Source organism: Pinus tabuliformis, chromosome 3_1 (genome assembly GCF_031772625.1).
Source record: "Pinus tabuliformis cultivar Carrire ecotype Pingquan chromosome 3_1, CPIR1, whole genome shotgun sequence".
NCBI classification, from domain to species: Eukaryota; Viridiplantae; Streptophyta; class Pinopsida; order Pinales; family Pinaceae; genus Pinus; species Pinus tabuliformis.
The window spans coordinates 212,876,890-212,948,978 of record NC_142301.1 but is presented as its reverse complement, the minus strand read 5'-3'; positions in this window follow the sequence as shown (position 1 = coordinate 212,948,978).

The window sequence follows — 72,089 nt, the reverse complement described above, 5'->3', positions numbered from 1 at the left end:
CGATATATATCTTGTAACAATTACCATGAATGGTGTGACCAATGACTACCATATGTTCATCATTGGGATAAGTGTGAGAGAGAAAAACACGAAGTTTTGAAGAACTGAGAGGAATACTGATGCAAGAAGAAGAAAGAAGATCGACTCTGAAACCCCAGATTGTCGATCTTGCATTGATGGAAAAAAAGAACTTCTACAAAGGAAAAGGAAATCCACAATAGCAAAACGTAGAAAACTCACAAAAAAGACCAAATCTGACCCAAGATATGAATTCGAATAGAAACAACTCTTTAATTAAGTGTTTTTATTGTGGAAAACTGGGTCATATAGCTAGAGAGTGTAGAAAGAAGAAATATCACGAAGAACAATTGAAGTAGAAATGACATGCAAGTCATCTCGCGAATGAAAATCATGTGCAGAATTTCAGATTGTTCATGGTAGATCGAGATGAGAATGTTGATGCAGACATCTGGTATGTAGATTCGGGAGCATCAACACATATGATAGAGAAGGAGAAATGGTTTGAAGATTTTCAAGAAATCAACGACAGAGCACAAATCTACCTAGGTGATGATAGAAGTCATCAGATGAAAATATGTGGGAAAATATATGTCATTCTACCTAATGGTAATGTAAAACAAATTCATAATGTCATGTATGTGCTCGGTGTAACAAAGAACTTGATTTTTGTATCCATGATCACAGATCAAGATCTCAAAGTTGAATTTTTTAAATCTAGCTATTATATTAAATATCTCCTAGATGTCATGAAGACAATTGCTACAGGAATCCGAACAGGAGGTCTGTACATGTTGGATGTAAGACCTACACCAGTTCGAGCCTTGATAGCTAGGATTTTGACTACAGAATAGCTATGGCATCAGAGATTTGGTCATACCAACTACAATGATTTGTTGTTACTACAGAAGAAGGAAATGGTAAGATATCTTCCTATGCTAAAGAAAGTACATAATGATTGTGATGTGTGTACATAATCATCACAGTACCCCATACTCCCTGTGATGATTTGATCATTACAGGTGATGCTACATATCTGATTAAAGAAATCAAGCAACATATGTCACAAGTATTCGAAATGAAACACCTTGGTGAATTAAGATACTGTTTGGGTATTGAAATCTAGAGATATTCATGAAAAACATTTATGTCCCAACGAAAGTATGCCAAAGGCTTGTTAGAGAGATTTAGGATGGATCAGTGTAAGCCTGCAGCAGTACCATTACAACAGAATATCAAACTGCAGAGTGAAGATGTTTCAAAGGAGGTAGACGCGACACTTTACAGACAGCTGGTTGCGAGTCTAATCTACCTAACCACCACTAGCCTAGATCTGGCTTATGTAGTCAGTGTGCCAAGACAATATATGTCCAATCCACTTGAAAGCCATTGGAATGCAGTGAAAAGTGTTTTGAGGTATCTACAAGGTACTGTAGATTACGGTATTATTTGCACTGACTCTTCTGATGTTAGATTGATGAGATTTGCTAGATTGACAGGATTTGCATATTCAGATTGGGCTAGAAATGTAGATGATCACATATCCATAACAGGTTATGCATTCAACATTGGATCCGGGGTGATCACATGGAGCAGCAAGAAACAAAACACAGTTTCCTTGTCCTCAACATAAGTAGAGTATCAAGCCATGTGTGCAGCAATGTGTGAGGCAGGTTGGTTGCGAAGACTTCTCCAGGATTTCGGGAAAGAACAGATAGACACAACAATAATCAGACATGACAATGAGAGTTCAATAAAACTTGCTAATAATCTGGTGTTCCACAAAAACACTAAACATATTTATACACAATTCCACTTCATTAGGGAGAAAGTGCAATCCAAAGAAATCCATTTGGTATATTGTAATACATTTGATAATGTTGCAGACATTTTCACTAAGCCTCTTGGCAGGATTAAGTTTGAAATGTTTACAAAGATGTTAGGCATATTTGTGAACCCCTTCTCCATTAAGGGGGGAGTGTTAGAGATAATGGAGAATATCTTAGAATAGTGAGTCGGTTCACAACACCTCAGGATAGGAATTAGTTTCTATTTTTTAGTTTATGGTTCTAACTTCCCTAAATTTGTGATTAATATATATTGTATAATGTACATAAGCAATGCAAAGTGTTCAGACTTTCTTTCATAAAGCTAACCAGTGGGTTTTATTTCATTTAATACAAATCATTGCATTTTTATCAATTCTTACATTGAGATTTCACCTCTATCTGAAATGTTCTACGACGGTAATTTTGGTGTTTTTGAATTCAATAAAATATAGTTTTTATATTTAAATTTTATATTATATTTATTTTTTAATATATATATATATATCAAACTTTCAATATAACAATTTATTGAAAATAAAAACTTTTTCAAATTATAAAAGATAAAATATAAAAAACCTCTTTCCTTCCCAACTAATTTTAAAGCTATTCGTTATTCATTTTATATAATATTATAATTATATTTAAATTAATACTTTCGCCCACACCTATTGCTTTCCTATCCAACCAGCTTTAAGAAAGATAACACAAGTTTCGTAAAAACTACAACCTCAAAGGATAATACAACGCAAATATACTTGTAAAGACTTATTAACATAATGGATTTAGGAAGCAATCACCAATCAATTTAAAACACAATGGTTGTATTCTAATGATTTGTAAAGACACTAACCTATTTTATAAACGATATTAGAGCAAAAGCAAACCTTCAAAATTATATGGTTTTTTTTAAATAGTGTTTTAAATTTAATTTATTATTTTATATAAATAAAAGTTTAGTAAAAAAAATATAATTATAATAATAACAAATAATTTTAAAAGAAATCTATATTTCAAAATTTTAAACTTCAAATTACATTTGATTAAAAAACAATATTATTGTTTTTTAAATCTTCGCATATTTTATTATTATTATTAATAATAAGTAAATTAACACTACATAAAATAGGTTAGGTGGCCTCAATTTGCCTAGTGATCTGTTGGTCATCTAATCAAATGATAAACCATCTAGTAGCAAAAAACGTCAATTTTTTCTACTCAAGCGATATAAGTTTGATTATCATGTCTACAAGCATTGTTGGACACCTAATCCTCAATGGGTTAGTGTGGAAGCTGAATAGACAAAGTAGTCCAAGACACCTTGGGATGTGAAACCCAACGGTCACAACAATGTACTATAAATGTATATCAGTTGTTAATAAAATCGTATTGTCATGTTTTATCTTTCATATTGTTCTTGCTGCCCATGTGTGTTTAACATGGTATCAGAGCAGGCGTATTCCTGCCCTGCATAATTAATTTGAGCCATTTGTTTTATGGCCTTTCTGTGCAGTTTATTTCTGCCATATTCCTTTATACAGACCTGTGCCCTGTCTGCCATATTCACTTGAACGATGAAACGTTCCTCTGCCTGACACTACTAGCACTGTCCAAGCCGTTCTGACATGTCTGTGTGTCATATACGTTTTTCATATTGTCTGCACCTTGTGTCAAGCCTGCGCCCTCTGTCAAGAGACCAGCTGCAAACGCTTTCTCACTGCGTCAGTGTCATAGATGTTTTATATTCTCTGGTACTATGTTGAAGAACCATCTGTTGAAGAACCAAAACAAATCAAATCCATTGCTGGGATCTTACAGAATTAATTTGTTGAAAACTAACCGATGCACGTGGTATCAACGCTGTGTATTACTGTGTATCAACGCTGTGTATTAGCACTGTGCATTTTCGCGTTGGTTTCATATTAAGGCTGTGTATTAATGCTACTATCATTGTATGCGTTGAACTCTTGATACGCTGATAGTTTGTTTCACCCTGTTCTTCCTTGAGGTTCCTCACTAATTGTTGCTGCTCTATCAATATTAGTGGCCCTTCTCCTGACAGTCCGGCGGCCTGGTTGTGCATTGAGAAATTTTTTGATTTCCTCATACATGTCTCTTAGTGGTTCGTTTGCCCGTGGATTCTTGCATCCTCTTACCAGATTTCTCCATTTACGAACACGTCTCTGCACTTCTTCCATATCCTCGTTCTTTCATGTTTTCTGATATATTTTCCCACAAAGTTTCGTGCTTTACTACTGCCTTGTTGAATGTGGCGTGCATTTCAACCTTCGATTTAATCAAGAACTGTATTCCATAGGGTTTTTTTTGTTGATCGTGAGGGCTTTGCCATTTATTTTAACGGTTTGCCTTCAAGTTGAATGGAAAATCTGAAATCAATTTTAAATTTGTGTGCTTTTCCCTCACGTAGTCTGTAACAGAATGTTGCACAAGGTTCAGTGCCTCGACTAACCAACCCTGATTGCAAAAGTCTATCGCATTCTTGCGAGTACTATAGTCGTCATTGACGCTATGGAGCTCTGCTTCTCCTTGGAGGGCACTGGTGCGAACGTGTGTTTGAAAAGCGAGAATGATTCCATTGCCCATAAATACAAGCAACGTAATTAAGAATGCGCACTATATTTTGTTTTCGGTTCAACTACAAATGTTTCAAGAATAGGCGAAAGTCGATGAATCGTGATGGCGATGACTTGTAATTTTGAGCACTATCCATTGTTGATACCCGAGCCGGTGAGAGAAAATTCGAGAGCCAGTGCGCTTACTGTGTCATGGACAGAGAGACTCTATGCACAAATGTCCTAAAGTTGCGCATATGTTGGTATTACAGGATATCTGAAAGGTGTTTATGGTAGTGGACGATTAAGCTGATGTATGCTCCAGTGATGTGTATGGTTGAATGAGAATATGACTGAGGAGAAAGTATGACATGGCATATAGCTGCCAGGGTTTGATTACATCTCAGAGACATTTTGTGGTTCTTTGCTGCTAAGGCTTGCTATACACACAAGCAACAATTGACTCATCTGAAAAGAAAGTAGTTGGGAGAAGGGTCATTATGACAGAAGTCAAACCCTTGAAGCAAGTCTGTAGAATTTGACCTGATTTTCGGATTGATAGACTCTTCCAGAAATTGTGTGGCTGTGGGGTCGATGTATGCCAGTAAGGATATTGTTGTTTGTTGAGCTATTGCAGACATTATAAAGACAAATTGCATTGATATAGTACTAAGCACTGCTAGTGCATCATTAAGTGCTGAGTTTATGTTGAGTTCTCTATTTCAGGGTTACACTTAGTATATCAAACTTTGTTATCTTTGAAAATTCATTTGAAGGCTTCATTTGCAGTGAGATTATTGGTCTATGATTTTTTACTACCTCATTGAACAGGTGTCATCTACAGTAACCAAGGGCAAAGTTTTGTGTGAACTTTTCTATGAATTGATGTAATCTATTAGTTTGATGCAAGGATTGTTGTTGACTGTTTGCATTAGACAGAGATTAGCTTTAGAGATTTGTTATGACAGTATTGACACATTATTCTTTGTAAATGCATATGATAAAGCAACTATTGAGTTGGTACTATTGACATTGTTGATCTATAGACATGTATTGATGAAGTGGAGTATGAGTTCACATTCTAGGGTTTCAGGGATAAGTCTTGCATTAGCAAAGTATTATTGATTGAATATGCTAATGGATAGAGTCCTATGATGATGTTGAATTGACGGGCCAAGTGTTATGTCAGAGAGCTTGACAAGCCTTGATACACTACTATATCTTTACCACAATTGGTTTAATCATTGCTATGGAAATGTTGCAATGGACAAAACATGGTTGAGATTGCTCTACTAAGACTGTCGACAAATTTCATTTGCAAAGAAAGTCAAAGATTGACTCTCTTTTTCACAGTGTGAGTAGTTTGAATAATTTGAGAAGTATATTAAAGCAGCGAGTCATTTGCTACATTGAAATTGGTACTGTTCTATCTGCTACAGTGACTTGGTGATATTGGCATCGTGCTACTCATCTAATACTTGCAATTATTTATCATTTTATAGACCAATTTGTAGCTGAAGATAACATCACTTCTCTGATTATATTGGTCTGAAATGGATAGAATAGATGATGTATTGAAACTACTGAATAATTTAATACCTTCCACTGTTGATGAGATGGTTAAGATCAACAAAACCTCTCTTTCCAATATTAAAATCTGTCTCCAAAACGCACATGAAAATATTGAGTTTTTGCAGCTTGAGACAAAGCTACAACAGGAAGAATTACACCAGTGGAGTCATCATTCTGAACCTATTTCTGTTCAGAAGATCGAAACAGACTCCTATAAACAGCAAGTCAATAATGTTACATCTGGTTCAGATTTAGTACCCAATAAAGCAGCAGTTGGACATGCAGATGCGGAAACTCAGTGTGCACTTCCCAAGCCCATCATTAGACCTTGGGAACAACTTGTCCACAACAAGCACAAAACTGGTCTTGGATATGACAAGGACTTGTCCTTTCATATTCCAGACTATTCAAGCCCATTCAGTTTCAGAGTGCTAGATTCCTTCATGACAGTTCACCTCCAGCTGTTCTAGATTATGCCCCTCTTCCACAACAACAGCAACAACAATATATTGTAAAATTCCAACACTGTAACCGAGTTGGCCATCTAAAAGATCACTATTTTGATCTTCATCCATGTAAGCATTGTCATAAAACCACCCATTCTTCACACACATGCTTCAGAAACAAACGACCTGCAAGAACAAAGATTCATCTTGGATGAATCACTTCTTGGCAATGGGAATCAACAGCCAAGAAGATATTCCAAACACATGTCAGAACTTGTTCCAGAGTATTAAAAAATCTTGCAGTTGAGTTTTCTCCATCATCTCACCTTGTATCTGACCGGGGGGGAAATGATGGTCATCTACAAGCTTCAAAGTCACGTCAAGCGAGCCTGAGCCACAACCTGCCACATCGTTTTCAGATTTGTAGTGAGAGACAAAGATGCCCCTGAGCATGCCTTCAGTTGGTAATCGGGGACACTTCCTCTGGCAGAAGGCTTCGGCTTCTTGCCAGTTTTGGAAAAATTCCAGGAACAAAATTGAGAACACTTCCTCTAGCAAAAGACTTCATCTTCTCGCCAGTTTTGGAAGAGTTCTAGGAATTGCATTAAGCATTCCAGAGTTGTTGGTCATCCTTAAACCATCACAGGTTGAGACTTCCCTTTTTAGGTTGAAGTTTTCCCTTTTATGTGGGGTGAGACCTCCCTTTTATGGTTGAAGGTTTCCCTTTTCAAATCAATAGGAGCACTTCCTCTAGCAGAAGACTTTAGCTTCTTGCCAGTTTTGGAAGAGTTCCAAGAACTGCACTAAGCGTTCCAGTGTTGGTGGTCATCCTTAAACCACCGTCTTTTATACCAACATTTCAGAGAGCACATTCAGCCTAGTGTTGCCATGCATTTTTGCACATTTTGTATTATAGCTCTCTTCTTGGACTCATACATAACCCTTCGGATTAAGGGGGGAATGTTGGACACCTAATCCTCAATGGGTTAGTGTGGAAGCTGAATAGACAAAGTAGTCCAAGAGACCTTGGGATGTGAAACCCAATGGTCACAACAATGTACTATAAATGTATATCAGTTGTTAATAAAATCGTATTGTCATGTTTTATCTTTCATATTGTTCTTGCTACCCATGTGTGTTTAACAACCATACTCTAGTTTCTTATACTCATATATCACTGAATACTGAGAAGTAAAAGCTATCCGCATAAGTACTGAACAAAACTAACAGTAAGCAAACATTGTAATCTTCCTTCTCAGCATCATTAGATTCAACTGGAGCTAGATCTTTAGCATTGGAGTCTGGCAGCTCTGTCTGTGAGACCAGACAGGGAAGGTGTTTCTCAATGTCGTCGAGGCATCCTTATTGTTTCTACATTTGAAATTCCAACTTTCAAAAATCTTGTTTGTAGTTTGAAAAATCCTGAACCATTGTCGCCATGCTCATCAAAATTTGTTCCATGGCCTTACCTAGGAGAATTTTCATCAACCAATATAGATAAAGGGTCTGCTTAAACTGAGTCAGTTGCCCACGGGTGTGTCGAGGGTCTCGCACGAGGATTCACCAATCTTCCATCTCTATCTCGGTCACACTCGCTTGGAGGTTCAGATCAGTTTCCCATTCCTATATTAGTCTCCTGATCTCCTAGTTGGTCCCCTCCCAATAAGTTGTTTTCGCTTCATTGATGAGGTTAGCGATAGGCTTTCTATCGTGTCTTCCTCCTGAGGAGCTGGGTTCATTTTCTTACTCAATCCCTCGTGACCTCTTGCCTCGGCCCCTAGTCTTTGTAATTCGAGCCATACATAGATGAGCCCGACACCTCATAATCATATATGAGCTAGCCGATCCCTATATCGGTGATGGGGCGAGCCTCGAAACCCCCTGCGCTCGAGGAGGCTTACCATTCTGCATATCTGTCATGGAGGCAAGAAACAAAATTTGGCAATCAATTATATTGTGTCATTTCATCACCCACAGTCTCTTCCACCCACCTAAGTCCACCATCCCCATTGGGTATGAAGTCTCGTGCCCCACGTGACCTCTTGCATAACAAGCATAATAAACAATCTTGAACCTAGTATGACCCATTCCCACACCGATGTGAGAATTCTTCTGCCCCGACTAGTGCACCACCATAACAGCTACCTTGCATACATTGCAACCCATGCCATGGGTGCAACACTCGGATAGCAACCGAAAATGAAAATTCCAAGCCTCTCGCACCCAATTCCAACACTTTTGTGACCATTCACCAATCCCACACAATGAAGTAACACCTTGACAACCTTGCAGACCCTTAGGTAGCTCACCCCCTCCATAGTGACCTTGTGGACATTATGACGCAAGCCTTGGTTGCCCAACCTCAAAAGCCAACCAGCCAGAGACCCATTAGCCAAACAACCTTCACCCAACATTCTAGTTCTTTCACAGCTAGCCCATGTTGAATGACGATTCTCAAACGCCCGACAACACTTCCCCATAACAACAATTTCACAGACCTTTCTGCCTAGGCCTTCGGTATACAAATCCAAAAGCCACCCAACCATAAGACATAAAGCTTCAACATTAAGACATGTATGAACACTATCCCAACACCTGACCCCCTAGCCTTTGAACCAAAGGTAGTACCGTTCCCCAGGGTTTTCACCCCTACCCCATATCAAAATTAACCCCATGCGGGAGAGGAAAATCTCGTAGCAAATTGAAATTGAAGAGGTTCCAATAGGACTCAAGTTCTTTTTCCAGGCTACTAACGCCAGACCATTTCCCCAACCCCAATTTCCCATGTGCACCAAGGAGTTGCCCCCATGCAGAACCCACAAACCAAACTAGAGACAAGGGAGCATGATCAAGGCGAGGAGAAAATAATTTACATATCCAATTTCCTTTGTTTAGAACTGATGTAACCTCTGTTGCTTCTGGAGACACTGCAATGACTCGATACCAGAGTCCCCTTGCCTCAAACACTGAACCACACTCACTTGGTCACATAAACTACCAACTTCCTTCCCACTATAATCGCCATTAACTAGAAAAACTACCTAGAAATCTTTGCCACCTTTCTCTGTGGCGGTAGTCTTATGCATGCAAAAGGCCACCGCACCCATTGCCTCGAGCGTGTGGGGGGGGTGGTGGTACTATACCTTGGCATACTTAGCATTTACATTGTCTTGATGGGGTCGTCCTCCGACTTGCACACATCAAAGGTAAAAAGAACATTATTATTATTGATTATAAAATAAAAACAAAAAAAAAATATTATTATTATTTTTAACATTTCTCCACTCTTTAAATTTTCATATTCTTTTATTATTATTATTATTATTAAATATTAATATGTATTTTTATTTTTAGTTATTATTATTGAACACTCATATGCATTTTTATCGTTATCTTTATTATTATTATGGTGTTTATTATTATATGTTCAAAAATTTATTATTATATTTTTAAAGTTTTTAATAAAGTGTTTTAATACTAATTATGTTAAAAACAAAATTCTAAATTAACGCAATTATTTTGAATAAATTTTTTTTTTTCAAAAGTAGTACACATGTTTATATATTATTAGGTAGAGATCTTAAAAATTGGAGGTCCAGTCCTCATCCCCCACATTCACAAGCTTTTCAATCAAGCAGTCAAGCAAGGGTTCCCTAAACCATGGACTCAAAGCCTCATTATCCCTATTTTTAAAAGTGGTGATACAAATAACCCCTCTAATTATTGGATAATTATGATCAGAGCTCTCCTAGCCATGTTATATGGTATTATTTTGGAAAGGAAGTTGAGCATATGGCTCTAAAGTGAAGGTAAGTGTGCTAAAGGCCAAGAGGGTTTTAGAAAGCAACACTCAACAATAGACCACCTCGTTACGCTTAGCATCATTGTGGAGGAATGTCGCAATGATAAATCCAATCTCTTTTGTTTCTTTGTGGACTTTAGAAAGGCTTTCGATACGGTTCCTAGAAACAACCTTTGGAACAAATTAGAAGATCTAAAGGTTCCTTTTGAGTTGAGAGTTGCCGGTATAAGGTTATACGACAATGTAATTGCCAAATTAAAGAGCAATAAGGGGTGGTAAAAAGATATTAATTGTAATATCGGAGTTAAACAAGGTTGCCCCCTCTCCCCTACCCTATTTGGCATTTACATCGATAAGCTAGAAATTTTTTTAGAGGAAGCAGGATGTGCTGGCACGATCTTAGCTAGGATATTCATCATCCTTCTTCTCTACGCTAATGATATTGTTCTTCTTGCAAGGTGCCCATCTGATCTTGATAAGCAACTTATACTTCTTAAGTATTTCTGCTCTATCATGGGTATGATTGTTAACATTGACAAAACAAAAGTTATGATTATCAAATCCAAGAAGGACACTTACGCTAATTTTATGTATGACAATAGTAACTTGGAGGAAGTGTCTTCCTACAAGTACCTAGGAATTGATATTCATCACAAGCTCAACTGTAACTATAGCATTGAAAAAAGGATTAATGGGGGATGGAAAGCTTATTTTGGTCTTGAAAATAATTGTAAAACAGCAAACCTCGTAATGTGGGATAGAAAGAAGTTCCTCTTTGAAACTTTAGTCACTCTAGTTATCTTATATGGATGTGAGGTTTGGGGTTGTAGCATCTCTAGAGAATCTTGGAGAAAGATTGAGCAAATCCAGAAGCATTTTATAAAGTATAACCTCAAAATTTAAAGCAACACACCCTATCCTATTCTCCTTATAGAAATGGGTATTTCCCCTATCGAGAGCATAGCTATGACTAGGCTTCTATTGTACAAGCACAAACTCAATAACATAGGAGACCATAGATTTCCTAAGCTAGCTTTAAATTCCAGCCAAAACGACCTAAGGCTCAAATGAGGTTGGTATAAAGACACCAAGGCCTGGTTAAACCATTGGGAGATCAACAAGAATGTTGCATTGAAAAAAATCAATAACATTAAAAATATTGTTACTTCTAAGTTCAAAGAAAAAATGTGGTGTGAGAAAGATTTAGCAGCTAAAAGAAAATTAAGATATTATAAGGAGGTCATCAACCCCACCCTAGAAGATCAAAAGTATCTCTCTGCTTTATCTAGCTCAAAGAAGAAAATTAATATAGCCAAGATTAGAACGAACTCTCATGAGCTCTATAGTGAAAAGGGTCGTTGGGCAGTTCCTAAAACACCATGGATGGAAAGGTTCTGCCATCTCTGTGAGAATACGAACATCGAGGATGAAAATCACTTCCTCTTAGAGTGCCCCATGTACAGCGACATTAGATCTTAGTTTCAAAATCTTTGTTGCAATACTGACCTTCCTAGCCTTTTACGTTGTCAAAACTACAGTGAGCTCGAGGGGCTTCTCTCCAAGCTTTTTGAGTATAGGAATAAAATCTTAAATAAAACTAAATAATTCGTTTCTTTAGGTCCAATAGACCAAAGTTTGGTCTCACTGGATGTTAACCACCACCACCATCATCATCATCGTCATCATAGAGTTTATAGGGTTGACATATAAAGATTTAAATTAATAATCTCATCACTCACATAAATTTATATAATACTCTTATATAATAAGTTCACAAAAGAATTGCATAAACCAATTTATGTATATATATTTATCTTTAGATTTATGAAAATTATTTATTTATTTTATTTTTTTAATTATATAAATTTTAGTTAAATTATAATATTCTTATTTTTATTTGTTTTCCATATTTAAAACTTTAAAAAATATTAAATATTTCAATTTCAATTAATTTATATATAAATTAATATAAACTTATTTTAATTAAAAATTTAAGAAATATTTTTAAAAATGGAAAAATTAAAACATCCATATTTTAAATACTCTAAAATAATTGTATATTAATTTTTAATATTTAAAATTTTAAAAAATATTAAATATTTCAATTTCAATTAATTTATATATAAATTAATATAAATTTATTGTAATGAAAATTTAATAAATATTTCTAAAAATTAAAACATCCATATTTAAATATTCTAAAATAAATTTATATTAGTTTATTAATTTATATTGATTTACTATATTTTAAAATTCTACAATTATTATATTTCCCTTCCCCTCTTTTTTTCATAGTTATTTGAGTTTAAGATCGTAACAAGTGAATATATTCAGTTTAGTACAAACAAATGAAAAATGGCTTAATGTTCAATACATATTTTATTTAGAGGTTTCAACGAACATATGTTCACATATAGTCAATCTTAATATGATATTTTTTGATTTTTTTCATTTAGGAATTATAATTTATATTTTTTGATTTTTTTCATTTAGAAATTATAATTTATATTCTAGAATGAGTTTTTTTCTATTAGTTAAAAGTGTGTTGAAGTCTAGTTGGTTAAGAGATTATTTAAGAAAATATAATTTATATTTGTCTTTTGTGTGCTAATCAGTTCTAGAAAGAGTCTGCCCCTATTAGTTAAGAGTTTGTTGAGGTCTAGTTGGTTAAGAGATTATTTCAAACTAGTTTTTAGTTAGAAGTTTGGTGGTATTAAAATAATAATACAATATAAATAATAATAGTATATAGAAGTTTGATTTTATTCACATTAAAATAATAATACAATACAAGTACATCATGCTATGTCTCGAGATAGCTAGTCTATTTTGGACATACAATGTCTTGGTTGAGTGAATATTTCAAAGGCACACCAATTTAGGAAGCTAACTATTTGGAGAAAATATCTCAACCAACTGGACTCAACAAACTCCTAACTAATAGGAAGAGACTCATTCTAGAATTGATGAGCAGACCAAATATCAGCAAAGTCTAACTATGGTCATGATGTTTACAAACATGATAAAAAAAATATGCCTAAGTCCATATAAAAGAACAACCATCTATCAAAATAATGAACACCAACAATGCAACCAAGAGTCTAGTAAAATATTCTCCCTCCTATTTATCCATCATTAAATTTTTTTTTTTCTCTGTAAAAGCTATCTAAGTAATATATTATATGTACAAAAAGATTACAAGCATCATGTCATTCCTTCCAGAGCCAAAAGAATAGCCCTGGGCCTGCAGACTGTAAACCTTATAGCTCCCTCGCAGGGGCAGCTTCTTCCAAAACCAAACTGAGATGTCCAAGAAAACAAAAACCCACACAGGGGCGACAAAGAGCTAAACTTTCATGACAGTGAACTAGACATATGAATGCCCACGCAGGGGCTATCAGCAGAAATATTTTGACTTGTATAACTGACAGGTGTCAACGTGACTGAGTTACAAATGTCAGCTATGCAATTCAAATTGCCAGTGATGAGGCAAAACCAAAGACATGACCACAAACTCAGAGTTAAGCAGGACCAAGAGACAGGAGGCGAATGCCAAAAGACCGAAACAGAGGAAGCATTAACCAGAGGATCAAAAGACAAAATCCAGACGTTACCCGCCATGGCTTCAACGAGCTGAAGATTGCTGGATGGAGGCGAAGTGTGCATCTGCCGCTTCAGCCAGGTTCGGATCCTCCACGACATAAGCCCACCCGTCGCCTTCCTCGCGCCCTTCCCACATTTTCCGCCAAGTGTCTTCATCAACATCTGGAGGATGTGGCCCCACCGGAGGGAAGCGGTCTTGCCGACTCGTCTCCTCCAAGCTTCCAACAACAGACGTTGGTTGCGCTTCAGCAGCATTCTTTTCCACGGACGATTGTTCCTTTCCAAGACTGATCTCCCTGCCCATGTCTTCCAGTAGTTTTTCCTGCGGGTTCTGGAGATGCTCCTCATCTGGAAGTTTTGTGAACATGATGGAGATATGGGCGTTAACGCCTTCATAATCCTCTGTTCTCGGCAAGGTGAAAACCACAGAACCAAAAGCTGGGAGCTTCGTCTTCCCTTCACAAGATCCCCCAACCTCCACATATTGTCGAATGGGAAGCGGGGTTGCTCTAGCTCTCCGGTGGCAGTAGCAGCAGCAACAATGATGGTGCTCATTTGCTGCAGGTGGTCTTGAGGATGATCCTCTGGATGGACCTCGTCTACATGGCTGCCGTTCGCGAAGTTTTGCCATTGTAAGTCTAAAGCTGCCTCTGTGTCTTCGATGTTGAATCTGGAATTGGTAGCCGCAACAGTTTCCTCCCAATTCACTCTCAAATGCCCGGCTTTCCCCTTGTCTTCCTTCGCTCGTTGGCCAACAATTCCGCTGCCAGACTCGATGCTGCAAGGCACCAAATTGCTCTCTCTTCCCCACCCAGCAACCAGAATGGCCGCAAGGACAATTCTCCAGGCTGCAGGGGAATGAACCCGAACTTGGCCGGAGCTTGCTATGCTTCCACGACCGCCAACTTTCCTCAGGCCAGAATGCCTTGATCGAGCCATGAAACTTGTAATATTCTCCCCTAAATTCTCGTTGCAGGTGCACAATAAATCTGCCCTGCTCCTCCATCTACCCCGTCTCTTCTGCATTGAATGCCTTCTCCACTTGGGGTGGCTTAATGGCCATATGACGGCCTACATTGGGGAGCTTATGGGTTTACACGGGGCAGCCCATGCACTGCATGTGGCATGCCTGTACGTCTGGCTTCGACACCCGCATCCGGGGATTTATCCATCATTAAATTAATATTTACTTATCAATATATTTTGAAAATGAATTATAATTACAAGAATAATACACTTTTTATTAAATCTATAAAATTAACTTAAACTCACAAAACACAGTTCAAATGTTTTATACCTTGTTGATAAATTCAATATGAAAAAAACATGCTAGTTATTATGTGAATGCCGGATAATTTATAGCATTGAAATATACGACAAGACGATTACTGTAAATTGATTTTTGCTCTGACCAACGCAAACTGGCTAGGGTTGCACCATATCTATCCGATATTCTCTTCCGATTAAATTAGACGACGTAGACAGAAGGTGGCATTATGTATTTGCTACCTTTCTTTTGTTTCGAAGTGTTGGGCTGCTTGCGTGCGTATTCTAATTCTCTGCAATGCCGAACAGGCCAATCTTAAGCACCACAAATAAAATAATTTTCATAATGAGATTGTACAGATTGGTCGGAATTGATGGGCCGAGGTGATACCAATAAAATTATCCAAAATCATAATAACAACTTTGAGCGTTGAAACTATGAAATTTATTCATTATTTCCTTAACCATACAAACAAACTCATTATAGCAACGTCCCTCTGCAATGTTTAAATTATTTTAATCGATCATTAAAAACAAAACCAAATTAAATTTAATATACAAAAATTATGAATATTAACGGTTTAAATTATTATAATCGATCGTTATAAATTAAAAATTAAAACAGTTTAAATTTGATATACAAAAATTATGAATATTAACTATTTAAAGGGCTCAAATTGTTCAAGGTAAATTTTTTATCTATAACGTATATTCATTTCTAAATGATAAAAAATTATATTGGCAAATGATAAAAAAAAATATTGATTAAAATTTTGGGTTTAAAATGAATTTTATCATATAAATAATGACGCCATCATAAATTTAAATTGAATTTATTTCATTTTAAATGGTTGAAATGAATATCTTCATAGCCAGATTTAATTTTATGTTTGCAACCAGATTTAATTTCAGAAATGCTATATAATGAACTTTATTATAATGATTTGGACTAAAAAAAAATATAGTGCAATACAATCATATGTATGCTATTACCTAAGATTATAGGTATATAATTGCAAATGGGCATCTTTATTTTGATGCTCAATTCCAGAAATATTACAAAATATATATTTAGATAATAATAAATATATATTATAAACTTGAAACATAGGTTTATTACTACGGAAGTTATCTCAATTGTACATTCTTAAGTATCCCAAAATAAGATCAATAGCAACAAGATGTCCCTTGAATTTACAATCAGCAAAAAGATGCCTGATGCCTCCGCATCACTCCTGCCCATCTCTCTGCGTCATCATTGTGTTGATATTAACTCGTTAATGAAATTTATTGAATCAAATCGTTTTAATTGAATTCATAGGTTAGCATAAATTCCTAGAAACATTCATTAAAAAATCTACACCTCTCGACAAATTCAATATTGAAAATGAATATCTTCCCTAACAGGATTTAATTTCAGACATCCTATATGATGAACTTTATTATTATTACTATGCTGTGTACATTATTGCAAACATCTATTTTTATTTTGATGGTCAATTCCAAAAATATTTTTGAATATATATATAAACTTGCATGAAATCATTAAGCAAAAACAATCCCCAAAGCATTCCCCACCTGCAACTGTTTGAAGGCATATTTCAATCACTAAAACTTCCCTAAATATCCTAAAATCAGACGAAGGTCAACGAATTGACTTTGGTACTGTCCCTCTGATTCAGAAGATATTCCTTGAATTTACAATCAGCTGCCACTGTATCTCATATTGAAAAATGCCAATCACTATGGAACTTATTTCAATTATAAATTCTATAAATCAGACGAAGGTCAACCAATTGACCGGGCACTGTTCCTCTTATTCCTCTCATTCAGAAGTTATTCCTTGAATTTATAACATCAAACATCATTTGATTTCTTTCAATTTAATTAAGAAATCGGGTTTGGAGTAGTTCTCAACCATATATATAATTTTGTTTTTTATTAAATTATAAAATCTGTGAGACCAAACTTTCCCTCTTAACTGATAAACCACAACCTCACCACTCTTACTATCTCTATAATTGTATTGCTATTAACTAGTTAATGAACATAATTGAATTGATAGGTTACCGTAAATTCCCAGAAACATTCATTAAAAATTTCACACCTCTAGACAAATTCAATATTGAAAATGTTTACACTGCCTGAGAAATTCAATTTTGTGAACGAATGCGCTGCTTATTATTTGAATGCTGGATATTGCTATCATCCAAATACAGAATAAAGGCATCGAACTGCACATTGATTATTGCTCTGGCTATGGGGTGTACCATCTGCAATTGTTGGGCTGCTTGTATTGTAGATAGAATATAAGAAAAGGCAATTCCCATTGATGAATTCAATTTTCATCACGTGAAGTCCATATCAAATATTGATCTCTGTTCCCACTTTACATCTCTTCACAGTCAGCACCGTTCGAATTTCGCAGTGGATTTCAATGTAGTGATTCTAACCTATACCGAACAGGTAATCCTTCACCAGTACGCATACTTTTCATCATGAGATTGTACAGATTGCTAGGACTTGTGATGGCGAAGAGTAAAACGAGAAAGATATTTCAAAATCGGTGGATAACCGTAAAACCATAAAAGCTTTCCAAAATACAGACGGATGAAAGTATAAAATTTAATGATTATATTTTTAGATTTTATGGTTGTGACTCATTATAACGTTTCTCTCGGCTTCCCGACGGAAAAATGCATCGATAACGTCGTAGTATACGGAGAAGACTATATTCGGAGTTTATTTTAGAATATTGAAAATTATCTTTTATTTTTATTTATAAAGGAAAAGATTTATATTTAAGTAACCAATTATATGATAGGATATAACTATAAATATGGTGACATTTTAATAATATAATAAAAGTAAAGTAAGAAACATCATTTTGCCGCATGTTAATTCAAAATTAATCTAGGTTCAAAACTAAATTAGGTTAAAAATCTTTCAAATTTTGGTAACAAAAATAAAGCATCTCTAGTTTTATAACTCCTTATAATTTAGTAAGTTTTATTTTCTTTATTTCATTTTATTTGTAAGGTTCATTTGTATTCATAAATTCAAAATATATTTATATTATTATGTTGTTATCAGTGCTTTATTATTTGGGAAACTAGATCACTAACATAACTATAGTTGTTTTGTTCACAAAACACTAGTATTGTCTAACTAAAATATAATTATCATATAAAATTGGGATGAGCACCATGAAGTTCAATTTGTACCATATAGTTTGATAGCATAAAAGTGACATCAGAAAACATAACTAGTACACATATATACAAATAAGAAATTAAACAAGTCATATAAGAGTTAATTTGTAGAGAAATCCACCTGAATTTTTTCTGAAGATCTCGATTCTACTTTAACTTCAGTGAATGTGATATTAGTTTCATGCTCAACTAGAATGTTGAGTTTGTGGTCCAATATGTTCATTTATCATTGGATTTATTGCAATTGGATTTGCATCTTTTGTTAAGCTTCCCATATTTCGTTCAATATGTGTCCAATGATAGCCTTTATACATCAATAAATATCCATTACACGGAGATACCTTGTTTTTTTAGGTACAGGGGCAACTAGTGTCCAAACTCTAGTCTCTAGTTTCTCCTAGCAACTCCACATCTAAAATATTTTGGCGCCTCAAATACACTTCCTACTCTTCCTCCTCTAATTCCACTTGGAGAATTGACAATATGTTAGCGAATAATCTTCTAGCCACTTCATTTTCGACCATATTGGAACGGGAATGTGGGCCTTGCCTTGTGATGTAGGTCATGTTCCCTACCATCCCCATGGTTTTTAGCTATGCGGCCTTCTCCATGCCCACCCATTTCCATCCTACTACAAGAATTTTGAACTTCCTACTCTTCCTCCTCTAATTCCACTTGGAGAATTGACAATATGTTAGCGAATAATCTTCTAGCCACTTCATTTTCGACCATATTGGAACGGGAATGTGGGCCTTGCCTTGTGATGTAGGTCATGTTCCCTACCATCCCCATGTTTTTTAGCTATGCGGCCTTCTCCATGCCCACCCATTTCCATCCTACTACAAGAATTTTGAACCCTATCAAATGAAGATGCACGGTTGAGACTGTGTGTCCACCTGCCTACAGATACCACTAAATTCCATGCCCCAAACTTGTCTGTGTCTAAATCAATTTTTTTCAATATACATGAGAGGTTAAAGGACACCCAATAATGGACTTAATCACTTGCCTCATTCTCAATTCATGCACACAATAGGGTTGAATTTAATTCCAAAAGACCTCCCTTGTTTCTCCTCAAAACAGAGTTCTAGCCTTAGTGAAAAAGTACCTAACAGAATCATCAATCCAAGCTACAATGGTGGACTCCAGCAAGATTGTTTCTTGGCTATCCCAAGGGCCACACACTGAAATAGACCAATAGCACCACTTGAGGGTAACTAAAGCCACAAAGAAAATGACTATGACACTATAACATCTGGTTGGAACCATAGCACTACAACATTGAAACTTAAAATTCCAACAAAAAAGGCCAAAAAATTTGACAAATTTACCATCAAATAAAAACACTGAGCTCTTCAACTTTCATTCATGTCATTGACTTCCATTGAATAAATATCAAGTTAACCAAATGCTAGGAACAAATCGGATGTCCATGTATATAACTCCCACTCACAATGTATCACAATAATGGTCGAGGTGGTGGCAATCATCCTTTGTATGAACTTTGACCCTTTCCATGATGATGAGATTATGCTAGAGTTTGACTACCTTGGTCACTGCAAGCTTGAGTCATACATCTTCCAAATCTTTTGAAGTGCCACATGAACCCTCATCACTTAAGGTGTTCCAAAACCTATCGTTGATTAAATTCTCCTTTTCCATTCATAGGGCGAACCAATCATCTTCCTTATTGATCATTGCATGTGTTGATCACCTAACATAAAGATGATTAGATCATAGAAGTTATAAGAGATATGTTTATCAACTCCTCACATTACAAATTTACTAGTATAAATAAATTTTCTTCATATGTTTATGGATATTACGTATTTTTCTTTTACTTATGAATTATTTAACCAATTAAATTAATAAAATATTATAATATATTCACTCACAATAGAAAAGAAAAAACAATTGTATTGCCCATAATCCCCTCTTTCCTCGACCAACCATATCCTAAACCCTTTTCCATGCATAGGGCACTCACAAATTACCCTCTTGTTCCTCTTTCATGGACCAACCATATCCTAAACCTTTTTCAACCCTTTTCACATACATAAGTCATTGACAAATTACCCTATTTCTCTTATATAATTATGATGGTGAAGTTCTGCGTAACCCATCCTTTTGAATTATGATGGTAAAGTTCTCCGTGACCCATCCTTTTGAAGTCGATTTCCTTCTCGTTCTTAATCCTCTTTCATGGACCAAACCATATCCTAAACCTTTTTCCCATACATAAGCCATTGACAAATTACCCCATTTCTCTTATATAATTATGATGATGAAGTCCTTTTGAATTATGATGGTGAAGTTCTCCGTAACCCATCCTTTTGAAGTCAATTTCCTTCTCGTTCTTAGTTCTCTTTCATGGATCAACCATATCCTAAACCTTTTTCCCATACATAAGCCATTGACAAATTACCCTATTTCTCTTATATAATTATGATGCTGAAGTTCTTTTGAAGTCAATTTCCTTCTCGTTCTTAATGATCAAAGCCCATATAATATTAAATATTCCTGCGAATTCATATATGCATGTTCAAGTAAAGGTTTAGAATTGGTGTCCACATGTTTTAATTATTATATATATATATATATATATATATATATATATATATATATATATATATATATATATATCATAATAATAATAAAATTTATAATTACTTTTATATTTTAAATAGATGTGCAATTTTTTTAGATTAACATTTAAAAGTTTACATTAGTAATATAATTGAAAATGTAATTTATCATATATATATTAAACAAATTTATATTAATTTTAAACGAAATTATATTAATTTTATATAAATTTCATTTAGAAAACATAAAGTAATTGAAATTAAGGAAATTATTATATTTTTATTTATATCAATTTTATATATAAAAAAAATGAACTAATTAAAATTAAAGAAACTCTTATATTTATTTTTTTGTTGTGAGAGAGATATATAATTTATATCATTTTAATATGGAGTTGATATGTGGTATCTAAAGAGTTTTAATAACAAAATAAATTTCAATAAAGATATAAGGTATATATGTAATTTTTTCAATATTTAATATAATGTTGACATGTAACATTTAAAAATATTCAATGTATAGAAATATATAGAGAGATTCTATCTCATGAGTATATACTTTGCCTCCCTGAAAGGTGAGTATTTAAAAATATACCAATAAAAAAATATTTTAATAAAATAAAATATCATATATATATATATATATATATATATATATATATATATATATATATATAAAATTAACATAGATTCATGCTATACCCAAATCTATAGGTGTTAAGACTGATCAAATTCGTTGAGGTGCAAACCTTTCTTCTTAGTTTCACACTCTAAAATGAGGCTTGCATTTCAACATATTTGGTCCCTTTGTTTGAGAGATTTGGAGCTAATATGCATCTATGTTTGTAGGTAACCAAATGTTTGATGATATAATTATAATGATGGGTTTATATAAAAGATTTAATTTAAATGAAGGCAATATATTTTTCTTTCTAAATTTAATGAAAGTAATGAATTAGATAAATGTAAATGTGGTAGAGATTTTGAGTAATGTATATGTGTTTCCTTTTAAGAGTTCACGGGTTCAAATTTAGAGGGAGGTAAAGTATGTACACTTTTATAAGTTTCAATAATCAAATTGTTACATGCCCATGCTTTATCATATAAACAAGAAACCACAAAACCAATTTAATGTTTTACTTTGCTAAAAAAAAACAATTAAAAGCTTATGTAAATGTATTTTTACCTTAGGAAAAGTTATTTTACTCATCATGCATTTGTGTAACAATAAACAATTTGTAAAATTTCCTATTAATTAAAATGTTTTAGCCTGAGAGGAAAATTGTATTGGGGAGTCATTTATTGACCTTGATTAATAAAGTATTCCAATCCCCTGCCCTGGGGAGGTGTCATTGACACATTATCATGGTTTTACCACATACATCTTTTGTTTATGTTTGGGAATTGAGAGGAAAATTGTATTGGGGAGTCATTTATTGACCTTTATTAATAAAGTATTCCAATCCCTTGTCCCGTGGATGTGTCATTGACACATTATCATGGTTTTACCACATACATCTTGTGTTTATGTTTGTGAATTCAATTTCCTATATGATTCAGAGTTTTTCCTTCTTATTAATTTAGGATTACGATCTCAAAAATACCAGCGAGTGGTATTTGAGCTATGTGGTTTTGTAGGGCTGAATTAAAAAGTCAATTCAGGGCAGAAGGCCAAGATGAAGGAACTAACGATACTATCTTGTGAAGAGAAAAAGGAGAAACATACATTATGGGGAGGTTCTAGTGGTAGAGAGTCATCATTATGTTGGACCATACTGAAGAAGGAAGAGCTAGAGAAAATAGTCTATGTGTCTAAAGGAATTTGTGTTTTTTCATTGGAATGTTACTTTTATACAAGATCATGTGTGTGTGTGTGTATTATTGGTGGAAATATAAGGGAACCATGCAACAGAGGAGCGACCAAGTAGCTGAAACGAAGCACGTAGAGGAGCGATGGAGAAAAGAATTCTTGGCTATGTTTTTCAGAATGTTTTTTGGGCAACAAAGCATCAAACCCTAGAAACTGAGTATTTTCTTAACAATCCCCAGTGAAGTTTCAATTCTTAAATTTTTGAATAATCTATAAATAATTTATAACAATTTTTTTTTCTAAAAAAAATTTTTGAACAAAAAAAAAATTGAAGTTTTGGATTTCTTGAGAAAGGAAGAAGGGTTTAGAGAATGGGGAAGTAGCCTGGAACTTGTTATTAAACCTTAGTTGAAAGTTGTCGGAACCCAGTTAAACCCTAGTTGGATGACTCGTTTTTGTAACTTTGAAAGAATCCAATCAGTTATATATATATATATATATATATATATATATATATATATATATATATATATATATATATATAATATATATATATATATATATATATATATATATAACATTGAAAGGATCCCATGTATGAGGAAAATGGAATAGGCCCGACTTAGATGCCTAAGCTCTCAATACCATAAGGTTGTTCCTCACAGATAATTTTCTCTTCAACATTGTTGAAGAAAGCTTAACAACAAGTCTATGGAGTAAATTGGAGACTTTATATATGAACACGTATTTAACCAACAATATTTTACTAAAGAGCCAGTTTTACAACCTTTAGATGAAGAAGGGAACTAATATTGTAGACCACCTAAATGTATTTAATACCCTTATTTTCGAGTTGATGAGTATGGACGTAAATGAAGAAGATAAATTCTTTCCATTTTTATGCTCCTTTCGTGAGTCTTGGGACCATTTTTTTATTTTTATCAGTTTGTACACAACCGATTCTCTATAATTTGATTCGGTTATGGGAGATCTATTATTTGAAGAAGTACAAATGAAGTCTGAAAATGAAACTCCCACGCCAGAAGTTATCATAGCTAGAGGTAGATCCAGGGAGAAAGAAGTGAAATCAAGAGGCTCTTTTAGATCAAAGTCAAGAGGCAAGAACTATAAATCTATATGTTGGTTCTGAAACAAAATAGGTAATATCAAAAAGGACTACTGGAAAAGACAAGAGACAGGTGAAAACTCAAAGAAGGAGGAAAATCAAATCGATTCAGGTATGATAGATGAAGTTATTTCCATCAAATCAGGTATGATAATGAATATTTTCCTATATGCAATGTTTCTTAGCATTTTGAAGTTTTTTTGTTATATTTTCGCACTTCTCATCACATGAATCTGCATAGAAATGAATTCAATTTGTATCAAGCTATGAATTTTAGTTTTGTGTTTATGGGTAATATTATATTGTTAGAATGTCAAGGTCAGAAATGTTATAATATAAATGTATGATGGTACAATAAGAACATTGACAGATGTCAGACATTTACTTGAGTTGAGGAAGAATTTGATTTCTTTGGGAGTATTGGGTTTGGAAGGTTATAAATTCATAAGTCAAGGTGGAGCACTTAAAATTTCAAACGGTGATCTAGATGTTATGAGGGTAGATAGGACAAAAAAAATTTATAGACCTAAAGGAAGTACTTAGGTCAATGAGGTAGTGATTCTATTTGAGGGGGCATGATAAATTATGTGACGATGGAATGAATGATTGGGCTACATGAGCGAGAGGGACCTTAAGGAACTGATGAATTGCAAATTAATTCCTAATTTGAAATCTTTGAATTTGGATTTTTTCAAGTATTTTGTATATGGAAAATAATTGTAACATAACTAATGCATTTCCCATGATTTTTGTAATGTAATGGCGTAATTCCCTGAATTGTGGGACCACAAATCTATGATCTAAGAGGGACATGGAAAGATAAAACCAAGTGGGGTTAGTTGGCAACTTAAATTAATTTTATGGTACAAATAATGAGAAAAAAAAAAGAGAGGAAGTGTCCAAGAGGAATATTAAGAGACCCCTGACGAAATGATAAAAAGGGAAATGCACAACAAGGTGGGGTTGGACCTCTTCTTGGTGAAGCTCATGAGTAAAGCTAGAACAAGTTATGAGATGAGGGAATGGGATACCCTAAAAGAGATAATTGTGACTAGAAGAGAAAGAAGATGAAAAGGAGAATGAATTGATTTCACGTGGTGTTGAAACTTAGGACTAACATCATAAAGACCTTGGGTGATCATAAAAAGAATGAAATATGAACTGATATTTCCCAAGTATATATTATACTGATGGATTTGGAAAGTATCATTAAATACTTTGTTCATACTAGTAGGTTGAAGGGTGATTATTTATTTTGAAAGGCTTAGACATCATCCCCATACTTGATTCAAAATTCATGTCAAGCATTTATTTTTACCACATCATTATTTTTTTACTTCTTGCACAAAAATATGATGAGAGATTATGTTGACCTTATGAGTACTAAATCTATAAAAAATATTTGACATTTACAAACTTTAATGAACACTAAGGTTGTTTGTTGTACTAGTTATTTCTAAATATACCCCATGTGTGTGAACTTCCTTAACAACCATATTGTTCTCGATGAATGGAAACTAATCCATTTTCCATGGGGGAAGAAGATGACTTTGTTGGTTCTATGGATGTTCCCTGGAAACAGAGAAATATTTTTGGTACTAGGTCACCCAAGTGCACAATCATTCCGTAAGTTGCTTCAAAATGGGGAATGTTGACATCTTTTTCAGGGCTATGGACACTCACTGTAAGCAACGCAAGGTCAATGATATTGGGTCAAACCCCAATGCATGATCATCCCATAGTTAATTAATGAAATAAAATGAATCTTTTGTAATTCATGCTTATATGTGTGAAAACGTGATGAATTTTCTTAGTCAGGATAGTGGATGAGTCCATTGGGGCTATGGACGCTCGCTGATAGCAAAGCAATGTCCAATTTTTGAAACTGAGTTACTGGAAACAAAAAGGAAAATAAAATCTCTGATAACTAGTCTCATTGCTTCAGTTAAACCGTGTTTTAAAATGAATGCCATCTTTGTGATCTTAAATTAGTACCAGAATTTATGCAATCTTTGCATCAATAACTGTAAGAATGCAATTATTTTTATATGGTTTTGAAATGATCCTATGAAGGTTGAGACATATGTGAAGAATGGATTGATAGTTTTTAATCCATTAGAGGAAATTTCAGCCTAAAAGTGGCCTCCTAAGGAAAAAAAATAAAATAATAGTTAAAATAATAAAATAAGAGTTATGAATTTGGAGGGAAAAGAAGAAAAATACATTTTATAATTGTATTTTTGGCTTGTCTCCTTATACGTTTACTCAAATTTCAAGTTTAGACACTTGTCAAATGCAAAATTAAATTCCACATCCAATGAGGACCCATTATGCATGTTTTTAATAAGAACTACATTGATTAAAATTGAAGATACATTAGCCCCAAGAGTTAGCTCAATCGGTCAAATCAAGTGCCTCGCCAATGGGCGGTCACAGGGTCGAATCACGAAAGCTCTTGGGGTTAGGTCAGTAAATAGGCCGAGGGGTGTTGATGCCTTCGGGTGCGTCCACTCAGTGTTGAACAACCCTGGATGTAGCAGCTACCCATTGACCCGGGTATCCGTGAACCAGAAGTGAAAAAAAAAATTTGAAGATACATTAAAAAGGCATGTTCAATACAAATTTTTAATGTATCTTACATTTTTATCAATGTGGGTTTTCTCAAAATATGCATAATAGGTGCCTGTTGGATGTGGAATTTAATTATATATCCAATGAGTGTCTACACTTGAAATTTGAGTGAACCTATAAGGAGATAAGCCAGAAATACAATTTAAAAAGTAGCTTTTCTTCTTTTCCCTAAAAACTATTTACATGTAGCTATTTTTAAATTTAAAACATTTTGAATGGTTTACATATTATGACATGGAAATTATATGAAAATTTCATCAACAGTTTTAGACTGAAATTTCCTCTAATGTATCCCTTTTGCAACAATGGATAGATGGGTTATAACTTGTATTATGGTAGGAAATGAGAAGGATCGTTAAACATAGTTTAAAAGGGGTAATTTACTACATAAAGAAACCATGTCACAAAAACATTGTGCTCAAAGAACTGTTGTGTGATGTGTTTTAGTAACATGATATCATGTTTAATGTAATAGGATCTTGTTAATTATACTTGAATTAAATATTATGTTTCTTTTGTAAAAAAAAGAGAATGAACAAGGAATGGAATCACTTGTTGTTATTTAGTGAGGGGTGAAATCTCCCATGAAACATTTAATAAAATAAATGTTTGTTGGATTTTCCCTTTTGGGGCTTCTAGGGTAATATCAATGTCCATTTATGTGCTTTCCTATTTGGTTATCTTGATGATATTACCTTGTATGACATTGAAAATTAAATCATTCAATGTATCATTGATAAGCTTTCATTAATTGAACAATGTTAATGATGCAAAGCTACAATAAACTGCATTATGATAAGTAGTTGCACTATTGATTATTCCTTTACAAAAATAGCTACTTCATTTTTATGGTTAATTCACGTTATGATGGAGATTTTACCAGATTATTAGTTAAGCATGAGATAAGTCATTAGTGGGATATTACAAGATGGTAAAATTTGATTAAAAAAACAGTCCTTTGTATTTTGTGGCGTAGCAGCATGATCTATTTATGGGCCTCTCGAACTCTCATAGGAATCTATGGGATTTTGTTCCTCCCGACAGAGTGTATCATGGTTGGAAAGTTAACTATATGTTTTCAGTGGAAGCTCTTGGACATGGCAAGGCCCTTGAAGCCTTTGGAATTTGGAACTAATGGCATGTTGTTGGATGAAATGTTGGATGTGGATAAATCCTTGCTAGATGTTAGGAAGAGGCAGGATGACATGGAGAAAAGGAAATGCCAGTCTTTCCATCTTCTTATGGGAGAAAAGGTTTTGCATCACCTTAGTGATATGGAAAATTCTTTGATTAGGTTATGAGAGGAGATATTTTCTCTTAACGTTTGGGTTCCAACTCTAGAAAATATTGTTTTTGACATTTTCAATATGGTTCAGGTGGCATTGGTTCTGGGGATACTTCTTAGATGAAGAAACTTTGTTGCCCACGTGAAGGTGATCCTACTGGAAATGGTCATAGTTGATGGACAAACTCATTGAATGTTTTTTTGTTGGTCATCTCAATCTTTAAAAATGGTTTTATGTTTGATCCTCGGGACCTTTTGTCGGGTTTATATTTGTGATGTTTTTTCTACATGAAAGAATGGAAGTTTCATTGGTTTTTTTTTTAATGTATGATAAACTGAAGATATATATACCTAAATTTTAGTATCCTAATGCAAGGGTTCTTGTCCAAAACCCAAATATTTATTAATATAAAACCCTTACCTATCCCTTTAAGAAAATATATAGATACTACTAATTTTAAATATCTTGTAAAAAATATTGATAATTTAATAATATTTATGACGATAGGAATTCCTTTTCGAGGTTGGGTTGGGTAGATCTAGCCAATTGCAAAGGCTTATTTTTATCGTCCTCCCTTGAATAAAAAATTTACACATGGAGTTATAAAATATGACACACCATTCTGTTTTGCGTGGCTTCTTCCAGTGCATCTCTTGTAGACGAAGACAGTCAGACTAGGCCTCACACTAGAGGCCTTCGATGTGATCACATATTGGAAAATATGCTACAACAAGCTTCAACAATTTCGTGCCATGAGAAAATTTGCATTGTTAACTTTTGCGTCGCAGTCCCAACCGAGACTCACTTAGTATGACTCACAATAAAATCTCATAGACAATTCACATAGATCACATTCCTTCATTAATTTAGCCATTTTCCAGATCTATGAGAGACCCCCAAATTATCTAAGACAAACAAAACCCATATTTCTTCTCTAACCAAATTCAAAACAAAATGGAGTTCACAAAAAGAAGATTCACATTGTGCAGCTCATCGTCTACTTCTACTTAGTGTTTCAGATCATTTCTAGACCGAACCTAAAGCTTGGACTAACGATAGAGTGAGCCGAATGGCACCTTTTATGGGCACCCAAAGCTTGCCCACTTGAAAAAACTCTGTAACAAACAAGACATTTATGAGAAAACTTAGCTTTATTATCCCAACCTTCCTCACTTATCTCATTGTGAGAAGGTCTCCTTTCATGGTGAGAAGAAGGTTGGTTAGAAGACTAAAGATTATTCTTATAGTACATTATCTTCACATTTAAATTATCAATCCCTTTATGAATTTTTATGGAGCCATCATAGGAAAATTTGAATTTGATGTGGTAGCTTGCTTTATGGTTTCTTGCAGCTTGAAATGTAGAGAATTTCCTTGTGCATGTTTTCCACATGTACTTCAATTCTTGATCTGCATGAGAATTGAAGTGGGAATCCAAGATTTCTTTGGATTTCTACCTCTTCTTCTATCAGTCCAATTTGAATGAGTTGGCAGGCTTCTTAATCTCTAGGGTAGTCATATATTTATTTTCAATTTGAGAGCAGGGGTTTGTAATTCGTAGAAAACATCATGAGAGAATTGGCAGCCAAGTCTATGTCAGACTCAACCAAATAGCTTGATTTTTCCTCATCTAATTTTGGGACTAGAAAAGAAGAAATTGGTTGGTGCTTAGGGTGCTTAGATTCTTCTGAACCCTTATTTATCTAAAAGTATTGATGCTCCATGCCTCAATAAAAAAAGTTATCACTGTTGGTTGTGGTAAAACTTATGAAATAGTGTTAGCATGAGAAATCAGTGTTGAAAATGTTCTCCTGTCTGTGTTGTTCCTAGTGTTTTCTCGTGGAATTTCCGGTGGCTTCCTATTTTCTATTTTTTTAATTCAAAATTGAAATAAGGGGAACTATTATTGTGTTGGAATCTTGAATGATTTTATATATGGGAGGATTCATGTGGATATATTAAAAACAAAACCACTAAAGACAAGTTTTTGATATTTTGTAAGAAAATGCTAAGAAAATGTTAAATGTTGAAAACATTCCCAAGTCATCCTATCTTAATAATGTGGGTCAGGGTAGTGACATTTGTTAATTATCACGTCAATTATTTAGTGTTACTTTTCGATATGCCAATGCCAATGAAAATAGACAAGTTTGTGTGTGTGGGGGGGGGGGGGGGATACATTATCAATTTTTACTTAGTGCAAGGGTAATTTTCTCTCATTTGACCATTTTTCCCTTCCTAAATTATAACCATTTACCATTTTTTTACCTATCTTATACACCCTCATCTTGCAATAGTCCAAGAACGATGACATACTTCGCATGAACTTTATATTTCGTATTTTTAACTTAACTTAGCATTAATTCATTATTTATTACATGATTTATTGCTTATAATCACTTTTGTAACTTACCGATATCTCCAATGTTTATTTGGTAGTCAAGTGCTTACCCTGACCGCTAATCCTAGTGCAGGATCGGTTCTTGCACTGGTGCCAGCACAACAAATCCTTGCAGCAGATCCGGACCTCCTTGATCACCGCCTCATTTTGCATAGCTTCAACCATGACAGCAAGGCTAATCCAAGGCAGCCAAGATCGAACTTATGAAGAACGAATAGCTGGAGATTGGCTACGGCTAGTTTTGTTGAACTGCCTAATTTTGAAGGCTGAGAAGCTAAATTTTGCATATCGGTTATGTAATTGGTTAAACAATATTTTTGGCTTTCGGCCAAAGATCTATATAATGAAGAATGAAAATAGGAAAAGATAGTTTTGGATAGAGTTTGTATAGAATAGAGATATAACCAGGGAGGCGGTAACAGGCTTGTATTTTGTTATCTCCTGAATTTGGGTTGGACTATGTATTCACACATGTATTTGCCTCTATGAATTAATAAGAAGGGAGCTCTGCCTCATGTTTTATAATCGTATTTCTGTGTTTGAAAGATGATGGATTGATAAAGTACTGAGCAATGCTTCTATTTGAAAGGGAAACGTGCTAGTTGACTAGGGCCCAGCCAACCTAGCACGTTTACTCTATTTTCTGTTGTTGTAATTTATGCTTATATTGTCAGGTGCGATTTAATTTCCAGCACATCTATTCCTGTTTGAGTGAAAGCAGATCCGCTGTGTGAAGTAGTTAAATTTCCTTTTCATGCACCTGATTTCATATTGGTTTTCCCACCTGGTCCAAGCAAGAGAAATAAACATGCACCAGTGTGCGTTGGTGTGCTATTGATTTTCCTGCACTTGATTTCAGATTGGTTTTCCCCGCCTAGTCCAAGTAGGAGAAATAAACCTGCACCAATGCATGTTGGTGTGTTATTCATTTTTTGCAGTTTTGTTTGACTGGATTTCCCACCTATTCCAAGCAGGAGAAATAAACCTGCACCAATGCACATTAGTGTGTATTCATTTTCTGCAGTTCCGTTTGATTTGGTTTACCCCGCCTAGTCCAAGCAGGAGAAATGAACCTGCACCAGTGCACGTTGGTGTGATGCAGCAAGCCTTTTTAGTTTACTTCTAGCAGTTTTCTTGCTTTCATTAAATACTTCATGATAGGATAAATTATATGGAATTTTTCTTTATTTCTGCACTCTGTTAAAGTCAGAAACATTCATTTTTATGTGTGCAATTTTATTTCATAGAATAATAACACTTGTAGTAACTAAGCACTTATTTCAAGAATTAAATGCTAAGTGCAAGAAACTCTGATCTGGTGCAAGCACTAGTTTCTTGCCACTGGATCTAAGTGCTCCGAACCTGACAAAGTTCAAGCCCTTGCACGAAGTAAAACTCTTTTAGTAAAGACACCATTTATACCCTGTGCATAAATCTTTGTTCTTGCACTACTGCAAGCAGACTGCGATAGCGTAGGACAGATTAGTGTAAGAAGGAAATCTTTTTATAAGTAGGTTTGAAGGGCCCATCTAATGAGACTGCTAAGTGTCTCTACTAAAGAAAAATACACACTCAGTAGTTAATCAATAAGTAGCTAGAGTGATTGCCCCTTTTATTTCTAAATCCCTTTTGCAAATGCATTCTTCCTTGTTCCAGTCTTAGATTATTTTGATGGTTCAACTTGTGTTTTTCTCTCTTTAGTTTGATTATGCAATCTTTCCTTTAAAGAAAGTAGGGATTGACATTAGAAATATTCATACGATCTCTGGCATTGCTTGTGCTTCGTCTCTAAGTTTACGAATCCCTCGGGCTGATAGTTTAAGTGTTGAGGAGTTTGCTTAAGTGTAATTCCTACACCCAACATTTTGGCGTCGTTGTCGGGGAGGCGATTTGATTTGGTAAGAATTTTCTGATTACACAATAGAGGTAATTTTTCCTTTATTTTTGCAGTATTGTTAGGAAAATCTTCTTTGAAGGAATTTTACTGGTGTTGATTGATTTTTGACATCATTTTTTATTAGAAGTTGTTTGTTATTTTTCTTTCTTTCTTGAAATGAATGCCTATAAAAGGTACGGGTTCAAAGCCCACTAAGGTCCGAAAGAATTCTGAAGACAATTCTCATATTGGGTCTCCTTTTGTGAACAGGAAGCCCAATCCAATTCAAACACATCACACAAGAACAGTCCACCTAGGTTATAGTAACAACAACTCAAGTGTGGTTCAGTTTGTTGGGAGCAAAAGGGAAACAATGGTAGACCATGAAGATCATGTGGAAGGGACTAGTCAAAACCAGGTAGGTGGGGAACAATCCACTTTTGTGTTTTCCAATTGTGGACCTTGATACTATGGCACAAATGAAGAATATTCCACCATCAGCTCTCCCTCATTTCCATGGTAAAGTTCATGAAGATCCTGAATCTTTTTTATTTGAGTTTGATATTCTGTGTAGAAGTTATGATTATTCAACTGATGCTCAGAAGCTAAGATTATTTCCTGTTACTCTCAAGGACACAGCTTTACACTGGTTTATGGGGTTAGGAGGAAACACTATAGCCTCTTGGGAAATAGATGAAGAGAGTGTTTTTGCCTAAATATCAAGAATATTGCAAAACTCGGGACATGCAGGATGAAATTTTTACAATCATACAGGATGATGATGAAACTCTTGAAGATTACCTAGAAAGATTTTTGCATATTTTACAAAGGTCGAAACTTAAGCTTGATTCCAGTACTATTAGAACCTTGTTCTTAAGAGGACTTACTGATAATGTTAGAAATAATTTAAATATGTTAGGACAAGGTGATATTTCTCAACAAACTTTCGAACAAATTTGTGAATTGTTCATGAAATTTTCAAGAAATTAGTATAGATCCGGTAGAGGAACTAGAAACAGAAGTAGAAAAACCGAATCTACTGATGCTATGATTATTGGACTAGAAAATAAAATATAAAACATGAAAATTGATATAATGAATAATGTTACCAAACAGTTGAACTCTTTAAAATTTCACCAAAAACTCATGAAGGAACAAGAGTCATTAAGTATTTTCTGTCCTAAATGTAGAGACAAGAATCCTCCTAAAGAATGTCCTCTTAATTTGAAAGAAACTAATAAGTGTGCTATTTGTACAGAAGACCATATCATAGAAAAATGTCCCTCTATACCAGGACTTAAAGATGTATTTACAAGGGGATAGCGTGAAGTTGAATACTTGTATGCTATGGGAGCAAAAAGAAATTGGCCTTAGGTAGGTGGAGGTATGGCTCTTGATTTTTCTCCACACTATCTTGGTTATAATTCACATGCATGTTCTTATCCTAACACTAATTAGCAGTGGTAGTATGGGAACCAATATCATCATGGGCAACCCTCTCAACCATGGCAACAAGGTTGGAGAGGGCCAACTCATTCTCCATATTCCTACTAGCCACCAATGTAGTCATATCCATCTACGCATACACCTTATTCAATTCCTCAACCTCTCAGTCTATCTACTACACCATTACCTTTACCTCCACCTTTCCGACTTCCTCAATTGTTTGCTCAACCTATGCCCAATCCTAACAATAATAAAGCAGTGCAAATTATCTATGTAACAAACCCACCTTTATCTGAGAACCAGTCTATTCCAGTTGGGGTTCATAATATTCAATTAAGATCGGGAAGGACTGTAACATCAGAAAATTAGAAGCAACCTAGAGTGATTGTCAAAGAGAAAGAAGAAGAGGAAACTCTTAATCATTCTTCGAAATTTGTCACTAAGTATCCCTTACCCTCTGAATCCTTGCCACCTTCTTCCAACTAGCCTCCCTTCCTAGAGAGGCTAGTAATGGAAAGAAGTGACCCTATTTCTGAGACTAGCTTGGCATTAAAGCTTTGGAATCTTTTCATTAAGATACCTCTGCTCCAAGCCATCAAAGAGATCCATATTTGTACCAAGATTATTAAGGAAATCTGTCTCAAGAAACCCGGGAGGAAGAGATTGGAACCCCAAACCATTCAATTTGTTGGTAGGGAAGCAGAGTTAATGACAGGATGTGTGTCTATGGAAAAATATACTGACCCTGGAAACCCTATTGTCTCAGTTCAGATTGGTAATGTCCTTGTCTCTAATGTTCTTATAGACGTGGGGGTATCCATTAATGTCATGACTAAGCAAACCATGGATCAACTTCGGTTATCTCATCTTCACCCTACTCCCAATGTGCTTGAATTAGTAGATAGATCTAAAATTAAGCGAGAAGGAGTATTGGACGACGTGATCATCTCATTAGATTCTTGGGAATATCCTACTGATTTCATTGTGCTTCAGCTAAACCTAGTAGGAGGACATCCCTTGATCTTGGGTCGGCATGGCTTGCTACAATCGATGCATATATTGGATGTCACTCAGGTGATATGTATATTTCGCATGGAGATTTTAGGAAGAAAGTTACCTTATGCCCCCCTGCTAGATCCATTTAGGACCTTCGAGATACTTTATCGTTGGATCAAAGCAATGATGAGGAGACTCAACCCATTTCCTTTAGCCATCAGCATACCGGGTCTTCAGAAGAAGATGAGATTCAAGATTTCTTGAATAATCTAGACACTATGCCTAATTTTGAGCTATTGAGCCAAATCTTCAGCCTAGATTTTCAAGATAAGCATGATTCTCATTCTTCTGTACCGTTGCATTTGACCACCCTCTTGAGTACTCCTGAGCCTGATACTACTCTTGTTGAGATTAGCCCTGGTAAATCTTTGTATATTAGTTTAGATTTAGACTCATCTAAGTAAGAGCAGCTTGTGAATTTGTTGCAAAACCATCTTAGTGCCTTTGCATGGGGCTATGAAGATATGAAGGGCATCCCCCTTGAAACTTGTACACATCACATCTATATTTAGGAAGGAGCCCGACCTATCCGACAACCCCAAAGGAGAATGAATCCATCTCTAAGATATATTGTGAAGGAAGAAGTACATAAAATCTTGGATGCTGGTTTTATCTATCCTATTTCCGACAGTCAGTGGGTCTCTCCATTAGTGCTAGTACCTAAGAAAGATGGAAGATGGTGTATTTGTATTGATTATCGAGAATTAAACAAAGCCACTCTTGAAGATTACTTCCCTCTCCCTTTCAATGATCCGGTACTTGCTACCCTTGCAGGAAAGAAATATTTTTCCTTTTTGGATGGCTTCAGTGGTTATAACCAAATACAGATTGCGCCCAAAGATTAGGATAAAACTACTTTTACATGTCCATGGGGTACATTTTCTTATAGAGTGCTCCCCTTTGGTTTATGTAATGCCCCAACTACCTTTCAAAGGGCAGTCCTGGCCATTTTTACTGATCTCAAATTTGTAGAAATTTATATGGATGACTTTTCTGTGTTTGGTGATTCTTTTCAGGAAGCTCTCGAAAATATAGAAAAGGTACTTCTTCATTGTCAGGAAGCCCATCTCGCCTTGAGTGAAAATAAATTTAGATTAATGTGTAAAGAGGGAGTGGTACTTGGCCATTTGATTTCTAGTAAAGGTATCCATGTTGATCCAGCAAAGATCAAAATCATTCTGCATCTTCCTGCACCCAAAACTCAAAGGGAAGTAAGAGGTTTTTTAGGACATGCTGGTTACTATAGGAGATTCATTGAAAATTTTTCTAAGATAGCTGCTCCTCTTTTCCAACTTCTAGCTAAGGATAGTGAATTTTCTTGGACCACAACTTGCCAACAGTCTTTTGAAACATTGAAGGAAAAGTTAGTACATGCACCAGTTTTAAGAGGTCCTAACTGGTCTCTACCTTTTCATATTTCCTCTGATGCTTCAGATTTGGCTATTGGCACAGCTTTAGGACAAGAGGAAAATAAAAAATCCTATGTTATTTATTATATTAGTAATAATTTGTCTTCCACTGAATTAAATTATACAGTTACAGAGAAAGAGTTTTTAGCTGTAATTTTTGCAATTAATAAGTTCATGCACTATATTACAAGATATGAAGTATTTGTACATACTGATCATTCTGTGATTAAATATTTGATGAATAAACCATTAACTAGCGGTAGAGTGACTAGGTGGTTACTATTGTTGCAGGAATTTAATATTACTATTGTTGATAGACCAGGAAAATCTAATGTTGTAGCAGATTTTCTTTCTAGATTAGATAATCCTGGTGAAGCAACTCCTGTTAATGATGATTTTCCAGATGAACATATTTTTGCTATGTCAACAGATTCCCTGTGGTTTGCTAACATTGCTAATTACTTGATTATTGGGAAAACGCCACCCCACTTGTCCGCTCATGAAAAGCGGAATATTGTTCAGAAAAGTGCTACATATTCTTGGATTCAAGGAGATCTCTTTTAGACTAGTCCAGATCTGATTATCCGTAGGTGTGTAAGAGAGGAGGAAGTGTTTGACATATTGAAATCTGGTCATAATGAACCTTGTGGAGGCCACTTCGCTGATAAGCAAACTGCATATAAAGTATTGTGTGCTAGTTACATTTGGCCTTCCTTGTTTAAGGATGCCAAATAGTATGTCAGCCATTGTGATAGCTATTAGTGAATGGGCCAGCCTAATCAAACCAATGAAATGCCTTTATGCCCCCAAGTTATGATTGAGCCATTTGAAACATGGGCTATTGATTTTATATGGCCAATAATTCCAACATCATTAAGTAAAAAGCATATCTTGGTTTGTACAGATTTTGTTGTGAAATGGGTAGAAGCTAAAGTTGTTTCTCTTGTTACAGAAAAAGTTGTTGTTGATTTTCTTTTTACTGAAATCTTTACTAGATTTGGTGTGCCTAGAGAATATTTTTCTGACAATGGTCCGCAGTTTATTTCTAATATGCTACAGAATGTGATGGAGCAATATAAGATCTGGCACAGGAAATCCACGCTGTATCACCCGCAAGAAAATGGCCAAGTGGAATCCACAAACAAAGTGATCGAGTCCATTCTGACAAAGAAAGTAAATATGCATCGGAAGGACTGGGCTGAAAGATTACCAAAGGATTTGTGGGCATACAGAACCACTTGGAGAAATAGCATGGGACATACACCATATGAGCTGGTATATGGCAAACAAGTTCTGTTACCAATTGAATTCCAGATCAAAACTTTTAGAACTGCAGTTCAGTTAGGACTAGATCACTCTGAGGCACAAAAATAGCATCTTCTCCAATTAAATGAGTTAGATGAATTTCGTAGGGATGCTATTCAGCAAAACATACTAATTCAGCAGCAATGTAAAAGGTGGCATGAAAAGTCTATTTAGAAAAAGCAGTTCGAACCAGGTGATTGGGTGCTCCTTTATGATTCTAGATTTAAAATCTTTAAAGGGAAATTCCATACACGTTTGATGGGACCTTCTGAAGTGATCCGAGTATTTGAGAATGGAGCAGTAGAAGTTAAAACTATTGATGGAAAAAATTTAGTATTCTTGGTAAATGGACATAGGTTAAAGAAGTATTTCCAGCTACCTACCAGGAAAGATTTTACACAACAAGTCCAATAGCAATTTGGGACGGTAGTGGCGAATGGTAATACCAACCTTTTGAAAACATGAATTCTCTTTTCTTACAAAAAAAAATAAAAATAAATAAATAAATAAAAATAAAGAAAAATATTTTCCTGTAATTATGAGAATCAGTCCGGTGACATGATTGCAGAAGGATCAACCTGAAATCTAGCTTGTTGGTAGGAAGATCAAAAATTTCTAATAAAAATAAAATGTTGCTTAATCTTTAGATATGCTAGTGACCACCAAGTAAAAGCAAGTTTAGCAGAACCAACCTTTATATAGTTGGGGTGATTAGCATGGATATTCTTACTCAAGTAAAACTTAATTTTCGCTACAGTTATTTTTCTTGCACCAGTGCAAGCAAACCTTCCAGAAAATTTTCTGCCTTTCTTCATACTCCACTTTCGTAATATTCCCTCAGTTTTCTTCTTCAATCCCAGAATGATTAACCATCCCACATTCTTCTAAATTTACCTTGTCCTCTTCAAAGAAATCCCACTTACCCTTGAATTTTTTTTCCCTATCCCACTTCTATTTATTCCCTATTTTGGTACTATTCATGGAATCCCTGTAACAGAATTCCTTCCCATTCTAAAATTTCCCTTTTCCCACTTCTTTATTCCCTCATCAATTTATTGCAGGATCTCGCACACAAAGAGCAAAACGATATGCTCTGAAGCACCAAGAAAGGGCGAAGCAAATTTTCAATATAAGTTGAGGAAGTCATGTGAAAGTCTAGCCTATATTTTATTTAAATTCGTTGTTTTTAGATATTATGCTTGCACTACTGAAAGCATGTTGTCCTATATGATAAAGTAGGCAAAATGGTACCAGCAGAACAACATAATTTAAGCGGTGCAAGCAGATCAGTGCAAGCATGCACCCTGTCAGAAACATAGTGCAAGTTATTCTTTTCATAGCATATAGCATAGGAAAGTGGTCATCATGAAAATTTATATGAAGTCCTTTCATTTCACCAATGAGTACTTATGCTATCATACTAACTAGGAGAAAATTATTTAAAGTACAAGGTGTTTTAACTTAGAAATCATGATCATTTTTTAATGAATGCTAAGTTCTTTCTTTTTTGAATTATGAAGGAATGCGAAAATGTTTTAATCGTTGCTTGGACATAATTGCCCCTCTCCTCCATAATCCTAAATGTCCTTCACTCATAATTGTTACCTCACCTAGCCATTAAAACGTCGCCGCAAGTACTAATCCGGCCTGACCTTAAAGTTGTCGTGCATCTACAGCGAATGAATGGATGATAAGGTGGAAAGGATGGTGGACAGTTGGATCTCTATTTATAAGAGCCAATTTCCCTGGCATTACATGTAGAATTCTTAATTGTTCATAGCTGTTAAGCAGCGTTTCTGCCTATTCGGAACGAATCCTCACCTCTCAGAAAAGTAGAACTCTCGAGTATCGCAATAGTCTTGTACTATTGTGAAACTCGGGTTTTCTTCAGCTTTTGCATAAGTTTGACAGGCATGATAAAGAAGTGGCTTTACATTTTGAAAGGAGTTTCAAAAATGTCCGAGTGAAAATTGGGCCTCTTAAATTTAAAGTCACAGAGGAATTTATAGCAGCAGTGACAGGCTTGGAGAACACTGGTGAACAATGGTTTAAAATTCAGAAGCTAGAAAGGAAGCACTAACAGCATTTCATCGTTGATAAGAAGATAGAAGTAGATGGGAATGTAGGAGTTCCACGCAGTGCCCTGCTGGGTTAGTGGAAAGACCTCCTTTTCATCCTACAGAAGTTTGTGACTTGCGAGGGAAGATACACCTACACCTTGGTATATCATTTTAGAATGCTGCAACATTTTGAAGTCGGCTGGCACGTCTGGTGGAGGATGAATTTCCCTTATTTTCTACTTAAGAGCTTGGAGAAAATGGCTAAAAGTGTGTAGGATGGACGGGCAGACCAGGCCAACATAAGGTTATATCACCACAGCCTGATAAAAATTTTGGTCTGGAAATAGTTAGAAGTTAAGGGTATGACATGGGAGGTACTGTTAAAATAGCTGCACAAAGAGATGGTCGTTGGAAAGGAGATAGAGGACCCCACCAGCACAAGCAAGGGCCCGTGTAAAAAGGGAAGTCCTTCTTGCACCAGTGCAAAAAGGAAACGATATGAAAAAGCAGAAAAGGCCTCATCTTCAAATAAGAAGATAGCTAGCGCACCAATTGAAGAGACCCCTTCTACGCTCGAAAATGACAACCTGTCAGTCCTTGCGGATGAAGCAAAGTTTGCAGAGGTCGAAGACGATGCTTTGTTGGCCGATTTCATCAAAAAGCCCCGGAAAAAGAATAAAGTCTCTGATGCAGGCAAAGAACCACAGTCCCCATAGGGCGTGGAATCCCCTCCTACACTAGTACAAGAAGAAGCACCAGTGCGAGAAGAAGAACCAGAAAAAGAAGCAAAAAACGAAGAAGCAAAAGAAGAAGAGACAGAAGGAGAAGAAGCATAAAATGAAGAAGGAGAAGAAGCAGAGACAAAAGGAGAAGAACTGGACAATGAAGAAGTAGAAAAAGAAGAAGCAGCAGGAGAAGAATCTGAAGAAGAAGAGGCGGAAACCAAGGAAGAAAAGGCAGAATCCAAAAAAGAAGAGGAAGAACCCATAGAAGAAGAAGCAGAAGAAGAAGGAGAGGCAGGAGAAGAAGAACTAGAGGAAGAAGAAGAACCAGAGGAGGAAGAACCAGAATAAGAGGGACCAGACGGAGAAGCGTTTCCTGCTGTAACCATGGCAGATATTGAGGTCCTTGAAGAAGACACAACCCCTGCCAAAACAGAAAAGGAAAAATATTTGGTAACTCCTGCTGCTCGGGTAGTTGGACTAGAGCTTCAAGTGCAGAACTTAGAGCAGCTTGTAGCCAAAGTGCAGGAGGATAAAGAAAAGAGTAGAGGAGAATTGACGGTGGAGATCTAGAAAAGGAAAAGAGAAGTTAAAGTCTAGAAGTATCAAGTTGCGCAATGTTTCAGGTGACTTAAAAAGGTGACAAAGAAATTAAAGAACATCATAAAGAAGAAGTTTGAAACATTGCAGGCTGATGACAATATGCTAGAGCAGGATTGAACTGGAATGCTCAAAGTTTTGAAGTTTTTTGCAAAGGTAAAGAGTTGTGTGAGGACACAAAAAAATTTAGGGATGGGAGGATGTTAGCCCCATAATTTTCTCTCTTTTGACCATTTTCCCCTTCCTAAATTATAACCATTTATCGTTGTTTTACCTCTCTTATACACCCTCATCTTGCACTAGTCCAAGAATGATGACATGTTTCGCATGAACTTTATATTTCATATTTTTAACTTAACTTAGCATTAGTTAATTATTTATTACATGATTTCTTGCTTATAATCACTTTCGTAACTTATCGATATCTCCAATGTTTATTTTCTAGTCAAGTGCTTATCGTGACCGTTGATCCTAGTGCAGGATCGAATCTTGCACTGGTGCCAGCACAGCAAATCCTTGTAGCAGATCCAGACCTCCTTGATAATTGCCTCATTTTGCACAGCTTCAGCCATGACAGAAAGGTCAATCCAAGGCATCCAAGGTCAAACTTATGAAGAACAAATAGCTGGAGATTGGTTACAACCAATTTTGTTTAACTGCCTAATTTTGAAGGCCGAGAAGCTAATTCTGCATATCAGTTATGTAATTGGTTAAACGACCGTTTTGGCCTTCAGCCAAAGATCTATATAATGAAGAATGTAAATAGGACAAGATAGTTTTGGATAGAGTTTGTATAGAACAGAGATATAACCCGGGAGGCAGTAACAGGCTTGTATTTTGTTATCGCTCGAATCTAGGCTGGACTATGTATTCACGCATGTATTTGCCTCTATGAATTAATATGAAGGGAGCTCCACCTCATGTTTTATAAATCGTAGTTTTGTGTTTGAAAGCTGATGAATTGATAAAGTACTCAGCAACGTTTCTATTTGAAAGGGAAACGCACTGGTTGTCTAGGACTTAGCCAACCCAGCACATTTACCCTATTTTCTGTTCTCGTAATTTATTCTTATATTTTTAGGTGTGATTTAATTTCCACCACATGTATTCCTTTTTGAGTGAAAGAGGATTCGTTGTGTGAAGTAGTTAAATTTCCTTTTCCTGCACCTGATTTCGGATTGGTTTTCTTGTTTGGTCCAAGAAGGAGAAATAAACCTACACCAATGCACGTTGTTGTGCTATTCATTTTCCTGCACTTAATTTCATATTGGTTTTCCCCTCCTGATCCAAGCAGGAGAAATAAACCTGCACTAGTGCACATTGGTGTGCTATTCATCTTTTGCAGTTTTGTTTGATTGGTTTTCTAGCCTAGTCCAAGTAGGAGAAATAAACATGCACCAGTGCACGTTGATGTGCTATTCATTTTCTCTAGTTATGTTTGATATGGTTTTTCCCGCCTGGTCCAAGCAGGAGAAATGAACTTGCACCAGTGCATGTTGGTGTGATGCAACAAGCCTTTTTAGTTTACTTCCAATGGTTTTCTTGCTTTCATTAAATACTTCATGGCTGGATAAATTATATGGATTGTTTATATATTTTTACACTCTATTAAAATCAGAAACATTCATTTTTATGTGTGCAATTTGATTTCACATAATAATAACACTTGCAGTAACTAAGCACTTATTTCAAGAATTAAATGCTAAGGGCAAGAAACTCTGATCTGGTGCAAGAAATAGTTTCTTGCCACTGGATCTGAGTGCTCTAAACTTGAAAAAGTTCAAGCCCTTGCATGGAGTAAAATGCTTTTAGTAAAGACACCATTTATACCCTCTGCATAAATCTCTATTCCTACACTAGTGCATGTAGACTACAATAGTGCAGGACAGATTAGTGCAAGAAGGAAATCTTTATATAAGCAGGTTTGAATGACCCATCTGATGAGACTGCTAAGTTTCTCTGCTAAAGAAAAATACACACTCAGTAGTTAATCAATTGTTATCTAGAGTGATTGCCCCTTTTATTTCTAAAACCCTTTTGCAAATGCATTCTTCCTTGTTCCAGTCTTAGATTATTTTGATGGTTCAAGTTGCATTTTTCGCTCTTTAGTTTGATTCTGCAATATTTCCTTTAAAGAAAGTAGGGATTGACATTAGAAATATTCATACCATCTCTGGCATTGCTTGTGCTTCATCTCTAAGTTTACGAATCCCCCAGGTTGACATTTTAAGTGTTGAGGAGTTTGCTTAAGTGTAATTCCTGCACGCAACAGATCAAGGCAGTGACATTTATTAATTATCACGTGAATTATTTAGTGTTACTTTTCAATATGGCAATGCCAATGAAAATAGACAAGTTTGTGTGTGTGGGGGGGGGGGTATACATTATCAATTTTTACTTAGTGCAAGGGTAACCTCTTAGAAGCATTCAGACTACAAAATGTTTTTTTTTTCCTGGCATAGGTAATCCAGAGATGTGGAAATATATGGAGTTAACATTAGCAAAAACTTCATGGAGGAGAAGAGATAAGAGGTATGCCCTGCGACCACTTTTTATATAAGATTTCTGTGGAAAAATGAATTTTGGATTGTGAGAATATGACTTGCCCTCTTTGCAGAGTATGCCTTCTTTTTCCTGTAGAGGATGAGTTGAGGAGATCAAGGGAACTACTAATGCCACTTTAATCCTAGCACCAAGAAGTAGGGTGCTTAATGTAGTTGTAAATATTACTCTTAGCCTTAAAATTTTATGGTTGTTTGGCATTCATGTACAGTACAGTAGGGAAAATGAGTTTTCTATGTATGTGAGTAAACTCAATTCAGTATGTAGATGGATGGTAACCCACACCAAACCTTTCTTTGGGTTTTCACAGGGATGGTGTGTTTCCCATTAATCTATGCACAATACAGTAAATCAAAATGTGGCACTGCTAATACAAGAGTCAATCAATTTTTGGACTTTGAGCATATGCACCCACTATCATGTCTCATGTCTGTATCTTTAAATTTTCTCTAGTTTCTTGTGGTTTTTATTCTTCATGAGGTACTTATGTCATTTGCATTTACCTTTCATGGGATTTATAACTTTAAAATTGATCTTACCCAAACCACATTTCCAGGTCATAGTACAACACAAACCTTTCTAAATGCACAATTGTCTCATTTTAAATTAGTTGAAGAAAGAAATGAAGAAATGTATTCCAATCTTTAACCTTAAACTTGGAAGAGAAGGTGTTGTAATCTGTTACCTCTTTTTAAATGGATAGTTGTTTTTATTTTAAATTAGGTTAAAGAAAATAAATGACAATATTGGTTTCAATCTTCAACTCTATAATATTTTACCTCTTTTCAAATGCATAGTTGCCTCTTCTTTTAAGTAGGTTAAATAACTAAAAAAATTGATTCCAATTTTGGGCTTAAAAATGGGCTAGCCAAGGCATTCTGTAATAATTTTATCTTTAAACTCGAATTACTCAAGCTTATTTTGTAGTCCTTTAACTCCTTTTGGATGCATAATTGTCTTTTTATTTTAAATAGCTTAAACAAAAGATATGAAGTTGATTCCAATATTTGACCGTAAACTCTCAAGAAGCTAAGACATACTCTAATCTTTTACCTCTTTGGAAATGCACATATGTATTTTAAAAGAAAAGGATTGAAATAGTCAATTCCAATCTTTGATTTTAAATTTAAACCTCAATAGCTAAGGCATGACTTGTAATCTCTGTATCACTTCACATAGTCTCTGCAACACATCAAGTGGGAATGTTAAAGAACATGTTGAGAACCCCAGATCTAGCTTGAAGGGATACCACCATCTAGAAGGCATTTTTCAACATGAAATGATTTGCAACAAATCTTGTACCTCTCGTTCATTAGTAGTGATGCAAAACTTGCACCCAGTTTCTCATTAACAATCATGGATTATGATTTCCATAAACATCATACTTAGCCAAAAATCTAGAGGCTCTATTAGATGGTCATATTTATTATGTCTTCATATTATAAGAGTCATGAATAGCCTAGTAGCGCTAGGTTTCTACTAGATGGTCATTATTTTTTTGTACATATTATAAGTGTCATGAATAGTCTAATATCTCTAGGTCTTACTAACTTGTCATTTTTTGTGAGTAAATCTTATAAGAGTCATGTTTTATTGTATCAAAAATCTATCATACCAAATCTTAAACTAGTTTATAGGTGCCTAATAAGCATGGAATTACTTCAATTACATAATTTTTCCTCAAGGAAACAAGATGCCATATTGCTGACTCATTCTACATGTTTTAATTGTTCAATTTAGCTATTACATCAGAGATCTATCAAACCAAACCTTAATTCCAGTCACAAGAATTTTCTTGCTATATTGACTGCTCAACAAATGAATGAGTCACGTTGATTTGTCAAGAACTGCTTAGTCTCTCCTTGCAAGAAAATGAAGCCGTGTTCAGTAGAGAAATCCATCACCTCCATTGTTTAAATTTGAATTGTACTCGAATGATATAGCATCAAAACTCAAATCTGCCAAACATCTTACTTAATTCACATTTTTCATCAATAATCTCTCGATCTCAATAATGATAATTATGAAACCAAACTGCTTTTTCCAATTTAACAATCTTATCAATATACCTTTACATCTTTTGAGAGCAATTGCTAATTTTAAAAAGAATAACATATTCTAGGTCTTAAATAATACACTTCAAAGTTAATTTAAACACATTAATAAACCTATTAATAGAACAAATATATTAACGATTTGTAAAAAATATTTATAAGTTAATACTATTTTAAAAAATAATAACATATTCTCTAGATAGTACACTTTAAAGTTGGATTAAACACATGAATAAACATATTAATAAAAAAGTAATAATGTGTTTAATGTTCAATATACTTGCATACTAATAATAATACAAAATGAGGGTTTGTTGGTTTAAAATTTCAGTGACGAATTTACTAAGAAAATTCTTACTCATAATTAATATGATAATGTTTTCTTTTACGTTAAGTTGAAATAAGTTAATTTTTCAATCATTAAATACATGGTGGAAAAATATAAAGAGGATAATCATATCTTCTATTGTCTTTGCATAATAATTGTTACGATGATTTAAAAAAAACCTCTTTGATAATGGTAATGATGTTTTTAAAATTAATATGGAAAAAAATTATGATAAATATATTTATCTAGATATATTAGATATTGGTATATAAATTTCATTATATAAAAAAATAAGTTTCCTCTTTAATATTAATTAAATAAAATATGTTTTTTATTTCTTATCTATAAAAAGCCATATGTTGATATACACTCTCTGTAAATTAACTAATATATTAGATATTTTTGTATAAATTTCGTTATATACAAAAATGAGTTTTTTCTTTAATATTAATTAAACAAAGTATGTTTTTTATTTCTTATCTATAAGAAGCCATAGGTTGATATACACTATTTAAATTAATTAATTGTTATTAACGAGTAACAATTATTTTTGTGAACATGATTAAGTAAAAAAAATATATATATTTAGAAATAATAAAATCGTTACCATTATTAAATATGTTTTTATTTTTTTATTTTATGAGAAATTATATATTTTATTTTAATTCATTAATTATATATAGCTTGTCAAAATTAGTTTAAACCGTTGGAGTTAATGGTATTAATTTCACACATTTCTATTTAAATAATGACTAATCTTATTGATAGGATTTAGAAATTATTATATTAGATTACAAAATTATAGTGACAATAATGCAAAGAAAATCACTCAATAAAAGCATACTACACGAAGACTTTATAGTTATGTGGATGCATGTTTTTCAAGTCAAATTTTGGAAAACATCCTTTTTCACTTTGTTACATAGCCTTCAAAGATTAGAATTTTCCAACTTGTTTTATAAGTTACTCATATTATTTTATATGTTTGAAATTTTACTCCTGAGTGTGAAGAGAAAGATGAGCACAAAAAAATGAAATCAGGTACTTGCAGTCCTACATTTTGTTTATATTATTTTGTCTGCATTATAATTTATTGGAGTTGGTCAATTTAGATTGTGTCAATCATCCACATGAAAATTAACTGGAATATGTCTCTTATATGTTCATAACAACTTAGTTTAGATACAATTGTTGTTGCGCTTTATTTAGGAGATCGAATGATAACATTAAAAATTAAATTAAACTAGAGATAGTTAATATCCTCTACTCCTACAAAGACAAACGTATATATTCTTATTAGGTTTTATGGTATAAAAGATGAGCTTATTAAGTTTTATGATTTAACAACAGAGCTTCAAGTAGACTTCCTTAACTACCTAACTTATATACATGAAACCAACCAAGATCCATCTTAACTCTAGATCTAGTAAGCGCCAAGAGGAATCAATTCTCTCAAAGTACAAACATTTCCTCAAAAATTGCATCCGTAAAAAAGATCTACACCGCGAGAGACTTGATCCCTCTCAATTATATTGATAAAGCCATAATTAAAATACATCTAAATTAATCTATATCTCTTATAATTAAATACGACACTGAACTACTTTATATTTAGTTTTTTAACTATATTTTTACTTTTTTATTAACACTCTATTAACATTCTAAATAAGAATTAATTCGTGTTAATATTAAAAATAAGCATTAAATCTTTTACAATCATGTGAAATCATATATTAATCCTTTTCTCACTATTAAAGTTCCACTATTTCGTGTTATATGACGGATATGAATTCACTATTAAGTGTTATAGCATGGAGATAAGTAAAGTTGCACAATAGCATGGAGCTAATTTCACTATTTAGTAACCTAACATGAAGAAATATAAATAGTTTCATAATATGGATTTTTTTTTGGGGTTAAAAAACAAATAAGCCAGTAACCACATAGAGATATTCTATCCTATTTAGTGTTGTAGAATAGAGAAAAATAAATATGGCAGTTTTAATTGAAAAACAACACATGAGTAACAACATAGTGATGTTACTTCTATCCTTTTTTATGTTCACCCCATACAATATTACATAATGGAAATGTCCATACATTAAGTCATTAACCATGGAAAAACTTTCGTATCATTCGTTTTTTCCCTTTTATTACATTATCATGCCAATATATAACTTATTAACTCTGAGTTACTATGTAAATTACTTGTTTAAAATAAATTATAATTATATATAATTAATAAATTAATTAATATAGATTTAATTAGATTAATTACAAGAAATTATTTTTTTAATGTAAAATTTGAAAAATATTTTTTGCATGAAATTTTTTCTCTTGGTTCAAAATTATAGTTATAATTTTCTATATATATACACATTAAACATGAAGTATTTATATATTTATTTTATTTTGATCTATAAATCAATAAAAAAAATATTTTTAATTGTTTATTTGATATTAAAATATTTCAGTAAATATGAATATTCAAAAATTTTAGTTTATATATATATATATATATTCTATATAAAAATATATATGAAATGGATATTAAAATATATTACTTAATATGAATATTTATATAATTACATATTTTCTTTACATTCCCCTCTATATATATATATATATTTGGAAGTGAAATATTAATTTTATTATTAGTTTTTTTTAATAACATATGTCAACTTTATAGTAATCACATCTCATTTATATTGAATTCTGATATGAATAATTAATAATGTTTTTAATCGAAATTAATGAGATATGAATATTTATTTTTGTTATTTATTACAATAAATAATATTTTTTTATATACTAATTATTTTGTTTGTGTTTTTAAACTGATATGTATAAAATACAAGTTGAGTAATGAAGGAATTAATGAATTGTAAAATCTTTACAAAAACAATCATTAAAAACTCTATATGTCTATTAAATTTGATATTCTTTTATATAAATGTAAATTATAATAAAAATAATATTTAGTAAGTTAAATACTCTTACAAACTATATAATCTCATTGTCAAAAATTGTCATTCTTACCTATACTATTTCAACTAAAACCACTTTATTCTAATAAAATTTAAGATGATTTTTAATTAACTAAATGCTATATCCAAAATATAACAAAATATATTAACATTACATACTATTAATAAATTACTTTTAATAAAATGACTTCCTTTAACTAAAAACAATAATTTATAACTCTATTTAATGACAACACCCCATAATTGTTCTCCCTATGGTAAATTTGGTAACTTAAAAAAAACACAAGATTCAAAAGAGTATGTTCATCGATACTCAAAAGAGTATTCTCTTATCTTTTAAATTTCCATAGGGAAAATGTACCACAAAGATGATGACTGTAAATTGATACCTGGTCTCGTCAATCCAAATGTCTCACAATTACATGGGAGGTGTAACATTCCCCGGTATTAGAATGTTTTTACGCAATTTACACATGGGTGGCTATCCAAATTACTCTTCCATATTTCTCATTAACCATTCAATAGAATCTTCATAATTACATAAAGTAACTTTAGTAAGGAAATAGTAAACTACATAACCATTAACAACCACTATTGTAGCATATTAACATAAACTTTCTAATGTAACCTTGCATCAATTCCATGATTCTGTTAACTCTATTAGTTAATCATATTCTTGACAATATGAACGTCACATCATGCAAGGAATCAACATCATAAAATTGACACAACATGCAATGAAATTATTAGATACTGATATGCCCTCAAAACCTCATAGGGTTAAAACCAAAAAATATTTAATTTTATTATTAAAATCTCATGAGGGTGTTCACCCCACTCAATGGTTATAAGGGAGTCCATCCCTTGACCATTGTTATAAAATATTACAAAGAATATCATCTCAAAAAAAACATAACTTGTTATAAGCTATTACAATCATCATGACATCATTTACCCACAAACCCTTGAGCATTATGTCTTTAGGGCCTGGTTCTTGCCATCAGTGGATTATCCTATAACCAACATTCCTTCAATCTGCATAGACCACTAACTTATTTCCCGCCATAACGGTAACTTAATCCATCTTTATATGTCACAACCTTTTCCTGCAACTGCTATTTCCAACAACCTTTGATATCATGATTAAATCAATTATTAATCAAACCAATTCATAAATATATACTAGTGGTGCTTCACCATCTATTCATGTACATTCATGAAATGCAAACAAAATATCATGACATGCTTCCTTTAACACTACATATGAATTAGTTATAAGCGTATAACCATCAATGCATTTATGTAAACAAACACTACATTAACTAATATTCCCCTCACATAGGCCCACATTATTTCAAGACAAATCATTACAACTGTCCAAATATTCCTTTAAAATAAAATGACACATCAATTATGATTTTAATGCATGCGAATTATATAAAGTTTATCAAAATAACTAGCTCTTCAATTGTTACTTTTGGGGCATGAAAATACATCAAGAAAGCTAACACAATGAATGTTGTTCCTATGCATGAAAATGCATATACTTTCCAAAACAATTCTTAACACAATAGAGCATGCAACACATGTTTCCTTTTCAAGGATATCTAGTATAACAGGGCATACAAAAACATGTTTTCCTTTTCATAAAATTAATGCAATAAAGCATTCAAATACATGTCTTCTTTTCCAAAGGTTATACAAACATTACCCATATATATATTCCAAGGAAACCAACATATTATTATGGTTTTTGTGCATGTAATTCATCTTCATTCCCAAAGAATTGTTTCCAATGTAGGCTAAAACAACATGCTGCCATTTCCCAGATACAAATGTATATTCTTTCCAAACGAAATCTAATACAAATGTTGCATGCATATACATAATCTTGTTCCAAAAGAAACTAACATAATAGTTATGATAACAAAAAATTAATCACATTTAATTTTTTCTAAAAAAGTATAGCTCAATCGTTCTTCTATCCATGCGAAGAACATATCGCTATAACACAATGACTATTCTTTGTGTATGCAAGAGATTATCATAATAACCCTTCCTTAATGTATGCAACACATATTCCCTTCTCTAGAATTCTACCCTAATTAACTATTATTTTTATGTAAACATATACATATTTATTTTTCAAAAAAAAGTTAATATAAGGTCATTTCTCTGTCTTTCTACATGCAAGTTTCTCATTCTTCCCTTTAAATAAATTGCCACAACTAACCATCCTTTATGCATAAAACACTTTTATGCACCTAAATCAAGAAATCAACACAATTCATCTAGTGAAACAATCTTTTCAAGAGATTATTCTTTTCAAGAATATTTACATAATAATTTTCTATATCCACATGCCAAAACATATTTTATATATTGCAATGACTACCCTTTTGTACATGCAACATGTGTGTTCTTTTAACACAATGACCATTACTTCAATGCACATAAAATTTTCAAGAAAAAAGCATGTGTTTTTGTTCTTGTATGAACGAGATTCATATTCTTGTTATAACAAAACAATCTTTATTTTTCATCCACTCATGGGCAAAACTCTTATGCATGTCTTTCTACACTCAAGTCTTGTAGTCTTTAAATAAACGACAGGAGTAATATATGCATACAGATTCATCAAAACCCTTCCAAGAAGATTAATTTAATTAACTTTTCTCTTTTCTAAGAATCTGATAGTGTATGCAAAGACATTTTAGTTCGAAATCTAATACAATTATGCATGCAATTAATAATTTTTTTTCAAAATTTAAAATAGGAATTTATTTCAATAATTTCAATATAATGGATATTATTATTGTGTATATTCATATTAATATTCTATATGAATCATGCTAATATCTCCAAGGAAATTAATAATCTAATTTTCTCTCATAATTTCTTGGCAGCCTTTTCTTTAACCAAATAACTTATTTTCTTTCTCTTTTCATAAAAAACGTTTACATGCATTTTTTCATGAAAAAATATCATGATTTATTTTATTTTTTTGTGTGTGCAGGTTTCACATGACATCTCAGTTATCTCTCACTTATATTTTACCATGCAATATTTCTTTCAGTAAAGTAATATGATTTCGTTATATTTTAACATGCAATTTTCTTTCAAAAAAGTAATATAGTTTCTTGCTTTTACCATGGAAAGTTCAAATGCATTCTTTATGAAAAGTAATATGACTTCTTAAATAGTTTCTTTCTTTTACCATCGAAATTTGAAAGGAATCCTTTATGAAAAGTAATGTGACTTCTTAAATCTTTTTGTTTGCAGGATTCACATGTATTCTCTTTTCATAAGTAAAAACATCCCTGCAATATATTTTTTTAATAAAAAAACATGGTTTCTTTGTTTTTAATATGTATAGTTCTCATGCATGTTTTTTAGAAAATTATTGCATAGAAACCATGCAAAGCTTTTCAATGAAATAATTAATTCCTTTACACAAAAATCCATGCAACTTTCAAGAGTGGAGAAATATTTCCAATTAATAAAATAACCTACCATTCTTTGCACAAAACACATGCAATTTCTTTCCAAAGAAATCAAGTTTACTTATCTTTTGTGTGCAATAACGATGAAGTCACATGTGCATACCTCATGTTCAGGAATACCTTTCGTTGGAGCCACAACATTCCTCACTATAATATCTCCATGTAATTTTTTTTGAAAATGATTATAATCTTATCATAAGTAATATCTGCTAAGTATAAAAGAGCACATAATTAACAATAAATACCATATAAATTAAATGACATGACACTGGTGGAATGTTAAGCAACCATTATACAAATAGTAAATGGGATTCATGATCTCTAGCGTTTTAATTAATAATAACAAACTTTAAATGGCATAGTCACCTATTCTAACCTTGCACAAAGCCTCATATTACATTCAATGTATTAATATTAATGACTCAGGGTTGGTCTGCTGTAAGAAGGTACAATCATTATGGTGGAATTTTAATGAAGGATGGCCACTTGGCAGGAAAAAGGGACGGTCTTCTCTGAAGGCTTCTCCGTAGCTGACAGTTGTCTCCTTGCTGCTTGGTTGAATGTGCCCCATCAAAGGCTCTCCTCGCTGCTAGGCATTGGACAGTGGAGGTTGCTGGTGGCGGTATTATGTTTGGTCGGGATAGGGAAGGGTCTTTCCTATTGTGTTGTTTCAGTGGAGGGTTTCAGCGCCTATTATCGCATAGATTGTTTTTCCATGTGGTAAATTCTGAGCTTAACCTCCATTAATTTGTCTGTGCTGCTATTCTATGAGGCCTCCCGCGCTCTAACTACTTATTTTTTAACACAATTTTTTGCTATGGCTTTGGGCACTGCTACAGGGATTCTAGAGGTATTCTGTGATATCCCGGGTAAGAAATTCATTCTTAAGGCCGACGTTTATTTGTGTTGCTGCATTATTAATTCATTTGCCAGCGTTTTCTAACCTAATCATGTTGACAGGGTTTGCAGGTGCAGTTGTGGGTGGCCTCGCTTCGGCTGTCGTCTCTCCAAAATATCTTTACGACCTTCAATGGGTATGAGATTGACATTGTTATATCTAAGAAAAATATAGTAGGGCTTTCTCTGAAGTTTATGGCCCTTGTCCTTATGAATTTTGTATCTCATGGTTAAGATAGCAAAGTGGTGATACTTGTTCTAGCTTCGAATTTCAGTATTTTTAGCTAGGTTAAGATTATTATTCACTTCTTTTGTTTAATGAGACCCTAAGTCTCTCGCCCTTGAGGAGATGTACTCATCTTGTGAGAAGTTGGACCTAAGGTCTCTGCTCTTTTCAGAAGTTTTGTAACTCTTCTTTATAATTTAAGGGTTGCCACTATAATCAAATTGTTTGCATGATTTAAGTCGGTTCGACCCAGGGTTTCGGTTGCAATGTAAGGATGACTAATTTTCCTTCTGAACTATAATTTTGAAGAACGGTTTATGTCTTCAGTTAATGTAAATTTACTTATTATTTATGAATTCCTCGCGGAGTTCTGTATGCTCATTTATTTACTTATTGTCTATACTAAAAAGAACATTATGAGTTGTCTTTCGCGCTCTAAGATTAAGTTACTCTGTCTCTTCACATTCTGTAGATGTTGTATTCTATCTCATAGGTTATTTCATTTTTGTTAAAGGTTTACATGTTTTATCTTTCCCTCTCATAGCTAAAGGCAACTGTTGTGGCTATATTACTTACAATTATTACTATTTGCATATTGCCCTACTATTGCACTAAATTCAAATTCATTTATCAGTACCCAGCTTTGGGATCTTGCTTGATTAAAGTAGGATTTTGCGTTCGTCTTGTTATTGTGAAAGGTTCTCCAGAATTAATGAAATGAAGCCACTTATCTATTTATTTGATGTTCCTTCATATTAAATATTTAAACACTACTTTGAACTTATGCTTAGACTGTCTGTCAAGCTTTCTTTTTCTACTTGTTTCGTGCCATTAAGAATTATGATGCTATTTGGTAAATCTTCTAGTTTAGTAGTTCAGTTTTGTCTCCTAAGTTCTCGAGTTCTATCTCATATTGCAGAATTCTGAACTTAAATTTTCCAGCGTATGCATGGACAATGTTAATATCATCTTTATTTACTCTTCATATACGTGTCTAGATTTAAACTTAGCCTACTAATTCTAATATTAAGCAACTTAATAATGTTGATAACAGCTAAGAAAAATATTCCAGATATAAACTTATTTGGCTTGTTGAACTGCTTATAGACCTTTTAACTCAATTTGCCTCCCAACCTTGAGACTCGCGCTACAACGCCCTCAGTCTCCCCCTCGAGCTACCCGATTCTGGGTAATTTCTTCAAGAATCTTAGTCTTGAATAATAGTAGATATCTGGTCATAACCAGACTTATCCATTGCTTTGTCTGTCTTTCTCTACAACACATTTTTCTCTTTCCTTTCTCCTCTTTTTCCCCGATCGCAGATGCCCGGCCTGTTATGAAACCAGCTCACAAAAAGATAGAAAAGATAGATCAACGCCTTCGAATTCAACCTCTTCAAGGGGACAACCTCCTTTACATTACACAAATGAATGATTCTTTGATGACTCAAATGACAAAACCTCCTTTCTATATATAGGAGTCTAAGGAGTAACAATATAACCTAGCCGACCTAATAATAATAATATAAAGCCACAAAAATAACAATAGAGGGATTCTATGGGGCACAGTAATAACAATGTGGGGACAATAGGGGCACAAAAATATTAATAAGGGATACAACTACAATAGTAATGGGGTAATCACTAGTATTATAGGGACCTAACATGCCCCTCTCCTTCAAAAAAGTGTTGTCCTCAACGCTTGAGTAGTTCTAGATGCTTCTGCATAAAATTCTCATTCTCCCATGTGGAATCTTCAGTGGATAATTTCTTCCGCTTGATGAGATACTCTGAAATTGATTGATTTCATAGCTGTTGAGTTCTTGTTTCTATGATTGCTTCTGGTTCCAACATAATTTTTCCTTCCTCGTCAAGTTCTGGCAATATTGTTTGAACTGGGAGGTTGTCGCCTATAACCTTCTTTAAACATGAAACATGGAAAACTGGGTGCACTTGAGAAGCTGCAGGAAGCTCCAATTTGTCTGCCATAGTACCAATCTTTTGCAACACCTTGTACAGACCATAATACTTTGGTGATAATTTATTATCCTTCTTAGCTTGCTTGAGGGACATTTGTTTATATGGTTGTAGCCGTAGGAATACCCAATCACCTACATCAAAACTTCTTTCGCTGCAATGTTGATCTGCCTGTTGTTTCATTCTATTCTGTGCCAACACGAGGTTATCCTTTAAGAGTTGGAGGACTTGTTGTTGATGCTCGATGTGATGTTCCACTATTGGAACCTTAGAATTTTCTCTTAAATATGATGTGATGGATGGTGGCTGATATCCATAAAGTGCCATAAATGGGGTCATTTTTGTTGCTGTATGGAAGGAAGTGTTATACCACCATTCAACCAGAGGCAACCATTTGACCCATTGTGTTTGTTTATCATATACAAAGCAATGAATATATCCTTCCAAACATTTGTTTACTATCTCAGTTTGCCCATCAGATTGAGGATGATAAGATAAGCTATGAGCTAACTGAGTACCGAGACAAGAAAATAATTATGTCCAAAAATTTCCAGTGAAAATGGGATCCTTGTCACTTACAATAATCTTTGGGTTTCCATGTAGCTTTTGAATTGTTTCCATAAATGCAGTAAAAACTATAATGGCTTTAAATGGATGTGATAATGCACAAAAGTGTGCATACTTGGTAAGTCTGTCAACTACCACCATGATGACATTCTTTCCCTCATACTTGGGTAAACCTGTGATAAAATCCATTGAAACCTCCTCCCAACGTTGGTTTGGAATGGATAAAGGTTGTAATAGACCCGGGGTCTTAATTGTTTCAACTTTATTTTGTTGGCAAACGAAACATTCCGCCAAAAACTTTTGAATATCTGATTTAAGTCCATCCCAAAAAAATCCCTTCTTAACCCCGTGGTAAGTTTTTAAAAATCCTGAGTGCCCTCCTAAGGGAGAAGTGTGCAATTCCATAAGAATCTTTTGCTTGAGTTGGGAATTCTTACAGAGTTATAAGCGATCTTTGTACCATAACTAATCATTTTTCCAGCTAAATGTATCAGATGTACTGGAATCTTGTTGTAACTTTCGAATAAGCACCCACACTTCTTCATCATTTTTCCATTCCTCCCTTGCTTCGTTTATCTAATCTGGTTGGATAATAGAAATGGCACACAACAATGCTTCCACATCCTCATCCTTTCTTGAGAGTGCATCTGCCACCACATTTTGCTTCCCTTTTTTGTACATGATTTCAAAGTCATAACCCAACATCTTTGTGGCCCACTTTTGTTGCTCTTCAAAGGATAATCTTTGTTCTAAAAAGTATTTAAGGCTATCATGATCTGTTTTTACCTTGAAGTGTCTTCGCATTAGGTAGGGTCACCATTTCTTAAGTGCATGTAGTATTACCAACATTTCCTTCTCAGAAATAGCTTTGTGTAAAAACATTCCCTTGATTGGATGACTTTCAAAAGCAATGGGTCTTTCATCTTGCATTAAAACAACACCAATTCCATTTCCTGAAGCATCACGTTCCACAATAAACGTTTTTGTGAAGTACGGTGTAGCTAAGACTAGTGCTTGGCACATTGCCTCTTTAAGATGTTCAAAGGCCTTTGTTGCTTCCGGAGTCCATGAAAATGCATCTTTCTTCAATAATGTTGTTAGAGGTGCTGTCAACCCAAGAAATCCTCGTAGATGCTTTATGGATGTGGGGATTTTCCATTCCTTAATGGCTTTAATTTTGCTAGGGTCTACCTTAACTCCATGAGATACAATATGACCCAGATATTCCACCTCTTGTACTCCAAAGAAACATTTCGACCTTTTTGCATATAATTGTTTCTCCTCCAATAGTTGTAACACCATGTCAACATGTTCAACATGATCCTTCCAAGACTTTCTGTAGATTAGTATATCATCAAAAAATACTAACACAAATTTTCTAAGGAAGGGTTTGAAAATGGAATTCATCAAACCTTGAAATGTAGAGGGTGCATTGGTAAGGCCAAAAGGCATGACCAAAAATTCATAATGACCCTCATGAGTTCTAAATGTTGTTTTTGGAATGTCTTCAATCTTGATTCTGATTTGATGATATCCTGAACGAAGATCGAACTTGGTGAAGTAAATTGATCAATGCAATTTATCCAGTAATTCATCAATGACAGGAATGGGAAAATTATCTTTAATAGTGAGCTTGTTGAGCTCCCTATAATCTGGACACATGCGCCATGATCCATCCTTATTGTGCACCAATACTACGGGAGCAAAGAAAGAACTTTGACTAGGTTGAATTATACCAGCCTCTAGCATTTCTGCAACCATACGTTCAATTTTACTCTTTTGGCCATAGGGATATCCATACAGATGTTTGGAGGAACACTTCCTGGAATCATATGAATAGCATGATCATGATCATGAATAGGTGGAAGACCTTTGGGATTTTCAAATACCTTGGAATGATTGTCCAAGACTTTTTGGAGATCTGGAGAAATAGATGATTTCGATGTGGAAACATCTAGCGAACATAATTGTGCAATTACACCTCTTTGTTCCTTTTTTAGAAGCTTTGTCATACCATTAGAGCTTATTATCTTTCCTGGTTTCCCTGCAATACCCCTTAATTCAACTTCCTTTCTTTCTGCATAAAATTTCATGAAAAGTTCTTAAAAATTAAAAGCTATTGTACCCAAGGATTGTAGCCATTGGACTCCTAGTACAACATTGTCCTTCCCATTGGAATGGAAAGCATTGGGTTAGTCAATACATATTCTCCCATGGATATCTTGATATTATAGCACTTTCCAGAGCAATTTATTTTTCCTCCATTTGCAACCATCACTTGACAGTCTGGTGCTGGATATAGGAAGCAATTCAATTCTTTTGCTACCTTACAATGAATAAAATTGTGGGTACTTCCTGAATCAATCAACACTATTACCTTTTTCTTCTTGATTTGTCCTTCTATCTTGATGGTTTGAGGAGTGGTAATTCCAGCCAATGCATTACAAGATATGGTCGGATTCATTTATTCTTTATATAGGCTTTGTTCCTGGAGTATATCCTCTTCTTTTTACCTTTCTTGCTCCTTTTCTTCTTCCTCTTCACAATCTATGTAGAATAATTTCTTCTCAGCACACTTATGACCTTTAGTGTATTTGCTATCACAACTATAACAAAGCCCTTTTACTCTTTTTTCTTCCAATTTTTGTGGTGTCAACCTTATAGGTTGTGGAAGACTAGGGGCAACAATAATTCCATCTTTATAGTTGTGAGTGGTATGCTTCTTGGTTGCCATAATTTTGCTTTCCATTTTTCTTGCTAACCTGAATGCCTTCTCTAATGAATCAGGTTCCCAAAGGCGAACATAATGTTGGATATTATCCTTCAAAGTTCCTATGAACACATCAATCCTATGCTCCTCTAGAATATTTTTTACCCTTATGTTCAATTTTTGGAACTCCTCAATGTGCGCCATTATTGAACCCTTTTGTTTGAGACTTATCAATTGGCTAAAAAAAGTGTTGCTTTTTGTATCCTCATAATGTGCTATCAATTCTTCCATAAAAATTGCCCAAGTGATAATTTGTTTACAAGAGCAAATCCATTGATACCATACAAACTGATTTGGTTCCAAATATAAAGTTGCAATACGTAACTTTTGTGTGTTTTTCACATTATTGAGATCGAAAAATTGCTCCATTTGTAATATCCATGTTGTGGGATCCTTGCCATCAAACTTCCTCATGTTGATTTTTGGAATATGGTGGGTCTGAAATCCAACATTAGAGTCTACGAAATCATGATTAACATTTCTTTTGTTCGCATCATGAGTTTCCTTTACTACCCTTTCACCATTAGTAAGTATTTCTTGTAGAAAATTTGTCAAATCTGTCTTCAAATCTATCTTCAAATCGTCAATCTTAGCTTCCACGCCATTCATCTTAGCTTCCACGCCCTTTATCTTAGATTCCACGCCATCCATATTAGCTTCTGTTAGCTTTTGTGATAGTGCAATTTGTTGCACTCGGTCTTGTAATTTTGATATATCATGTAGCATTTCTTCCTCTTCTTCATGAGTCATGCTAGAGCTTTCAGGTTGTTTACTAGGCGTTTGCATTTTCTTTCCTCGGGGCATCAGTTACCGATAATAATTCTCTACTATTCCCTTTGAATTCCTTCAAAATGATTTTTCAAACCAAGCTTAAGCAAAAAAATTTAAAAAATTCTACACACCCTTTTTCACTTTGTAGGAGCTCGATATTGCCTCTGATGTATCTCTATAATTTCAGATCATCTAGTTCTGAAATTGTGACCTATAGTAGCCCTCTGTGTCCTATTTCCAATGCCACCAATCTAATCCCAATTGGATTCTCGAAGGAAGAGTTATACCAAATCTCCCACAGTCACCTTATTATAGACTAGTTTAGTAGAGCGAACTTGTACGACGTGCCACGTGTCCTTGTTTCGACCTTTGGCTCTGAAAAATATAAAAAATCAATTACAATGTATTCTCTTTATGTACCTTCTTACTAAATTTCAATCTGATGCCTAGAGAGAAAGTTATGATGATTTTCCCCAGGTCACCTGTTTGGAATGTAATTCAGGAGTCTGCAAAAGACCAACCTCCTCAGATCATATCTCCGTAAATATAGTGCGAAAAGCTATGTAATTCAGACCTGATCTTCAATGCGATCTCATCTTAAATGGGTTTTTTTTAGCTTCTGAAATGTCGCAAAAAAAAGGTTTAGTGAAAATTCCACAGTGACCTATTTGGAGTAGGGAAACCCTAGAATCCAAAGCTCTGATACCAAATGTTATGAAACCAGCTCACAAAAAGATAGAAAAGATAGATCAACGCCTTAGAATTCAGCCTCTTCGAGGGGGAAACCTCCTTTACATTACGCAAATGAATGATTCTTTGATGATTCAAATGACAAAACCTCCTTTCTATATATAGGAGTCTAAGGAGTCACTATATAACCCAGCCGACCTAACAATAATAATATAAAGGCACAAAATTAACAATAGAGGGATTCTATGGGGCACAATAATAACATTATGGGGATAATAGGGGCACAACAATATTAATAAGGGATACAACTACAATAGTAATGGGGTAATCACTAGTATTATAGGGACCTAACACCACCTCCTCATCCTCTTGATCTTTTTGGATGGATTTTTCATAAGAGTAGTTACGGTTGGGTAACTACCCAACCTAACTGTTTCTTGAGAACTAATTCCATCACCCTACTGACAGTTTATTTTCTTGCCATATTTCTAGCACTAAATTTCTTTTAACAATTAAAATAGAATTTCCAATTACATAAACTTAAACCAGTTCCAATTTGTTTTACTTGCAGTAAAAAAATATTCACATTCACTGAGGACATCACATCTCCCCTCCCTAAGATTGAACATCATCCCGATCTTCCTCTATGGGAAATAACCATGGATGGACCTCCCTCATGGTCCACGCGTCTTCCCAAGTGGCTTCTTCAGGCCCATAGTGTTGCCACTGAATTTAAACTTGGGTGATAACTCATCTTTGCAACATTACTTCTCTACGATTGAGTATACCCATTAGCTCTACCAGGAATTCTCCTTTCGGTTTGACCTGATTGTCAAAATAAAATAACTTTAGTCATAGCCTGAAAAGAATTTCTTTCAACTGTTAAACATCTTTTACTTTTGGATGTGTATATATCTATACGCATATATATGTATGTCTAAGATAGATTGTTTTGAGAGTTTCGACTTTCTGACTCACCTGAATGTCCTGTTAGTTTATTATCTATTTAGCATCATAAATATATCTCTTAAGTAAATAAACATGAAAAACGTTGTGTACAAAAATATGAATGGGTAAAGCGAGCTGGTATGCTACTCGCCCGATTCGAGCTAAACTCTGGAAAGGCCCGCAGAATCAGGGTGCTAGCTTAGCACATCCAGTCCATTGCAAGGTGCTTTTCTTGGCTTTAACCCATATGTACATGTTCTCCCATACTTGAAACTCTTGGAAGCTCCTTTTCTGATCAGCAAAGGTCTTTTTCCAGTCTTAAGCAGCCTTTAAATTAATTCACACACTTTTCACCATCTTTTCCATCTCTTCCGGCATATCTGGTCCCAACATTAGTTTGTCTTCTGGGCCGCTCCAACTCAAAGGTGTTCTACACTTACATCTGTATAATACTTCAAATGGGCTCATCCATAAGGATGTATGGTACCCATTGTTGTAGGCAAAATCTACTAAGTGCAAGTAGTCCTCCCACTTAGATGGTTGTTGCATTACATAGGCTCGCAACATGTCTTCGACAACTTGATTTACTCTTTCTGGCTTCCCATTTGTTTGAGGATGATGTGCAGTACTGAAATAAATTTGGGTGCCCAATCCCTTGAATAGGGTCTTCCAAAAAGCTGACGTAAATTTTACATCTCAGTCAGAGATGATCATTTTGGGTAAGCCATGCAACTTAAAAATATTTTGCATAAAAATGTTAGCAATTTGCACTGCTTTATAAGTTGATTGTACGAGTACGAAAGGAGAATATTTTATCAGCTTATCTACCACCACCATGATAGAGTCATTTAATTTTTTTGTTTTAGGCAGTCTAGTAATGAAATCAATAGATATTGTCTCCCACTTCCATTCTGGAATAGTAGTGGGTGAAGCAACCCTGCTGGGTGCTGGTGCTCTGCTTTTACTTGCTGGCATTCCAAATAATGTCCTAGGTATTTTTCTACTTCCTTCTTCATACAAGCCCAAAATAATTCCTTTCTAAGGACAAAGATCATTTTCCGATATCCTGGGTGTCCTGCATAAGGGCTTTTATGATATTCATCCAAGATTAATTCTTTAAGCAATTTTTGGTTAGGTACATATAATCTTTTTCTATAAACTAGCAACTCATTTGGAGTAACTCCATACCCCATTTTTTGTTCATGGTTTTTTTCCACTTTTGCTTACTGCCACAAATGGTTATATACCACATCTTGCATGGTTGTTTCACAAATTTTCTCATATAAAGTAGTGAAAAACTCACTAAAAGAGATTTCATATAAGCAATTTACCTTTCGACTTAGAGCAGATCCTACCCAGTTTTATTTTCCCTTTAAGTGCTTGATTTAAAAATCAAATTCACTTAGGAAGTCAATCCAACGAGCTTGCCTAGCATTTAATTTGGGTTGTTTGAAATAGCTTGGAAGGCTGTGATGATCTATTAAAAGCGGAAATTTATTGTCCAACAAGTAGTGTCACCACATTTTCAAGGCGTGAATTACTGTTGTTAACTCCAAGTCATATGCAGAATACTTTTTCTCATATTCCTTAAGCTTTCTTGACTCATAAGCTATAACCCTACCCTCTTGCATTAGTACACCACCTACCCCCTCCTTGCTAGCATCCGTACACACTACATATTCCTTACTAGGATCAACAATACTCAAAATTGGGGCAGTGGTGAGTAGATGCTTAAGCTGGTCAAAGCTCCTTTGACAGTCAGAGGTCCACCTAAAGGCTCTTCCTTTCTTTTGTAGAGAGGTAATAGGGTATGCTACCCTAGAAAAACCTTCCATAAATCGCCTATAATATCCAGCTAGGAACATGAACGATCTTATGTCTGCCACATATTTCGGCACTGACCACTCCATAATGGTTTTTATTTTCTCTGGATGTACCACAATTCCCTCCTTGGTGATAATATGTCCCAAGTACTGGATTTGTTCTTTGAAAAATTCACACTTGCCGTATTTGGCATACAACTGGTGTTCTCTTAGAGCTTGGAGGACAATGCAAAGATGTTCCTTATGTTCTTCCATGCTCTGTGAGTAGATCAAGATGTCATTAATGAAGGTCAATACGAACTTGTCCAGGTATTGATGGAATCTGTTTTTCATGAGACACATGAAGGTGGCTGTGGCATTAGTTAGACCAAAAGGTAGCACCACGAACTCATAGTGCCCATAACGAGTTCTGAATGTTGTTTTTCCTATATCTTCCTCCTTTATCTGGATCTGGCGATGACCTGATCGAAGATCAATCTTGGAGAAAATGGATGCCCCATTGAACTGATCAAACAATTCATCTATATGGGGCAAAGGATATTTATTCTTAATGGTCAGTTTGTTTAATTGATGGTAGTCCATGAACATTCGCAATGTTCCATCCTTTTTCTTAACGAATAATACTAGAGGTCCCCAAGGGGACACACTGGGTCGTATATACTTCTTATCTAGCATCTCCTACATCTGCATTTTCAATTCTTTCAATTTAGGAATACTCATATGGTAAGGGGCTCAAGAGACTGGGGCAGCTCCCGAAATTAGCTTAATGGTCAAATCTATGTCTCTTTTTAGGGGTAAACTTGGAATTTCCTTAAGGAAAACATCAAGAAACTTTTGTATTATTGGTATATCTTCTAAAACATCAAATTTCTCCTTAGGGTCAGCATAACCTACTTGAATGGAAAAAATTTGATAGCCTCTCTTGATGCATTTTGCTAATTGGGAAGTTTTTACAGGTATTATTTGCAGAGGCTTCCAAATGCCCTACATTTCTTGTCTTTTCCCCTTATCATCTCGGAAATTAATCGTTTTATTTTTTGTAGTTAATGAGGGACCAGTGCTATTCTAGCCAATCCATGCTAATAAGGATATCGTATGATCCAAATGGTAGTACATTCAAATCTGCCAAGATGGACTGACCAGGTAGCTCTAGAGGGAAATTACTGACTTTGGCCAAAACTCTTCTTTTGGATCTTATGGCTAATTGCACTAACCTTGGATTTTTAAACTTTACCGCTTGTAATTTACATTGTTCCACAATATTGAGGCTAATGTAACTTAAAGTAGCCTTGGGGTCAATCAAAATAACTACAGTTTGGTCAAAAATTTTACCTTCAAATTCGACCATTGTCGGATGAAATTATGCTTAGTGGTCTTTTGGGGCTATGTTAATTTTGGAAAAAATCCTTTCTATCTCTCCTACTATAGAAGCTTCTTATAGCTGAGAGATCTGGTCAGTTCCCTTGTGTTGTGGGCATTTTTTGACATAGTGCGGCCCTCCGCATCCCCAGCATTGTACGAGGGGCCTTGTAGCCAACCCAGTGTCAACTCTTCCCGATTGCTCATTAGTTATTGCTTTGCCTGGAGCCTTAAATCTGGCCAGATTTTTATTGAAATTTATGTTAGTTTGTCCCTTGTAAATTTGTTTGCTGCCTGAGCCTTTATTTCCTTTATGACCGAGAACAAATTTATTTATCTTTTTGTCATTCCATTTCTTATTCATGTCTCCTTTTGGTCTATTTTGCTTATAGCAAATCCGTGATTTGCAGATTACTTCGTCCATGGTTTTTGGGTTGTCAAATTCTAGTCGTTCTTTTATAAATAGAGGCAAGTTGTTGATGAATCACTGCACCTTTACTTTTTTTTCATGCATGTAGGGCACATACCGAAGTATTGATGTGAACTTTGTTATGAATTCATCCATGGCCAATTGTCCTAGCGGGGGATCATGAAACTCTTCAGATTTTTCATCATAAAATCTTTCTATTATGTACTTTTCTTTAAAATATATCTGGAATTTTTCCCAGGTTATACTTTGTTCATTCACTCCTTGAACAATCTTTACTTCCTCCCACCATAGTGTGGCCTTTCCTTGTAGTTGGAAAATGGCCAAACAAGCCTTCAAGTTATGGTCATATTCGTACAGCTGGAAATATTTGTTCATATTTATGATCCATGCTTCTGCCGCTTCGTCTTGCTCTCCATCGAAATGAGGGGGCTTTATCTTTCGAAACTCCCCATGAATTTCCACTTTCTGCCTTTTATGTGTTCGGTGATTGAACACATTATCAAACTCCTCTTCACGATTTTCCTCACCACCTCCGGTTTCCACATCTTCTGTCCAAAATTCTTGTTCCCCTGATATATTTGTATGTTCAGGGCTAGGAATTAGTGGCCGATTATTTTGTCTATTAGATAAACTCTTCCTAATCTTTTCTTGTTCCAACATCAATATTTAGTTATCTTCCCGTAAACAAGCCATTTCATCCTTTAACTCTTGTACTATCACTCTAATGTTTGTACCAGCGTCTCGTGGTTCCTCGCCCAGCTATACCCATACTTCAGGATTGCCCTCTTGAAATGGTGGGGCTCCTGACCCCATTGCGTATTTGGATGGTAGGTTCCCTGTCCTTCTCATACTGATTGTTCCTGCTTCCTACGTGCATATCACAAAGCTTGTTATTTCTTACCTAGAGGTCTTAGTTTTACAACATGAGCACTCTGATACCATATGTAATATCTCCATGTAAAAAAAAATTGAAAATGATTATAATTTTATCATAAGTAATATCTGCTAATTATAAAAGAGCACATAATTAAGAATAAATACCATATAAATTGAATGACATGACACTCGCAGAATGTTAAACAACCATTTTACAAATAGTAAAAGGGATTCATGATTTCTAAGGTTTTCATTATTAATAACAAATTTTCAACGGCATAGTCACCTATTATAACCTTGCACAAAGCCCTCATATTACATTCAATGTATTAATATTAATGACTCAGGGTTGGTTTGCTGCGAGATGGTACAATCCTTATGGTGGACTTTTAATGAAGGATGGCCACTTGCCAGGAAAAAGGGATGGTCTTCTCTAGAGGCTTCTCCATAGTGGACAGTTGTCTCCTTGCTGCTTGGTTGATTGTGCCCCATCGAGGGCTCTCCTCACTGTTATGCATCAGATGTTGGAGGTTGTTGTTGGCGGTATTATGCTTGGTCGGGCTAGGGAAGGGTCTTTCATGTTGTGTTGTTTCGGTGGAGGGTTTCACCACTTGTTCTCACACAGAGGGTTTTTCCCTGTGGTAAACTCTTAGGCTAACCTCCGTTAATTTGTCTATGTTGTTGTTCTGTGAGGCCTCCCACACTCTAACTACTTCTTTTTTTACCACAGTTTGTTGCTATGGCTTTGGGCACAGCTACAGGGATGATGGAGGTGTTCTGCGACAGCCCGGGTAAGAAATTCATTCTTAAGGGCTGATTTTATTTGTGTTGTTGCATTATTAATTTATTTTCCAGTGTTTTCTAACCTAGTCATGTTGACAGGTTTTGTAGGTGCAGTTTTGGGTGGCCTGGCTCCTGCTGTCAACTCTCCAAAATCTCTTTACGACCTTCAACGGGTATGAGCTTGACATTGTTATATCTAAGAAAACGATAGAAGGGATTTTTCTGAAGTTTCTGGCCCCTGTCCTTATGAATTTTGTATCTCACGGTTAAGATAGCAGAGTGGTGATATTTGTTCTAGCTTCGAATTTCAGGGTCTTTAGCTAGGTTAAGCTTATTATTCACTTCTTTTTTTTAATGAGACCTTGAGTCTCTGGCCCTTGAGGTGATGTACTCATCTTATGAGAAGCTGGACCTGAGGTCTCTGTTCTTTTCGGAAGTTTTGCAAGTGTTTTTTCTTTTTTAAGGGTTGCTACTGTAATCAAATTGTTTGCATGATTTAAGTCGACTCAACCGAGGGTTTTGGTTACAATGTAAGGCTGAGTAATTTTCCTTCTAAACTGTAATTTTGAAGAATGGTTTATGCCTTCAGTCAATGTAAATTTACTTATTCTTTATGAATGCCTCACGGAGTCGTGTAGGCTCATTTATTTACTTATTGTTTGTACTGAAAAGAATGTTATGAGCTGTCTTTCGCACTCTGAGATTAAGTTACTCTGTGTCTTCGCATTCTATAGATGATGTATTCTATCTCACAGGTTATTTCATTTTTGTTAAAGGTTTACATGTTTTAGCTTTCCCTCTCATAGTTAAAGGCAACCCTTGTGGCTATATTACTTACAATACTTACTATTTTGCATACTGCCCTACTGTTGCACTAAATTCAAGTTCATTTATTAGTACCCAACTTTGGGATCCTGCTTGATTAAAGTAGGATTGTGCGTTTGTCTTTTTATTGTGAAACGTTCTCTGGAATTAATGAAACGAAGCCACTTATCTATTTATTTGTTGTTCCTTCATATTAAAGATTTAAACACTACTTTGAACTTATGCTTAGATTCTCTGTCAAGCTTTCTTTTTCTACCTGTTTTGTGCCATTAAGAATTATGATGCTATCTGGTAAATCTTCTAGTTTAGTAGTTCAGTTTTGTCTCCTAAGTTTTCGAGTTCTATCTCATATTGTAGACTTTTGAACTCAAAAGTTTCCAGCATATGCATGCATAGTGTTAATAGCATCTTTAGTTACTATTCATATACATGTCTAGATTAAAATTTAGCATACTGATTCTAATATTAAGCAACTTAATAATGCTGATAACAGCTAAGCAAAATATTCCAGATATGTTGAACTACTTTAGACCTTTTAACTCAATTTGCCTCCCAACCTTGAGATTCGCACTACAGTGCCCTCAGTCTCCCCCAAGCTACCCGATCTTGGGCAATTTCTTCAAGAATCTCAGTTTTGAACAACAACAGATATTTGATCATAACCAGACTTATCTACTGCTTTGTCTGTCTGTCTCTACAGCACAGTTTTCTCTTTCCTTTCTCCTCTTTTTCCCCGATCGGAGATGTGTTGCCTCCTCATCCTCTTGAACTTTTGGGATGGATTTTTCATAGTAGTTAGGGTTGGGTAATTTCCCAACCTAACTGTTTCTTGAGAATTAATTCCATCACCCTCCTGATATCTTCTCACGAAATTATAACAGTTTATTTGCTTTCCATATTTCTAGCACTAAATTTCTTTTAACAATTAAAATAAAATTTCTAATTACATAAACTTAAATCAATTCCACTTTGTTTTACTTGCGGTAAAAAAAATATTCACATTCACAAAGGACAACAAACTCACCAAAAATATGATGATAAATTCATCTAAAATTTTATTTTTCTCAATAAACTATCATTTTCAAATTAATTACCAACTAAATCATAATAATTCTGGTTTTCAATTATTTCATTAAATAAAATAAAAATAATATTTTCCATTGTGAATTTCAATATAAATACAATTTATAAAGATTTTAAAAAGAGCCCCAGATACATTAATAGGACGAACTAAACCGGAGGCGGCGTTTTCTATTTATACACCGGCCATATATGAAAAGGCAATGCTCTTTTATGAGCTCAGTTCACATCACGTGAAGTCCATACCAAATCATACCAAATCTTGATCTGTGTTTCCTCTTTACATCCCATCAAGAATCCGCATCGTTTGGAATTTTCGCACTGGATTTCTAGGAAGAGATTTCGTGCTGTGTCAGAAACCTTAAGACCCCTATGAGATTGTATGGAGTTTCGATGGATGAAATTTATTTTAAGAATTTAATTGTACACGAAGAAATCATATACAAATACATCTGGTATTTATGTTCAATGGAGTTTGGGCAAGTATTATATATATATATATATATATATATATATATATATATATATATATAGATATATTTTGAATTAAATAATTAAGAATATAATATTATTAAAATTATAATATATATTTTCATGTACATAAAAATATTTGTTATATATATATAATTATAATTAATATGTTGTATATTTATTATAAGGATGGTAATATTTTTCAAAATATTGTATATTTATTACAAGAATATTAATATTTTTGAGAAAATGCAATTTTACATTTTCATCATCATTATATATTATTTATTATTAAAACATAAAAACAAATTGATATTTATTTTATTACATAAATATCTTTAAAAAAATAGTTTATCAAATCTGATAATAAAAAAGATAGATTAATGATGATGATGATGGTTATTGTCCATTGAGACCAAACTTTTGTTCTATCGGATCTAAAAAAACAAATTATTTAGTTTGATTTAAGATTTTATTCCTATACTCTAAAAGCTTGGAGAGAAGCCTCCCGAGCTCACTATAATTTTGACATCGTAAAAGGCTAGGAAGGTCAGTATTGCGACAAATATTATGAAATTGAGATCTAATGTGGTTGTATGTGGGGCACTCTAAGAGGAAGTGGTTTTCATCCTCGATGTTCCTATTCTCACAGAGATGGCAGATCCTTTCCATCCATGGTGTTTTAGGAATTTCCTAACGACCTGTTTCACTATGGAGCTCATGAGAGTTTGTTCTAATCTTCACTATATTAATTTTCTTCTTTGAGCTAGTTAAAACAAAGAGATACTTTTGATCTTCTAGGGTGGGGTTGATGACCTTCTTATAATAACTTAATTTTCTTTTAGTTGGTAAGTCTTTCTCACACCACATTTTCCTTTGAACTTAGAAGTAACAATATTTTTAATGTTATTAATGTTTTGCAATGCATCATTCTTGTTGATCTCCCAATGCTTTAACTAGGCCCTCGTGTCTTTATACCACCCCGACTTGAGCCTTAGGTGGTTTTGGCTAGAATTTAAAGCTAGCTTAGGAAATTTATGATCTCCTATGTTATTGAGTTTGTGCTTGTACAACAGAAGCCTAGTCATAGCTAGGCTCTCGATAGGGAAAAGACCTACTTCTATAAGGAGAATAGGATAGGGTGTATTGCTTTTAATTTTCGGGTTATACATTATGAAACACTTCTTGATTTTCTCAATCTTTCTCCAGGATTCTCTAGAGATGCTGCAACCCTAGACCTCACATCCATATAAGATAACGGAAGTGACTAAATTTTCAAAGAGGAACTTCTTTTTATCCTACATTACGAGGTTTTCCATTTTACAATTATTTTCAAGACCAAAATAAGCTTTCCACCCCCCATTAATCATTTTCTCAATACTATAGTTCCAGTTGAGCTTGTGATGAATATCAATTCCTAGGTACTTGTAAGAATACACTTCCTCCAAGTTATTATTTTCATACATAAAATTAGCGTAAGTGTCCTTCTTGGATTTGATAATCATAACTTTTTTTTTGTCATTGTTAACAGTCATACCCATGGTAGAGCAGAAATCCTTAAGAAGCCTAAGTTGCTTATCAAGATCAGATGGGCACCTTGCGAGAAGAACAATATCGTCAGCATAGATAAGAAGGATGATGACTATCCTAGCTAAGATCGTGCCAGCACGTCTTGCTTCCTCTAAATAACCTTCAAGCTTGCCGATGTAAATGCCAAATAGGGCAGGGGAGAGGGGGAAACCTTGCTTAACTCCCATATTACATTTAGTATCTTTCGACCACCCCTCATTGCTTTTTAGCTTGGATATTACATTCTCGTATAACCTTATAGCGGCAACTCTCAATTCGAAAGGAACCTTTAGCTCTTCTAATCTATTCCAAAGGTTGTTTCTAGGAACCGTATCGAAAGCCTTTGTAAAGTCCACAAAGCAACAAAAAAGATTGGATTTATCATTAAGACATTCCTCCACAATGATCCTAAGTGTAATGAGTTGGTCTGTTGTTCAGTGATGCCTTTTAAAACCTGCTTGGCCTTTAGCCCTCTTACCTTCACTTTCAAGCCATATGCTCAACTTTTTTTCCAAAATAGTTCCATATAACTTGGCTAAGAGAGGGCTGATCATAATTGTCTGATAATTAGAGGGGTTATTTGTATCCCCACTTTTAAAAATAGGGATAATGAGGCTCTCAGTCCAAGGTTTAGGGAACCCTTGCTTGACTGCTTGATTGAAAAGATTGTGGATTTGGGGGATGAGGATAGGACCTCCAGTTTTTAAGATTTCTGCCTGGTAACCTTCAATGTCCTTAGCTTTCCCATTTTCCAGGCATTTAATCCAAAAATAAGTGTCTTCTAATGAAAAAAATTCTTTCGTTGTGAGCAGGGTTTCAAAGTTATCCATGACATTTGGAGATTCATAAATCTTTTTAAGATAGGAATTCGAATCCTATAAAGCAATTTTATTATTATCTTCCAAAATTTCGTAGGAGCTACCTTAGGGAGGTGTAAGAGATTCTCTTGTCTTTTACGAATGTACTGCCTCTTTTCCCTTTTAGTTAGGGCTTTGTATGTTTTTATCTTTTCCATTTTAGGAGATTCATCAACAACTTCCTTAATTGCTCTCCTGGTGCTTTTACATTCTTTTTCATACCATTGGTTGGTTTTGCTATTTCTTTTATTATTTGAAACTTCAATTGAGAATTTGTTATAATAATTTTTATTTTAGTGATGTTATAATATAATTAATGTTGTAGTTTATTTATTTTAAGTTTTTGTTAGTCATATAAGTTTTGGTAAGATTATAAGCTTTTTTTCTATAATATTTTTTTCAATACTTAAATAAATTTAACACGTTGAAAAACCCATAAAACATTTAAATCATTTAATTATTACAAATCGTGAAACAAAAAAATAATGAAACATTCAAAATTTAAATCACAAGTATTATAATTCAAGATAATAAATTAATTTTAATTAATTTTAACTAAATTTTCCCTTTCAAATATTTATTTATTACCATAAAATTACTTTAGATTATTATGTTAAATAATAATAATAATTAATATATAACTTAAGTATATAGACATTTAAAAAAATTGAACAAAATTCTTAACCTTAGATATGTACCCATTTTACCATGCAGATTCTTAATCAGTAAATAGATTTTGTGACAATACCACATGCTCAAAAACCACAACTCACACCATATAACACTTGTTCATGTGACATTCCTTTTTAATTAAAAAGACAAAAATGACATAACTATTTTGGAGATAAATTGCAACATTTTATTTGTGTATACTACTATAAATATTATAGAATATTAAGTGGATGTTAAATCTCTACTATCCACTTAATAGTTATTGATAATTAAATTAAAATTTTAGAATCCTGTTCCAAAATTCTAGAAATCCTATTTCAAAATAACCACGTCAAATAAATACTTTTGATTTTTAAGATTTAGATTCATTACTTTCTTATAATATCTTAATTTCCTTTTTTCCTTCAACTCTTTATCACTCAACACTTTCTTTT